Source organism: Miscanthus floridulus, chromosome 13, assembly GCF_019320115.1.
Source record: "Miscanthus floridulus cultivar M001 chromosome 13, ASM1932011v1, whole genome shotgun sequence".
In the NCBI taxonomy this organism is placed as follows: Eukaryota; Viridiplantae; Streptophyta; class Magnoliopsida; order Poales; family Poaceae; genus Miscanthus; species Miscanthus floridulus.
Window position 1 is genome coordinate 10,373,028 of NC_089592.1, and position 72,089 is coordinate 10,445,116.

Here is a 72,089-nt window from a genome sequence, read left to right on the forward strand (position 1 = left end):
GCTCCTCCTTAACGTCCATTACCGCTCGGCAGAGAACATGCTCGCCGAGCTAAACACGGTCCGCAAGTTGAACTAGTATGGATTTTCTAGAATTTTCTAACTATTCATCATAAGCTACCGTGCAAAAAGGAGGAAACGACGAGACACCGGGCACGCCCGTGCTCCACTGAGCTCAATGGCTCAGCGCAAAATCGCATTACAAGATTGCCGGCACGAGGACTCGGCACACGCATCCATCCAATTACAAAAGGTTGGAGCAATTAATCCATCATAAACGGATTATATATGGTGGTGGCGGTGGCTCACATCCAAGGTGTCAAACGCGAGGTCCAGCTCCTGCAGCCAAAAAAACATGTTAGAGACTTAGACTTTACTAAAAAAATGTTACAGAAGTATGCACCAAATTGATGAGCCAAATTGATACTAATGGAAATCAGCAGACTATTGTTTATAACAGCAAAATGTACAAAACAAATGCAAAAGCAAGCATCTCACTATATCTTCAAAAATGCTTCCATTGTCAATGCTACTCTCATCAGCATAGAGATTTTGTCGCAAAAAGTTTCTACCACTCAGGTTTCAATCCAAACTTCAAAGATCATGCACAGATTCTAGATTCATAAAGAAGCATCTTTTTTTATGACTTGTAGAAATTGCAAAAGCTCATGATATCAGCCATAACTCCTACCAGATCAAAGTTAGCTCCTGCCCAGATTCTAGATTCATACAAAAGCTCATTTGCAACAAGTATGTACAAATGTATAAAATCATAATTCTAATAAACATGATCATCTAGTAGAGCATCTATAAGAACTAATTAACAATATCTTGAGCATCTATAATAACACATATATCGCGAGAAAGACTTCAAGCCAGCAAAGCAGGTTCACAAACACACTGCTAACCGTCATCCTCCCTCTTGTGATGACAGAACAAGCCCCTTGGCCCTTGCCCCTTCTACACTTGAGCATGCTACCTCCTAGCAATAGCAACACACACAACTGTCATGCACAGCACTGATCATCTCGCCGCTGATCACTAATACCGATATGCATCTTCCCAACCTAGCCCGGCGATCTCCATCGTTGTCGGAACACCAACTACGACATCATCAAGGGAAGTGCAGAGGAAGAGGGAGACCGGGGCCAAACCTAGAGACGTGCCATAGCTGTGGCCTGCTGCGGATCTTGGAGAAGACTACATGGGGGTGAGGTGGGCCAGGGATGAGGACGACACGAGGCGTGCGCTGGCCGGCCGGTGACAGCATGCGCGCGTGAGGCGAGGCTAGGGTGGCCTGGGGGCGGCGGCGCTGCTGGATCGATCTGGTGGAGAATATGAGGCTTGGCGGAGACAGAGAGGTTTTATAAAGGGAGACCTTTAGTCCCGGTTGCTGCTACGAACCGGGACTAAAGGCCCTTTAGTCCTGGGTGATGATTAGAACCAGGACTAAAGGTCTGATCTTTAGTCTCGGGTGTAGCCATGGCCCGGGAGTAAAGGTCATTTTGGCGGGCTGCAAAAACGCAGCCCACCTTTAGTCCCGGGTGATGATTAGAACCGGGACTAAAGGTCTGATCTTTAGTCCCGGGTGTAGCCACGGCCCAGGAGTAAAGGTCATTTTGGCGGACTGCGAATACACATCCCACCTTTAGTCCCAGGTGTAGCCATGGCCCGGGAGTAAAGGGCATTTTAGGCCTGGGAGTAAAGGTGGTCTGCAGTTGGCTTTCTCCGGTTTTCATAAGTTTTTTCTTTTTTATATATTTCTTTTATATAAAAATGCATAGAGTTATTAATTGCCTAATAAATAAAATATTACCAAAAAAATTATTAAAAAAATCCTGGACTTGGTTTTGCATTATTATACACAACAAAAAATTGTAACCTAAACTCTTTTGTTTTACTGTATGAATATTTGACATAGTGTAAATAATAATTACAATTTGCACCATGTAAAAATATACTACTTAATTAAAATCATTAAAACTATTGCTTTTCGACAAGAAATTAGTTTTCACATCTTATTAACGTTGATCATTTGGTTTTTCATCACATTCTCCACAGGAAATCCACCGTCTAGCAGAAAATTCATTTAAACCTTAGAAAATATGAAAACACGACAAAAAAAATCTGAAGTCACAATTATTACATAATAGGTCTAATACATCACTAAATATATCAAGCGGGCATAGTAGTAAGCTTCTTCTTAACGTATATCGCTTGGTTATGATCGCGTCGTAACCATGGAGTGTCCTCATCATTTAGCTGGATGCTTGGGTCTTTGTTCACTATGAAGGGTGGAATTCGGTCATCCTTTTCATAATCTTCTGATATGTCTGACTTGTCTTCAATTCCGACGATGTTTCTTTTCCTTGAAAGAACTATGTGGCGCTTTGGCTTATAGATTGGGTCGTTGTTGTTTTTCCCTCTCTTCGGTTTTGTAGACATGTCCTTGACATAAAACACCTGATTCACATCCTTGGCAAGGACGAATGGTTCATCTTTGTACCCAATATTGTTGAGGTCCACGGTTGTCATTCCATACTGGTTGTCGACTGCTACCCCGCCTCTAGTCGCCTTTACCCATTAGCACTTGAACAAAGGTACCTTAAAAGTAGGTGCATAGTTTAGTTCCCATATCTCCTCTATGCGGCCATAATATGTTTGCTTATTTCTATTAGGGTCGGTGGCATCTATGCGGACACCACTGTTTTGGTTGGTGCTCCTTTTATCTTGGGCTACTGTGTAAAATGTATTCCCATTTATCTCGTACCCTTTGTATGTGAGCATATGCCACGATGGCTGCCTAGCCAACAAATACAGTTGCTCATCAATACTCTCATCACCCTGACATTCTTTTCGCAACCAGTCGCTGAAAGTTTCCATGTGCTGACACGTAATCCAAGCTTCAGACTTCTCTGGAAACTTGGATCAGAGCAACTCTTTATGTGTCTCGATATACGGATCCACCAAGGAGGAGTTTTGCAGAACTGTGTAGTGTGCTTTATTAAAATAATTGTCCTGCATACCAATATATGTTTTCTTCCCTAGTGTCCCCTTTCCACTTAGTCTCCCCTCGTGTCGCGATTCAGGAACACCAACCGGGTCAAGGTCAGGAATAAAGTCAACACAAAACTCAATGACCTCCTCTGTTCCATAGCCCTTGGCGATGCTTCCTTCTGGCTGAGCACGGTTGTGAACATATTTCTTTAGGACTCCCATGAACCTCTCAAAGGGGAACATGTTGTGCAGGAATACAAGACCAAGAATGCTAATCTCCTTGACCAGGTGAACTAGGAGGTGTGTCATGATATTAAAGAAGGAAAGAGGGAACACCAACTCAAAGCTGATAAGACATTGAACCACATCATTCTATAGTTTAGCTAGATCCATTGCATCGATTGCCTTCTGAGAAATTGCATTAAGGAATGCACATAGCTTCATGGTGGCTAGACGTACATTTGGAGGTAGAATTCCTCTTAATGCAACTAGAAGCAATTGCGTCATGAGCACGTGGTAGTCATGGGACTTTAAGTTTAGGAATTTCTTCTCTGGCATATTTATGATACCCTTTATATTCGAGGAGAATCCAGATGGTACCTTGATGCTTGCTAGGCATTCAAACATGCTTTCCTTCTCTTCTTTGCTAAGAGTGTAGCTGGCAGGACTTAAGTAATGGTGTCCATCATCTGTCTTCTCTGGATGTAGGTTGTCTCATTCTTTCAAACATTGCAGGTCCTGTCATGCTTCAAGTGTGTCCTTAGGCTTCCCATACACACCCATGAAGCCTAGCAGGTTCACACAAAGATTCTTCATTAGGTGCATCACGTCGATCGCGCTATGGACCTCTAGGGCTTGCCAATAGGGTAGCTCCCAAAATATCAACTTCTTCCACATGGGTGCATGACCGTCGGCGTCGTTCGAAACAGGTTCGTTGCCATGTGCCTTTCCAAATACTACTTTCACATCCTTGACTATATTGAGTACATCCTCACCAGTTCGGTTGCCCGGCTTGGACTGGTGGTCTGCCTTACCTTTAAAATGCTTGCCTTTCTTTCTTAGGGGGTGATTCGTAGGAAGAAATCAACGATGACCAAGGTACATGACCTTTCGACATTTTTTCAAGAATATACCTTTAATGTCATCGAAATAGTGCGTGCATGCATTATATCCCTTGTTTGATTGTCCTAAAAGATTACTTAGAGCAGGCCAATCATTGATTGTTACGAACAACAATGCTCGCAGGTCAAAGTGCTCCTATTTGTGCTCATCCCACACATGTACACCTGGTCTGTTCCACAAAAGTAGAAGTTCTTCAACTAGTGGCCTTAGGTACACATCGATGTCGTTGTTAAGTTGCCTTGGACCTTGGATGAGCACTGGCATCATAATAAACTTAGGCTTCATGCATAACTAGGGAGGTAGGTTATAGATACATAGAGTAACAGGCCAAGTGCTATGACTACTGCTCTGCTCCTCGAAAGGATTCATACCATCCGTACTTAAAGCAAACCTTAAGTTTCTTGCGTCATTTGTAAACTTCAGGAATTCTCTATCGATTGCTCTCCACTGGGACCCATCAGCAGGGTGTCTCAACATATTGTCTACCTTACAGTCTTCTTTGTGCCATCGCAATAACTTTGCATGGTTTTTGTTTCTGAATAGACGTTTCAAGTGTGGTATTATAGGAGCATACCACATAATTTTGGTAGGGATTTTCTTCGTGGGACGTTCGCCCTCAACATCACCAAGGTTATCTCGCCTGATCTTATACCGCGATGCATGACATATCGGGCATGCATCTAACTTCTCGTACTCCTCACCATGGTAGAGGATGCAGTCATTAGGACATGCATGTATCTTCTGGATTTCTAATCCCAAAGGGCAGACTACCTATTTTGCTTCGTACGTAGTGATGGGCAATTCATTATCCTTTGGAAGCATCTTCTTTTGGATTTTTAGTAACTCCCCAAATCCCTTGTCAGATACACCATTCTTTGCCTTCAATTGCAGCAATTCTAGTGTGGTACCCAACTTTTTCTGTCCCGCATCACAAGTTGGGTATAGCAATTTCTTGTGATCCTCTAGCATGCGCTCGAACTTGATCTTCTCCTTTTCACTTTCGCATTCTCTTTGTGCGTCACAAATGGCTTGACCAAGATCATCAGTGGGCTCATCTTCTGCCACTACCTCTTCTTCAGCTTCCCCCATTGCAGTATCATTGAAGGCACCATATTCAGCAATAATGTCATCATCGTCCCATTGTTCTTCTTCACCTTCTTCCATTACAACCCCAGTTTCTCCGTGCTTCGTCCAACAAATATAGTTTGGCATGAAACCCAACTTCAACAAGTGTGAATGAAGACTCCTTGAGCTAGCATATTCCTTCAAATTCTTACATATGACACATGGGCAACATATGAAACCATCGCGTTTGTTTGCCTCGGCCACATGTAAGAAAGAATGCACGCCCTCAATGAACTCTTGGGAGCGGCGATCAGCATTGTACATCCAATGCCGGCTCATCTGCATTACATGACATACATACCATATTAAAACCTAGAACATAATCAGTTAATTATACGACATGCATGCCACCACACAAGGTATTAATTTATGAAAGTCTCTCTACAATGTAGATAATCCCAACTACCACTAAAAAAACTAAAGCTAAAATGCACTTCAGCAGCATAAGGATTTCGCGGCCAATCCAAACTAAAACAGACAGATCATGCATTTGTTCAACATCTATTGGCTTCCTCCGTAGGATCACTGCCTCATCAGCCGCCTGTGCAAGAGAGTTTTGCACGTGTTCAACATACTTTTTCTCCTAGTACCAGCCTGAACATCCAGTGCCATCCCACTGAAATTAAAACAAAAAATTAGAACTTTAATCACAATCATCATGAAAATAAGTATAAATTAACCATAATCATTAAATGCGACAAAATAACTCACATTGCGATCCGGACACTTGTAGAAGATACGACCCTTATTGGGACACTCCTTCCTCACCTGGTACTCCATCATAATCTTCTCCTCACACTTGCCGCATGCAATGAGAGGAAGGTCCGGCCTCAGTCGCTTTGGAACCCGATGAGAGGCCGAGGACCCGGAAGCAGTTGCCATCTACTCTCTATACTCATTTTTAATATAATATAAATTTCTCATTTTATAAATAAATAAAATTAAAAAAACTCTAAAATTCTCTATATCTCCAAACCATGAAGTGTGCTATGCATGCTAGAATTGAAAACTCAATACTAGTTTTGAATAACCACTTTAACCTTCCTTCATCCAAATACGCAAACTTTAAAGTGATTTTGAGCTTAATTGGCTTACAAATAAAAAAATCTAACATAAAAAAACCACATATATCTAGTCCACAAAATGAAATAAGCTACTGATGAAACATGAGAGTATAAAGTTGGTAACCTTCAGAACCGAAGAATCGATGGAGGAATAGAAGAAATCTTGTGATACACCGGTGATGAGGAAGAAGAGAGGCCGGCGATGAAGCAAGAACACTGAGCTCGAAGTGGCTCGGGCTTAGGGAGGAACAAGGGCTATATAGGAGGGGACCTTTAGTCCCGGTTGGAGACAGAAACCGGGACTAAAGGTCCCTTCCTAGTCCCGGACAGAGCCTCTAGCCGGGAGTAGACTTTTACTCCCGGTTAGAGGGACCAACCGGGAGTAAAAGTTAACCTTTAGTCCCGGTTGGTATCTCCAACCGGGACTAAAGGTCTCCTGCAGCAAAAGCATGCCACAGTAGCCGTTGGGCAGGGCCTTTAGTCCCGGTTGGGGCTACAAACCAGGACTAAAGGTATCTCTAGTTCCGAGCGCAAAAAATACCGAGACTAAAGCCAAATTTTGAGGTGGGATCAAAGGTCGTTTCTCTACTAGTGAGGGGGTGAATAGTTATTTCTAAAGTTAATCGTGTCAGCTAACCATAACAAATGCGGAATTAAAACTATCGGTCTAGCCAAGACTACACCCATCTATCTAAGTTATCAAGCACCATGAAAAGATCCTAAACAAGCAACTAAGGTGCTGGGCTAGCTAGAGCTCACCTAACCAATTCTAGGAGCAAGGTCACACAAACCTATGCCACTAGTACTTCAAACACGGGGGAGCTCCTACACAACTAGTAAGCAAAAGCACAAAGCTCCTAAGCTCAATAGCAATGCTCAATAATAAGGCAACTAATGCCAAATTAGAGAGCGTAAATTACTTTGCGACACAAACTAAGCAGTGTGACTAACAAGGTTACTAAAACCAAATTAGCCATGCAAGGGAGCTACTTCTATGCGACACAAGCAAGAAGGTAACTAGCAAGCTACACAAGCAAACTAGTTACAAGAGAAACTACACTAGCGCAATGTATATGAAAGTAAATACAAGCTTGTGTAACGAGGATGCAAACCTTCTTGCTTGTCAATACGCTAGTCTCCGTTTGTGTCGATCACTAACTTGGTGGTTCGGCAGCTAATTGGCATCACCCACCAAGCTCGCACATCGGGCACTGCAAGAACCTACCCACAAGTGAGGGTAGCTCAATGACACGCTCTACTAGTGTTGCTCTTCGTTGCTTCCGCGGGGTGAGCACGGTACCCCTCACAAATCCTTCTCTGGAGCACCGCACAATCTTCTTGCATGCTTTGCGATGGAGAACTCGTCACCAAGCCATCTAGGAGGTGGCAACCTCCAAGAATAACAAGCACCATCGGCTTGCAACTCGATCACCTAGTGCCACTCGATGCAATCTCACAATGCAATCACACTAGAATCACTCACTCGCAATTGGATGCAATCACTATGTGCACAAGTGAGTAAGAGGGCTCCCAAGCACTCTCAAGCATGGATACAAAGTCCCCCAAGGTGCTCAACCTTAGCCATGGCCGAGACACCCCTCTATTTATAGCCCAAAAGCTAAATAGAGTTGTTGCCCCTTCACTAGGCAAAACCCAAGGCGACCGGACACGTAGGTCCAAGTGACCGAACACGCCGGTCCCTATGTCCGGTCGCTCCGTCACTGCCATGTGTCACTAGCCATTGCCACCAACGGCTAACTCGCATGCGCACTGACAACCTCTGACCAGACATGCCTCTGCATGAAGACCGGACGCTCCATGCCTGAGTTCGGTCATCACTTTGCGCGCCAAGCACCACGCAACAGAAAGACTAGATGTGCCACCACACGACAATCGGACGCACCTCTGCTAGAGTCAGGACGACTTCAGAGAGGTTCCAGAGCCGGCAAACCATAACCGGACGCATCAGATCGACTACGACTGGACGTGCGCCAGTGTCCGATCCCTTCTGCCTCCGCGCGCCAAGTCCAGCGCCGCCTACGTCAGTGTACATCACCAACGATCGGACGTAGGCCCTGCGTGTCTAATCCTGCGCGCCACCTGCATCCGATCATAGACCGACGCCCGTGCCTTCTCCACAACACTGATCGGATGCGTCCAGTCCTTTCAGAGCCAGCGTCCGGTCACTTCCAGTGACCTCTTTTTCACCTCCTTTTCTTCACCAACTTCTTCTTTGCAAATGTGCCAACACCACCAAGTGTACAACAACTTGTGCAAGTGTGTTAGCATTTCACAAACATTTTTCCAAAGGAGTTAGCCACTCAACTTGCCACGCCACTCGATCCTAGCAACGAAGCAAGGGTAGATCACTCGAGTGGCACTAGATGACTGATATGGAAACAAGTTTACCCCTCTTGATAGTACGGCCATATATCCTAAACCCAGTCATAAACTTCTCTACTCACCTATGACCGGTGAAATGAAATGCCCTACAAATGTACCTTTGCCTTGCGTATTCCATTCCATCTCCTCCAATGTTGATGCAACACATGCACCAACACGATCAACAATTATATGATCCACTTCATATCATCACGTGACCGTATGGGTTCATCGATCTTGACTTCAATTGCTCTTCACCGTTGCTTCGGTCCATCGGCACCAAGTCATCACTCAACTTGCCCTTCACATTTGCAATCGGTCCATCGAGCCAAGCCTTGTCTTGATCTTCTCCACCTTAGTCACATGACTCAATTTCATGTCTCATATGCAATGAGCTCCTTCATCACATGTGTTAGCCTTGCAACATATCCACGCCTTGCAACAAATTGGTTGTATTAGCTCCCCCTATATATGTGTTAGAGTGTTTAGTTTGAAGCTCGCACATATGCATAGATTGGAATTGTGGGAGAGTAATTACTACCAATGATGCTAAGGTGTAAAGAATTAACCTTTGATGCGTGATACCAATCAGAGTGCACATTTTAACATCATCCTTAGCACCATGAGTAGCTAGACAACAAATACACTAGAAACCCCACGAGATCAACATTATAAGCAAGGTTCTAGTACCACGTGTAGAAATATAAGTCTAGCTACCATCCAATGCATGCTAGTTATCATATCATCAATCAAATTCTACAACTAGCATACACCGCACAAGCATGTATATCAAATTTAAAAACTTATGCAATGCAAGCAAGCACTTGAATATGCACATATCAAATGCAATCAATCAAAGTTCATGAGCTTGCTCCCCATACTTGTGTGCTTCTTTTGTCCAAGAATTTTGATCCTTCTCCATTCTTTAATGTTGCTCCCTCTTTGTCCATGTCCAACTACTACTTATCCCCATGATGCATTTACCTATCTTTGTCACTCAATTACCAAAACCAAACTAGGGACCTTTAGCCCCCACCGTTCCTTCCCCGCCCTTCCCTAATCCCAATCCACTAGTGACAAATTACCTCCTCGTCCCTTCCCACCTCCACCTCGGACGCCACCCCAGCCGCTGACCTCACTATCGGCCACCCACCCCCGCCGCTCCTTCCACACCCATCCCTAATCCCATTAATCCACCGACAACTTAAGCTGGGGATGCACTTGAGGAGGACTCCCAGCGCGCTCTACCTATAAAGCTATCCATCCTTGACCTAGTAGCTATTTGCTTGTCGAATTAAGTGCTGAGCTTCGGTGGTAGTCAAGGAAATGGGAAATCTAGTCATGCTTGCCAGGCATATCCCCATCCTAATGGTTGGGCAAACCACCTAGTGGGTAGGGCATTTCATCCTTGGGCTCACCCTGTGTAGGGTCACTTGATGTGCTTGAGAGATCAGTCGAGCTACATGCATGTTCAAACGCGCCTTCCTTAGGTGCGCCCGCCACTTGGTTGGCCATCCTGTCTATGGGTACGGTTGGCGCTTGGCTTGACCCGTCTCAGCCCTGAGTTAGATTGGGGTGTGCCAGGCATGCTTGTTAAAGATGTAGTAGCACGACGGCTTCTGATGGTGACCATCAGTACCTCGCCTTCTTGGGTTGGTTGCCCGGCTATTAGATCAGCGGTAGCCTTTAAGGGCTCGCCTTTCACTTGGCCAGCCGGTGCGTTCACGGTGGCGTCCAGACAATGGCTTGGTCTGGCCTGCCCCTTGAGTTGGATTGAGGGGGCATCGAGGCTATCTAGGAACACACTAGGCAGGGGCCAGCCCTGGGTGGAGGCTAGCTTCATGAGAGCATCCACTTCTACATTGTCGCACCGGAGGATGTGATGCAGTTTGATTCCATCAAATCTTTCCTCCAGCTTACAAACTTCTTCGTAGTAGGCCTTCATCTTTTCAACCCGACAGGTCGACTCCTTCATCACCTGGTTGATTACCAGCTCGTAGTCTGCTTGGACGTAGAGGTGGCGTGCTTTGAGGTTGACCATCGCGCGAATCCTATGGAGGAGTGCTTCATACTTAGCAAAATTGTTAGTAGCGCAAAAGTGGAGCTAAAGTGCATACCTTAGCTTGTCACCACTCGAGGATATGAAATTACATAGTCTACTCCTCCAATTTTTCCACGAAGTCAACGAGGACCAAGGACTTGATGGCGGTGCAAGGGGCGTAGGAGATTGTCGGAAGAATTGGCTCCAGCAATACCTAGCAGCTATTCACGTAAGATGAATCAGACGGATAGCACACAATACACAGGAATTATACTGATTTAGGCATGTGGTGCCCTATGTCCAGTTTGAAGTAGCTTCTCTCTGTATTCATATGCTCGGTTATAGGGGCTGCTACATGTAGCTATGCCCTAGAATGTAGTAGATGGGATCCTGATCAGGATGTCCCTACCCTCCTTATATTGGGGAAGGGTTATATTAGGTCCGATCGGCTAAAAGATGGGTTTGCTAGTTTGTTACATGGAATGCGCAATAGAATGATTCTATCCTATCGCCTAGATACTGGGGCTTGTGTAGTCGACACACATCCTCTACTTCTTGTTCTTCTTCTTGACCAAGACAGGCTTGGCTAGTCACTCGGGTGTTTCACTTCTTTAATGAAGCGCACAGCCAAAACCCTAGCAATTTCATCTCCGATCGCCCTCCACCTCTCTTCATCGAAGCGGTAGAGGCACTGCTGGACCAGCTTGGCCTTTGACTTGATTTTGAGGCAATACTCGGTGGCCTCACGAGGTATGCTAGGCATGTCAAAGGGTTTCCATGTGAAAACATCGGCATTCTCACACAGACTCTGTGAGGGCCGCCTCCATTTCTAGTCGCAATCTGACTCCAATGCGAACGGCATTGCTAGGGTCTTCGGTGTCGACCTCGATTGCCTTGGTGTCATCTACTGGCCTAAAAGCGCTTGTTGGGCGGTCTCTCCTGCTATGTGCAGCCTCTTCCCTTAGCTGGTGCTAGATCTGAGCGAAATCAGCGGCGAGCACTGCACCTCTAGCCGAGACTTTTTGCTACCACTCGGACTTAGGGATCTCTTCTCCCCTAAATATGATGGGACAGATTTGGCTTTCGGTGGGATGATGATCGCATAGGACCCCGGCAATGGCGCCGGGGGGGGGGGGGGCACCTGGCCATGCCGCATGATTGGGTTAGGAAGGCGGCTCGGTGCGGGCTGATGTTCTGTTCTGTCGCCTGGAGTGGTGGCGTGCCCGAGACCCTTCCAGAGTGCCGGTCTGGTGGTGTTCCGCGCCTGCACGGGGGGTGCCCACCGGTGTATGATAAGAACTTGAAAGCAATGTCCAAATAATGTGTCCAATCTTTCAAGGTAAAAAATTTCAGCAACAAAATATTTATCAAGCAGCCTTTTCAGACAATAAATAATGTGCAGCAACTAAAATCCTCCGACTAACGTGAGCCGCAGCAAGGCAAATCAGCATCAAACTAATAGAGTATCGAAAGAAATCAATGTTCACCTCCTTCAGCTATGACACCAGGCTATTGGTTTAGATTAATTTAATGGTCAACACCAAACAGTACAACACCAGTAGCACAAGAGGATCACACAGTTCATTGTCATGTAACAAGAAATAGAGACAACGAACTCGTGCTATACAACAAGAAACAATTTGTCGAAACCGAATTTCCTTAGATAAAGATAATGCATTCACCAAATCTGAACTAATAACATTAGCAAAACTCCACCATCCATAATCAATTTGCATATCTTATCTTGAATTTTGCACTTCGGCTGAAATATATTGGACCGTTGTCCCTTCACACTAGAAGCGCTACAATCAGTATGTATTTCCTTTGCCATCATAGATAACCCATCTGATGCATCATCTGTATCATCAAGTTTAAGCTCAGACTGTGTATCACAAGAGGAAGCACTAGGATGCAGCCTAGATGCTAAAGAATCAGCACTCCCATGTATAACTGTCCATTCGGGCACTTCAGCCGTCAACAACAACTGAGAGTCTTATTTCTTCATTTTCTTAGAACTATCAACTAGCTTGGTGGTAAGAGAGTTTGGGCCACGAGTAGTAGCTACCTTTTCACTTGACAAGTGGAGAACAAATTGGCGTCGTAGCACAAGCTTCATATCCCTCCATGTCCAACTAGGGAAATTTTTGTCCCAAACAAGCCACCAAATCAAAACATCTCTAGCAAATGTCTCTTCTGCATAATACATTTGTAGAGCCGATTTGAGTCCACGACCCCCCAGAAGAAATCCTCCCTATAATCTTCTCAATCATGGTACTCCTTGGGACTTGTTGCTAGAGATATAGCTTTGGCAAAAATTTAACCTCCTTCAGTATTTTCAAATCAGCCATCATATCGAGGAAGCGAAAAGATAGCAAAAAGTATCGTGAGCAACCCAGTAGCCGATACCAAATCAAAAGAACTCAAAAGCGATGTCCGAATAATTTGCCCATTGTTTCACTCTACAAAAGCTCAACAATACAATATTTATCAAGCAGCCTTTTCAGACAATAAATAATGTCCAGCAACTAAAATCCTCCTACTAACGTGAGCAGCAGTAAGGCAAATCAGCATAAGCTAATAGAATATCCAAAGAAATCAATGTTGACCTCCTTTAGGTATGACAACAGGATATTGGTTGAGCTTAATTTAATGGCCAACACGAAATAGTACAGCAGCAGCAGCAGCACAGGACGATCGCACAGTTCAATGTCACGTAGGGGAGGTGTCTGCAGGGCCTGGCCGATTTTCTTTTTGTTTCCGTCATGAGAGGGCAATGATATATATATACATCTTGTTGATGCAAGCTAACACTCGGGTTTTAGTCTCTGCTAGCTTGGTAATCCACCGTACCCAGAGGCCACAACACAATACAATGGCATTCAGCAGCGAGGACACTAGGGAGTTGCTCCAAGCCCACGTCGAGCTATGGAACCAGACCTACGGCTTTATGAAGTCGGTGGCGCTCGCCGTTGCTTTGGACCTCCGCATCGCCGATGCCATCCACCGCCGCGGTGGCACCGCCACCCTCTCCCAGATACTCGGAGAGATTGATGTCCGCCCATGTAAGCTTCCCGGCCTCCGTCGCCTAATGCGCGTTCTCACCGTCTCAGGAACCTTCACCATCGTCCAGCCATCAGCGGAAACCATGTCATCGGAGTCGGACGGGCATGAGCCTGTCTATAAGCTGACAACAGCGTCCAGCCTCCTCGTCAGCAGCAACGGTGGCGGCGAGAGTTCGGCGACGGCGAGCTTGTCTCCTATGCTAAACCACGTTCTTAGCCCCTTCCGTGACTCGCCGCTCAGCATGGGGCTCACTGCGTGGTTCCAGCATGATGAAGATGAACAGGCGCCTGGCCCGTGCCCGTTCACCCTGATGTACGGCACAACCTTGTGGGAGGTGTGCAGCCGCGACGACGCAATCAACGCGTTGTTCAACAACGTACGCCATGGCCGCAGACAGCCACTTCCTGATGCAGATTGTCTTGAGGGAGTTCGGCGAGGTCTTCCATGGGATAGACTCGCTGGTCGACGTCGCCGGCGGGGTTGGGGGAGCCGCCATGGCCATTGCGGCGGCGTTTCCGTGTTTGAAGTGTACCGTACTGGACCTCCCTCACGTTGTCGCTAAGGCTCCTTCCAGTTCTATTGGCAACGTGCAGTTTGTTGGGGGTGACATGTTTGGGAGCATTCCACCAGCAAATGTTGTCTTCCTCAAGGTATGTCGTCATGTAGTTATATATGTTTCTTTTCTACTATCTTGTATGCCTATACTGCTAAAATTCAATTTGCGAGTTCAAATACTCATTCAACGAACTGCCCATTATTGAATTGGTTTTGAGTTTTGGCCGGCCCTGGTAACCGTTAATACAACATGTAAGTTTAAGTATATTGCTAGACGTACTTAAGGTGTCATAAATCTTTCAAAACCTAGAGACAGTTGAGACTTGAGAGTGAAAGTTGGCAACAAGGACGGTTGGATTTCAGATCAAATGATTCATAGGATAGATGAAATGGAGCTTCTAAATCGTGTTAGAACAGTAGGCACACACTTAGCTTCTAAATACGTCAAAGGGGCCTACTGTTTGAATTGAAAGAACAACAAATTGGAGGGACAAATGTTTAATTTGTTCATGTGAAACTATCGAGACATAATGCTCAACAATTGGCTTATTATTGTTTTTTTCAGTGGATTTTGCATGACTGGAGCGATGACGAGTGTATCAAGATATTAAAGAATTGCAAGCAAGCTATCCCTTCTAGAGATGCAGGAGGAAAGATAATAATCATTGATATTGTGGTTGGGTCTGAGTCATCAGACACCAAGCTTCTGGAGACGCAAGTAATCTATGATCTCCATCTCATGAAAATTGGTGGGGTTGAACGAGATGAGCAAGAGTGGAAGAAAATATTCCTCGAAGCTGGATTTAAGGACTACAAAATTATGCCGGTTTTAGGCCTCAGATCGATCATTGAGCTATATCCATGAATGCTCAGCAAACAAGTCTGCTAGAGAAATAAAAGCATATGGCATGTCGAGTGTTCTAGTGAATTCAATTTATGTTGTTGGGAATGGTGAAATTTCAGTTTGACCCTGTCTGAATGTTACTGTTTGAATTCAATAAATTTCCTTTTTTATGTTTGTTATTCAAACATGTGTCCTTCAAAACATGTAAACACCAAAACTTGTGGAACTTGTTAGTTATAAGCCCTAATTCTAAGTTTGGTGTTCATATGAGCTCATTTTATGTTATATTTGGCGGTTAAAATTGGGAGTTAAGGTCCGCCAACAAGCACGAAACTAACAATCCCATGCACCGCATGGTCAACCCTAGTCCAGTCAACATCAGCGGCAAGCAGGACCGTTTGGCGGTGCCTGGAAGGCGTGCTTTGTCATCGATAACACTCAAGTATGTTATCACGAATGCCGTTTCCGAGGCCCGCAAGAAGCAGGCCTACCAAGACATGTTCGATAGGTTATGAATGGCCCCTGTCAGAACCACGGCTTCCCCATGACCCACCTCGCCAAAGATTGCATCGCCTATAGGAAGCATATCACTCAGGAAGATGAGATGCAAGCGACGCAGGACGGGTACTGGGGAGATCGTGATGATGATGAGGGTGACAACGCAACCTCCGAGTATTCGGTGGCCCCCAAGCTTATCAAGATCGAAGACTCCAGAAGCTGACCCACAGGCAGGTCATGTGGCCACCCCAGCTGTACCACTGCACTTGTGGTGGTCCGAGCAGCCGATTACCTTCGATCGCAGCGATCATCCGTATCGGGTGGTCGAAGCCGGACGATTCCCCCTGGTGGTCAGCCCTGTCATCGAGACTGTGAGGATGACGAAGATCCTCATGGATGGAGGCAGCGGCAACATCCTTTACAAGGATGCGTTCGACAAGCTCAATGTGGACATAAGGAAGCTGCATGCGTCGCACTCCCCCTTCCACGGCATTGTCCCCGGGCGGCGCGCCATGCCCCTAGGCACAATAGATCTCTCTGTAACATTCGGGGACGCGGTACACTACCAGAAGGAGATACTCTTCTTTGAAGTTGTTGATTTCCAGGGACCCTAAAGCGCCATATTTAGGAGGCCGTGTTACGCCAAGTTCATGGTGGTTCCGAATTACGCCTACCTCAAGCTAAAAATGCCAGGCCACGCAGCGTCATAACATTATTTGGAAATTTCCAGAACACCTACCAGTGCGAGAGGGATCCTGTCGAATACGCGGAGGCCAATGCCCTAGATCTGGGGCCAAGAGGCAGGATTCGCTCGGGGGCTTCGGGTTACCCCTGCTCGCTGCCCGAGAAGAAGCTCATGCTGATGGCCCCAAGGCAACCGTCTCCCGCCGCCCTCGATCCCTCAGCATCAACTCAATCCGCCACTGGCCCCTACTCCCGAAGACCACACCAAGCAAGCACAGGACGAAGGCCTCATCAACAATGGGAAGAACCCCATCGGGTCTTGAGGAGGCGACCAATGATTTCCAGCTATGTTAGGTTCATTTTTATTTTTCAGTCTGTATGGTTATCGTTTCAATTCTGCAAAACATTTCATTGTCACATGAATAAATTGCGAACTCGCGAGTACCTTGCAGAGAACCTCTCTAGGATACTCGGGGGCTAGCTTTTGCAGTCGTTCTTTTGAGATTGTCCCCATCCTATGTAACAGAAAGTACCCTTTATGATAATGCCATTGGCATGCTACAAATTTACCATCCATCTCTCGTAAATAAAAGCAGCAGGGCATGTGCTATCTAATTATATATCGATCGTCAGCGTTGTCAGCGATGAGAAAGTATCCCTTCTGAATCTTGACCAGATGCTTTTGTTCCAAGTCGGCTTACACATACAGGCTCGTTCAGTCTTATAGTGCTAGTTGTCGTCCATGGATTCTTCCTCCTCGGGATGTATGTACTGCTTCATGTATTCTTCCGCGATAGTCTCCTTCAGCAAAGTTAACCTCTGGATGATCACTGGGTCACACATCTTTCTCGCATCCATAAAATCCGTCTCCTTGTTGAGATGGTATGAATCGAGCAGCATTTTGATCCATTTGTGGAGTTCGTTGGGAGTTCTGCATGGAAAGACCGGATTATGCCAATGCATTGAAAGTATCTTTACTATCTTATCACAACCTTATCACACACACACACAAAAAAAAACGCTCAAAAGTAAAATGGCACCCATTTATTGGGCAGCCAACCACCTGCTTTCTAACAAGACGAATGCACAGTCTATTCTGGCCTTCAAAGTTCAGCCTCCCTTTGAACTACGAACATTTGTTCCACATTGCAAATCCAATGCATCAACATAAAAAGACAATGTTCCCATAACCATTTAACATGCATAGTTTACATGGACACACGAGAAACTGAAAATAATAGTTAAGCACCAAGGCAGTCCCAAACATTAACTAGTTGAGCTACACAAAATCGGAAAAGGGCAGCAGCAATTGTGAGCTATCATTTTCTTAGGTAAAATGTTATAATTTCCTCATTAAAACCCTTTCCAAAGATATTACTCTGATGCCAAACTTTTGCGGTAACACATAAGGAACTCAATAAGCTATAATGTTATTAAAGCATTTAGATAACAGAATTACCCGTACAGATTCATGCAGCCAATTTAATATTATACATTCTCATTAAGAATTGACTATCTCATGACATAATGATTGGACAATCCAGCTTAACACTTGATAACATTAGCTCACAGTTAAGTGGAGCATGTGACCAGAAAAAAAAACTTAATTTTGAGGATAAACTAATCAAATTCCCCATGGATCAATCCAATCAACTCAAATAGTAGCAAAGAGTCTACATAACCTCATGCTGTTTGTCTACTTAACCCCCTTAACTATGAGCCAGGTATCAAGCATCCCGAAATATTTGAACCCTCAAAATAACAAGTAGGTGGTTTTGATCATGTGGCACATTACACTCATTGGTGTGGTAGTGACTTAGTGAATGAGATGTTGATCGTCCTCATCAGAAAAAAAAAAACTTGACCTACGGGGGGTAAGACGGCCCCCGGGCAATGCCTGGTAGAGAAGATCTCTCACGCAGATCAAGAAAACCCCCGAACCTCTGCCCCTGCACCCTTACACGGGACCGTTCACCATGTGAGCTGGTTCGGAACCACCGTGCTTTGAGTGAGTCGGACGAGGGGTTTTTTTTACCCAGGCCACGTAAATCCGCTCCCACTGGGAGTCGAACCCGAGTCACTGGGGTGCCATCCGGCCGCTCTAGCCATTCGGCCAAGAGTCTATTGGCTGATCGTCCTCATCAGACAGAGAGATGTTGTCATTGTCTTGGCTGCACAGAAAGAAGGATGTGGTTTGGCGACGCTTTCACATGATTTGATCTCCTTGGAGTTAGCGTATTTCTCAGCCTACGTTGACATGGTGGTCGTTAGTGGTGGAGAGAGGTGAAGGGAGTAAAGAGATGGAGAGAGTAAGACACTGAAGTGTGGGTCTAGAGTGATGTGGCATATGGTGTAGTTAAGTTTGTCTATGCCGGCATGCCATATCAGTAAAACCGCCCTCCAAAGTCCAAAAGGAAGTTATTTTGACAATTTTTGAGAAGTTAGTTGTCAAACATCAATTCCTGAGGGGATTATGTAGACTTATTCCTAAGGAAAATAAGGGAACAAGAACAGCTACATGTCTCCGACAAAACTGATATGCCACATCATGAAGACTTGCAATAATAAAATCAATAGAGACAACAAATAAATATCTTTGTTGAAAAAATCTTACGTGTAAAGAGCATCTTCGTCCTTGGCTTCACGCTCATCTCCGGGAGAGAAAGCAGTTGCAAGAGCACCAAATCTCTCTTCAGGCTCTTCAATATTCAGCAAATACTTCAGAAGCTTCATCTCCGGAGGTGAGATGCTCTTGAGGCTTTCTTTTGTAGTTGTATAAATATGATACATTATGTCCTTGACCTATGCCATGTATATGAATCAGCAAATACTATCTACAATGTTTAGGCGCTAGTTTTATAATAGTGTCATTTGCCTATTCAAAATATTAGCCAATGTTACTTACTTCACCATACAACTAGTAAGTACCAAAAAGGTATGTGGTTTTATACAACATGTTGGTGGTTCAGTTTCAAATATGAATTGGAAATAGAATCCACTTAGGTCTCGTTTGGCAGAGATCTAGCTCCAAGAATTCTTAGAGCTGAGTACTCCAAGCTTCAGAAATCTGTGGAGTTGGAGTTGGGTTTTCCTAGATCCAGACTCCAGGAATGTGGAGTTGGAGCTATGGGTACAGGGTACACCTGAATTGTTTGATTAAGCTGCTTTCTTTCCACTCTAGAAAAAAAAATAGTCTCAAAGTTCTTGATTTTAGAATACAAACTGAGCTGTGCCAAACAACTCATTCAGTATCATGTAAGCTAGTTTGCTACATTTGTACACATGTAAAAGGCAAAGGTAGGCTTGAGTTAATCATAATATCCTAGATGTGCATTATATGAATAGTAGTGATCTAGCACACATATTACAATGATGCATGGAAAAACATAGTAGATGTACCAGAAAAATAATCCTGGCACTGAAGACAACAATTTTATTTAGTTAAAAAGTTGTGGAGGATTATTAGAGTCATCTAGATTAACTTTACCATGATATTTGCTACACCTAGTCTTATCTACATTTTTACGAAGGCTCACTGAACCCTAATAAGCATTATGACGAATTATAAGTTTTCAACTTCCATAACAGACAATAGAAATCATTAAACATTTGCCTATTCAAGATTTACATAAAAATAAAAAAAATATCAAAGAGAATATAAAGGAAAAATGAAACTTTGTGCAAATTTACCAAACAATGAAGCCGGGTGGTATTACATCGACTGTCAGGATACCAAAATGCTATGTTAGATTTCTTATACATATATACCAAATTTTCATTACTTAATGCCTGATTTCTGCTGAAGCACAAATTGACAAGATGGTTATATTTCTAGCCTCGATGGTCTATGTTGTTTGATAGTACCACAGTGGGCCAATCAACACGATATCGATATCTCATAATGGGTTGAGTGTAACACTGTACCAACGACCCAGGTGGACCAGAATGTAGCAAGAAATCATGCTTAAACACAGGGAAACTCATACAACTTTGTTTATATTGCACTAAGACTAACCTTATCATTCATAGTTGTAGATTCTTTTGCAGCAGCCCAAGCTCTGTTAATGAGAAGAATTAGAGATGAATCAAGTTCTTTAGCCTTGGCTAAGCTTTTGATCTTGTCACAAGCACCATTTAGTGAAGAGGAATTCAGTATATCATCAAACTTCAACTGAGCAGATTCGATATCCAACTGTTCCAGTGTGCAATCATATGCATGAATTGCAGATAGGCATTTGGCCCCAAGCCTGACTATTCCTGCATAATATTGAGAACTAATCAGCTCATAATATAAAGTACAATATTCAGAACAATAACTAAAAGTAAAGTAGATACATTTGCCTGCCAATTCACACGACAAGAATTTGGTACTAACCAGTAACCACATGCTCATTACAATATGTTGACCTTGTCAACCAACCCAGATGAAGCAACAAACAAGACTAAATAAAGACAATCTAGTGATACTTCTATGTTCTGCATGTAACATTTTTGTTCTTCTGCAATTTTGGCTAACCAGAAATCATGATCCATGTGCTCAGGAAACAAAGAATCAAGTTCTCAAATTTGATCTGTTTCAATAACCTTAATATGATGTGATTATATGTTAGCGGTTAATCACCTTGGTATGAATCGAGTAATAAAGTGCGATACGTGAGTAAAAATTGATAAAGGTAGGTAGTTACCATCTCGCTCATCAAGGCCATTATAAGCATTCACAATGAAGTTAAGATGGCGGAAGAACTCCCCAGTGAAATCCTTCCTTCGTCTTGCAACAATAGCATTAATATCAGCAGGGTTCTCTCTGAGCTCAGTGAAGAGTTCCATGTGCTTCTCTATTTCATCATCTATCTGAATTAAAAACATGAACCATATTCACATAATTATGAGAACATCTGGATATTTTTTGTTTTGGTTATAGTGCACCTAATCTAACAATAATATCTTGTAATCTTAATACATGGAGTTCTTAAGGTTGATGTGACAAAAATTATACCAGCAACTGTGAAAACTCACTTAAATTGGTGATTGTACGTAAGGAGAACAGATAAGGACTTACCTTCTTAACTTTTCTAGCAAGTACAACCAACTTTTGTTTCAATGAAGGATCAGTATCCATATCTATGCGCACTTGACAGCGCTTGTAGAAGTGCTCCCTATACCTTCTCCACTCCTCTCTAAACACCAATAACTTTCTCCAGTCCTTTGTTTCTGGTTTCGTATACATGAAGAACTCAATGAATTTGTCGCAGATTTCAGTCATTGTGTACCCCATTGCAACTTCGGACTCAGTTTGGTCTTTCGCATTAGCAATGGTAGGACTAGCTACACAACCTGTAATTAAATGTAGTTCATGATGTAGGACATATTTTTCAAAGATATATAATGTAAGCATGAGCGTCTGGAGCATACACACATAGAGAAAGGGGTATAATCCAACTCAATAAAGGTCCCCTTAACAAGCATAGATTAGTCATAAGAAGAAAAAAACAATTGAATTGCAGTAAGATCATTCCCTAAAAGGAATTTTCAATAAGAAAATACTCTATTATTTTGCAGTTCTGATTTCAATCACATAACCCAAATCCACAATTTCCTAATATATGGAAAGAAGTTCATTGACATATCCACCCAGGTAATCTTATCTTACTGTTACCAGATGTGGGCTCTAGATCAAAATTTGCACTTTCCATTGTCTAAAAAATGTTCAAACTTTGCAAGGCTCGGGTTCCATCTTTTATGATCAATCGAAGCAGGCAGTTAATTTTTTTAGAATTTTCACTAAAGGAATATCGCAATTGGCCTAGGAAACAAAAATACTTGTGCCTCATAACTGAATCCCTTCAGTGCTCAGCAACATCCAATGCGGCATTAGGGCGATTCATCGAACACCTCTAAGGCAACACAAACGTGGTATAACCTATCCCTAGTTCCTCGCCCCAAGTTGCTTCTAAGTTCTCTGGCCCTGTTCGAATTGACTAAAAAAAAGTTGCTAGCAGCTAAAAAAAATCTAGCAAATACAAACACCTCAGCTTATGGTCCTTTTTTTTTAAATAAAGAGCTTATAGTCCATTTTGAACTATTAAACCACCCATAAGCTTATAAAAAGCTATTAGAGCTGAATTCACGAATTGACAAAAGAGAGAGGGGGGAGGGGGAGGAGGAATGTATTTGTGCCTTACGTGGTGGTGGTGGAGCTGCGGCGAGGCGGCTGCGCTGGGTCGACTGGGGAATGGGTACGGAGGCGGAGGAGGGAAAGAGGGACTGCGACGGGGCGGCGGCCGTTGACGCAGGCGAGGGTCGGGGAGCGTGGCAGAGGACGCCCGGGTTCGTCGCCATCGGTGGCAGCGTGGTGAGAGGAACCAACTGGAGGAGCGGTGGTGGACTGCGGGTTTAGGAGGTTTATCGTTTGCCTCGCCAAGCTCGAGCAGCAACAGTTGGACCCGCGGCCCGGCCGAGGCGTCGTGCCTTGCCGCCCGCGAGGTGGACGCCGGGACCGCTGCCTTGCCGGGTTCGAGTCGTCTGTCGCTGCGTGGGACACCGGAGGCGCAGCTCGCCTCGCCGTCGGCCCGTGGTGGTGAACGGTTTTTTTTTTTTTTTTTTGAAACTAGAACGGATAAATCGTGGGAACGGACAAAGGGGCTGTTCGGGATTTTTGTCCATTTTCTTCGCATTCTATTCCATTTTGCTGAAAATTGGCTTATACTGATTTATTTTGAAAGGAAAACATTGTTTATTCGCTGAAAAGTACTGCTGAAGTAGCGCAGACGAATAAGTTGAAACTCGTATAAGAATGAATTATATTCCGTTTCCCTGAAATTTGGCTTACGCTGATCTGTCATGAGAGAAAAATAATGTTCATTCGCTGAAAAGTACTGCTGAAATAGTGCAGACGAACAAGTTAAAACTCGTATAAGAATGAAATATGATTCCAGGTAAGTGGGTCTCATACAAGATATAAAGAAGATGTTGGTCGAGTAATACTGAAAAAAAATTATATATAGATATAAAGCTCGTGGCCCCACTTAAATTTTGTTTGAGTTTTGATTTTGGCTTCATTTGCAAAACGATAATGATAAGTCACGGTCGTCCGTCCGTGACTCTCGTTCGGACACAACTCAGTAGGAACAGGCCCATATTTTCATTTCTCTCATAAACATAAAAATGAATCCCTACTCGCTCATCCTTATCTCGGCGCCCGACGCAACAGCGTGCCCACTCATTCCTCCATGCCTCTTCCCCAACCGCGAGCTCGTCGGCTGCCCGTGCCCTACCGCCCTGCACCCCATCGCCGGCCACACCGCACGCCCGTCCTAGACAGTCGTCCGTCCATCCGTTTCCCATCGCCGTCATGCACGCCGCTGACCCCACCATGACCGTTGGGGCGCATGTGCCGTGGCACCTCAAGTCTTCTCCGACCGAGCCAGGGCACCCACGAGCTTGGGCGGTGATGGTGGTGCTCGCGCGCCATGGCTCACCACCGGTCCAACCCCGATGGCCAGAATCGACCGGTCCGGCCTTCCCCTCCCCTATGTTGCATATGTATGTTTCAAGTGTTTCAGGCGTTTTAGATGTATTTTGCAATTGTGTTATCTTGATGTTGTAAAAGTAGATTGAGGGGTGTTGCACATGTTACAAGTGTTTCAGAGACATGTTGCAAGCGTTTGTTCAAAATGTTTCATCTATTTTCACACGTATGTTACAATCGTTTTAAATCTGGATGTTGCATATGTTGCAATAGTATATTCCAAATGTTTTAGTTTCTTTCAATCTTATGTTGCAGCAGGTGGTTTCATGTTGCAAGTGTTTTTTAGATGTTTCATGTGCTTTCTCACACATGTTGCAAGAGTATGTTCAAAATATTTGATCTGATTTTAGTCTTATGTTGCATTCATGTTGCAAGTGTTTTATGTTGTTCAGCTGGGGGCAAGCTGGGGGCCAGCGGACGGGCACGCGGTGCGCTGAGGGCAGGGGCGAAGCCAATAAGTTGATTTTTTTGAATGTTAAGGGGGCCAACCACGTTGAATTTTCAAATTTTATTTAAATTTAAAAAAAAATAGTGGAAAATTCACATTCGTAGGGGGCCTAGGCCCCTGCCCGCCTCTCTTGTCTCCGCCCCTAGCCGGAGGGTTGACAGAAAGGGGCACTAGGGGCTGACGAATCGAGGTGTTGCAGGTCGGGGCATGCTTGGGATGTGCTCGTCCTCAGTCGTTCATCACGGCTTCTATGGGCGTGTTTGGTTACCTTCTGAGATGAGCCAGGCTGTACGTGGGCACCCAGGCTGCAGGTAGCCAGGCCAAGCGCATGCACAAGCCGGTGTTTGGCTATTCGTACTCACGGAGCCTGGCTGTTCGGAGTTTTTGTTTGGTTCACTGCATGCGAGCATCAGCTGTCTCACTGACATGTTCGGTCTGCATGCTTGCTTGGCTCGCGCGAGCCTGGCTGCGAAGGAACGGCGATTTTGGGCGTATGAGTTGAGCCTGGCTCACAAAGGAATCTTGCACCGCATGAGACAGGCCCAAACCTCCAACCAGCCAACCAAACGCTCGACTGCTGCATCCGTAGAGCCTGGCCGCGGCGTATGCAGGCAACCAAACACGCCCTATGTGTCGCTTGCGCTCAGAGTTGGAGACAGAAGAGGGGGTCAGCGGAAGGACCAGTAGGCACAGAGACGGGACAGAGTGCACTCGTGGGCAGGCGAAGGCGGACAGGAGCAGGACGAAGGCGGATGGGACTGACTGCACGAGCGGTACGTCCGGGCATCCAGGCACTATAGCCACCGCCCTTTGCAAAATCCAGAAAATGAAAACCCTATCTTTTTTCTTTTATGCTCTTCTCGCCCAACCGGACAGACGGCCCAGCCACAGCCCACACTCTCGCTCTCTCTCGTCCGCGCGCAGCAGCTGCTTCGCGGCAGCCCTGTTCTGGTCCGCTCTCTATGAGGTTTCTTCTTCTTTTTGTTTTTTTTTGTCACGCGTGATGACAACGCACGGGCACACAAAGCTTCACCACAGGTGGCACTGACTCTTTTTTGCTTCTCCCTCCATCCTTGTCACCTTGTGGATGCTCGCTAGCTCCACCACCATCAACCCCGAATCTGAACACCACTTCACCACGGAATGACGAGCGCCGACCCGACCGTCGTCTTGGTTCCAATCTGGGGCGTCGGCCACTTCGTCCCAATGATCGAGGCCGGCAAGCGGCTGCTCGCGCTCAGCAGCCGCCCGCTCACGCTCACCGTGCTCATCATGCCGGCGCCGACGGAGAAGCGCGCGTCCGAGATCGCCGAGCACATCCGCGAGGTGGAGACGGACTTCGCCGGCCTCGGCCTCGGCCTCGCCATCCGCTTCCACCACCTCCTGGCAACCGAGCCCCCGGCCGTGGCGGCCTACTCGGGCCCTGAGGAGTTCATCTCCCTCAACGTGCAGCCGTACGTGCCCTCACTTCTGCTCTCCAATCTGCAGACACGAGGCGCACAGCTGTGTGTAGGCGCATTAGGGTGCAGGGGTAAGTAAGTTTACAGGCGCATCAGTTGCATGCGAGATGTGCAGGTGCAGAGTTGCATGCAGGGGCAGGCTTTTGTTTTAAAAAGGCAGGGCAAGCGCAGCAGGCGGGGCGGGTACGGGCGTCCGGACGTGTCCTCGCGCCGGACGTCAAGGCGCTAGTTGTTCCATTATAGTTTTAGAAAAAAAAAATTGCTATAGGACACCGTTAAGATACATAATATGCTGATGGACACCGTCTAAAACGGAATTTGCCCAACACCATTACAAAATCGTATCCATTTGCCATAACATATGGTGTCTATTATTTTATTCATTTATACCCTTGTCTTCAACCTCCGGCTCTTCGCTGATATTTGCTCAAAATCATTGAAGTGATGGAAGAGATTGCTAAGGAAAACAATTCTTCACCAGTGTTTAGTTGTTAGATTAGTTAGAAGGGAAACATTTTTGAGCAATTAACTAAATCTAATTAAACATAAGGCATAGGAGCACCTTTGTTGCACTCATGCCGGTGCATAGTATTTTTTTAGTTTTTTTAGCAGAATAGACCTTTATTATTCTTCATAATAAGTACAGATGGCATCAGGCGGAAATACAAACCAAACATGTGTCCCTAAATTAGCATAAATACAACTCCTAGCAAAATTATGAGCATCCACATTTGATCGTCTCCCCTCATGGACGAACTCGACAAATATAAAATCATTCGATCTAGCTCTAATTTTCTGGACAATGTACCCATAAGAGCCCATATTACCTTCACGTATGCTTGCGACAACTCCAGCATTGTCGCATGCCACTTTGAAGTCCTAAAGTAGAAAATCGCTAGTAAGAGCCAGGCCTTCTTTACATGATATCGCCTCCACGGTCTCTAGCTCCATGCTTCCTTCCATCACTATTGCCGAGGCCCCAAGAAGCGTCCAGCAAAGTCACGTGCAACAGCTGCAGCAACAACAGTTCCTGAGTTCTTAGCCAAGGCTGCATCAACGTTAATCTTCATTAGCCCCGCCGGGGGAGGAATCCAGCGAGTATTGCTTCTCTGAACAGCGGGTCGATCCTTCACTTTTGGTTGCACCAATTGGAGATTAGCCACAAAACTAGTGATAAAATTATGAGTCGAGAGCGGGCTTTGATAAATATCTTCATGAATAGCTTTCCTTCTAGCATACCAAATAGCCCAAAGGGTCACGGTGACCCGGATTAGGTCCTCATGCTTCAGGGTTTGCATCACTACTTCCAACCAACCCCCTGCATCCTGATCCTCAATAAGATCGTGTCGTTGATCAACTTAGGATCATCATCCCCTCGCGATATCTACGGTACTGCCGAGGTCACCTGCGTTCCACACAATTTCCAGTGACGTTGGAAAAAGTGAGCTGGGAAACCATCTGGTATCGGGGGTAAGTTTTGCAGAATCCAGAAAATGAAAACTCTTTCCTTTTCTTTTCTGCTCTTTTTGCCCAACCGAACAGGCGGCCCAGCCGCAGCCCACACTCTTCCGCCCGCAGCAGCCGCTTCGCGGCCTGTTGGCAGCCCAGTGTCAGCCCGCTCTACATGAAGCTTTTTTTGTCACCCGTGACAACGCACTGGCACATTAAGCTTCGACAAACGTGGCAGCAACGCGCAGTGCGGTCTCGGAGCGTGAATGCATTGACTGACGCGCCAGGGCCCCACTTTGTTTCGTCGCGACAGTGTAAGCAGGTGACCAGAATCGCGGGATTCCAGGCCCATTCTCTCTTTCCCGTCTCTACTCCTCACTCTTTCCTCGTCAGTCCCCGTCCGCTCCTCGCTCGTCGTCTTTCCTTCCGTTCCACCCCGAATCCGAACCGAACACCACCACGGCATGACGAGCGCCGACCCGACCGTCGTCTTGGTTCCCGTCTGGGGCGTCGGCCACTTTGTGCCCATGATCGAGGCCGGCAAGCGGCTGCTCGCGCGCAGCAGCCGCCCGCTCTCGCTCACCGTGCTCATCATGCCGGCGCCGACGGAGAAGCGCGCGTCCGAGATCGCCGACCACATCCGCGAGGTGGAGAAGGAGTCCGCCGGCCTCGGCCTCGCCATCCGCTTCCACCACGTCCCGGCAGCCGAGCCCCCGCCCGTGGCCACCTACTCGGGCCCTGAGGAGTTCATCTCCCTCAACATGCAGCCGTACGTACCCCACGTGAGGGCGGCCGTGTCCGGCCTGGCCTGCCCCGTGGCCGCGCTCGTGGTGGACATCTTCTGCACGCCGCTGCTCGATGCGGCGCACGGCCTCGGGGTGCCCGCCTACGTGTACCTCATCTGCAGCGCGGCCATGTGCGCGCTCCTGCTGCGCTCCCCGGCGCTCGACGAGGAGGCCGCCGCCGCCGGCGACGTCGAGTTCGAGGAGATGGACGGCGGTGCGGTGCACGTGCCGGGGCTCCCACCGGTGCCCGCGTCCTGCCTCCCGTCGGGACTGGTCGACAGGAAGGTCCCGACGTACAGGTGGTTCCTGTACAACGGCAGGCGCTACCCGGAAGCCGCCGGCATCATCGTCAACACCGTCGCCGAGCTCGAGCCACACGTGCTCGCGGCCATCGCTGACGGCCGGTGCACGCGCGGGAACCGCGCTCCGACGGTGTACGCCGTCGGGCCGGTCCTCGCCGCCACCATTACTACTCCGCCGCCCGCGGACGCGGGGCAGCAACAGGAAGAACACGAGTGCGTGCGGTGGCTCGACACACAGCCGCCAGCGTCCGTGCTGTTCCTCTGCTTCGGGAGCGCGCGGTTCTTCACCGCGCGGCAGGCACACGAGATCGCGCACGCCCTGGACCGCAGCGGCCACCGCTTCCTGTGGGTGCTGCGCGGGCCGCCAGAGCACGGGACGAAGCTGTCCTCGGACGGGGACCTGGCCGAGCTGCTCCCGCCGGGGTTCTCGGAGAGGACCAAGGGCAGGGGGCTCGTGTGGCCGAAGTGGGCGCCGCAGAAGGAGATCCTGGCGCACGCCGCCGTGGGGGGGTTCGTCACGCACTGCGGCTGGAACTCGGTGCTCGAGAGCCTGTGGTTCGGCGTGCCCATGCTGACGTGGCCGTGGGCCGCCGAGCAGCACTACAACGCCTTCACGCTGGTGGCCGGCATGGGGGTCGCTGTCGCGATGGAGGTGCGTAGGAAGGAGGACAACTTCGTGGAGGCTGCCGAGATGGAGCGCGCAGTCCGAGCCCTCATGGGAGGCGCCGAGGGGAGCACGGCGAGGGAGAAGGCGAGGGAGATGAAGGCGGCTTGCCGGAGGGCCGTCGAGGAGGGCGGCTCGTCGTATGCGTCCTTGCAGAGACTCTGTGATGCACTCCATCAAGGTGCAGTGCTCCCAACAAAGTTTCCCCAGAATACATGAAAATAGATGGAAGAATGTGATTGATCTGGTGTTCCAGACTTCCAGGTTCAGTTGTGTTTGTGTGTTCAACCCAACTCTCAATCGAGGCTGTCGACCTTCACTTTGTTGATTTTGTTGTAAGAACATTTAAAAAATAATTATTATCTACTTTTGCTGATGTAGTTTGTTCAAATTTTTAGACACAAGAATTCTTTTTTCAGTCTCTGCTATGTACACACTACACAACCATGTATAGTCTCCGGCGGTCTTAAAGCTAGTAAGCTCTGAACAAGCAACTCAAAAATAAACAAGTGAATGAGGTCATGTTTGAATTAAGTAAAATACTAAGTTGATGCTAGTGGCTAAAATAGTTGTATCTTATCCAAACTGTCAACAGCCTATAGCCAATAAGACTATTTAAACTCATTAGTTACTAATAGTTAGCTAACTAAAAGCACGTAGTTAATATTAACTAGTTAAGATCATCTCCAGCAGGGCGCTCAAATAAGCCCACAAACTAAAATTTGAGGGCTCACGTAAAAAACACAGGTCCAACAGTGCCCCTACCCAAGCCCTTAAATTTGGGTGCCCCTCAAATCACCCCTCTCAACCCTCAATCTTGTGGGCATCCACCCTAGCCCCCATCCGGCAGTTGGCCGTTTTCCTTCCGCGTGCGCTTCTCTTCCCCGACGAGACTCACCTGCGCCCAGAAAAGAAGCCCCACCGGCGGACCTCCTCCACGCTCGCTCTCACCGCCCACGACCGCCTTCTCCTCACCGCCACCAGATCTGACCTCCTCCTCACCGGGGCCGTCAACCGGGGAAGAAGCTGCCGCCAGATCTGACCACCTCCTCCTCGCTGAGGCATGTGGCCACAGGAGAAGCATAGTGGCCTCCTCTCCTCCTCATACGGCCCCGGAGAAAAGTGACGTGTCCTCCTCTCCACCTCGCACGGCCATCGGAGATGCGCCGCAGCCTCCTCTCCTTGCGTGGCAGAAGCGCCACGGCCTCCCCCCTCGCGTGACAGAAGCGTCGCAGCCTCCTCTCCTCGTGTGTCTGTCGCGGACTCCTCTCATCACACGACTGTCGAAGAGCCGTCGCACGTCTCCTCCTCAATCTCCTCCCGATTCGATTTGTTTTTTTTTTGTGGCCGAGTAAGTCTACGACAAGAGGGTCCTACATGTCTAAAATAAATTTGAAGGCTCTGATTTGAGGACTCTAGTTGAAGCATATGCAAAAAAAAAAAAAAAGTCCTCAGAAATAAGGAGAGCCCCTAAATCAAAAGGAGGGTCTTCATTTATTAAGGGCTCCTGTTGGATGCTCTAATAGTAGCTACACATAACTATTAGCTGAACGTTGTATGAATGCAGTGGTTGGGTGGTTTGAATAGATGTATGAAGGTTTAAATTAATTATTTTTCTGTTTGCGTCCTTTTGGCGCCAAGGCACTGTGCGTGCTACCGTGTCCTTTGCTGCTGTCGCATCTCCTATATAGCTGGCTAGCTGCCGATTGCATGCTACTGTCGGTACACTGTTGTTGGTTTCAATAGTATAAATATTGATTAGCACCCGGTTAGTTTTGGCTTATTTGTTTATAAGCTGTACTTTTTCAGCCAACGAATAATCAGCCTATTCGGGAGACCGTATCGTATCGTGGATTATTTACTGCTGACTGGTTTGGTGTGAGAGAAAAACACTGTTTCCAACTGGAAATTTACGATCGTTTACGAGCAAGCGAACAGGCCGAATATTTTTCTCTCGCACCAAATCAGTTAACAGTACTTTCAGCAATGGTTTGTCAGCCAAACAAGCCCAAACGAACAGGACGCAGAACAACCAGTAAAAGGTAGCCTTAAGCAATAGTAAATACTACTACATACATACATCTCATACATTGTGTAACTTCACCTTAGACTAAAACACAACTCAAGTTTACGGTCAACCACAAAGCGTATAAATATTGATTGCTTTCTTCTTTCTCCGGCCATTTCTTCAATAGGTCACTACCACAGACATTGCATGAATATTATGGGTTTGTTTGCTAGAGTTTTACCTCTAGGTAAAACAGCTTCAGTTGCGGGTTGTGACTTTTTTTTTTTGGTGAAATAGCTCTGTTTAGCTCTAATTTCTCTAGTTGGAAAAATGTTTGATATCACTAGTAATAATTTTTAGACGTGGTTAAAATCAATTTTTTAGAAACGGTTCTAACAACCGACACTATGCCACCAACGGTAAAAATGGTTCATTTATAGGAGCGGATTTACGACCGACTCTAAAAAAAAGCATTTTTACAAATGGTTCTGCTAAGTCAACCGTTACTGAAGATCCATTTCTAAAGACGGTGCGTTGTGCAAACCGCTCCTAAAAACAATCTCTAGCATCGGATGGCCTTAGGCAACCGTCGTTGAAAATGTTTTTTCAGCATTAAAAAAAAAGCTCGCCGGCCAGCACACCGGCGGCGAGCCAGAACACGAAGCTCGCTGGGGCCTGGGGCTACCTAACAGAAGCGTAGCACATCAACTCAACTCTGCACCACTGGACAGTCACGCTAGGCAGCTAGCTGCGTGCCTCGCCAGATGTGTGTTGTGGCAGTATGCAATGTCGTCGCCGTGGTCGCGCCGCCGCCGCCGTCGCTGCAGTTGCGTCGTCGTCCTCATCGTCGCCACTGATGATCGATTTATACGAGAGAAAAATATTATTTTAATTAAAAATTTACAAGCATTTACGACGAGCAACGAAACGAAAAAGCTACTCGAGTGGGAGAGATACGGAGCAGTAGAAGTAGAATATAAGAAGATAATAAGATGCTCTGGCTGGGAAGGACTGAGGAGCACGTGGGTGGGTCCCACGCACATGGCAATGGACCTGTGGATGACATTCAAAGCACGCGCTCACAGAGTTTTCAACTACGAGCGCGCGAAATTAGCCCCCTTTAGTTTCAAAAATTTTTGACTTTTGGTTAGTGTAGTACTTTTATTTTTATTTGGCAAAAATTATCTAATTATAGATTATTTAGGTTTAAAAGATTCGTCTCACGATTTCTTGGTTAACTGTGTAATTGGTTTTTTTTTCGTCTATATTTAGTACTCTATGCATGTGCCGCAAGATTTGATGTGACGGAGAATCTTGAAAATTTTTTGTTTTTGGTTTGCATCTAAACGGGGCCTTAACTTTTTAGCGCTATGTAGAAGCGGGTCTAAATATGACCGCTACTAAGGTTCTGGCCGGGCTCCTGTCGGCTCGGGCTCATGTACTGTAGTTGGGTGTCGGCCGTTGGGTGGCCGACATGTGTCTATAGGAGCCGGAGCCGCGGAGCTAGAAAAATAAGTTTCTCCAGCTCCGGTTGTGTCAGTGAGACAGGAAAGGAGAAGAGAAAAAACGGCTCTGGTGAACAGTAACTGGGTGTCGACCGCTGGGTGGCCGACAGGCCGGAACCGGAGCCACCGGAGCCCTGTCAAAGAGGCTCTAAAAATCAAGTCTATTTTTAGGAACGGGTGGATTAAAAAAATCGACTCTAAAAATTAATTTTTTAAAGACGGATGTCTTAAGAGAATCGTCTCTGAAAATCACTCATTTTTAAATGCGGTTTACATAAGTAACCATCTTTAAAAATAGCATTTTCAAAGACGGTTCTTTTAACGGAACCGTTTCTAAAAATCGATACATTTTTAGAGGCAGATTTCTTAATGGACCAACCCCTGAAAATATATCTTCAGCAGCGATCACGGAGCTACGGTGCTCTCAGGCGATGTTATTAGAGGCAGTTTGCTAGTTTAACTGCCTTTGATAGAAAAGGGAGACGTCCCTAAAAATCTTTTCTATACTAGTGTATGTAGAATAGCTTCTCATGGCTACTAGAAATGATAAAATATCCATAATGTCCTGCTTTTTTCTTTTTTCTTTTTTGGGTTGTTTATTGCTACCATTATGATTTTTAAAGTTTGGAGAAATACCATTACTATTTATCTATTCTGAACTTCAGCATCACAATTCTTCCCATGTTTGAAATATGCCACGGTATACGTCTGGAGAGGCCTTGAGCCCACCGGTAGGCATCATCATTGTATTTTTCATATGGACAAAACTACCCCTTCCACTTTACTCTCTCTATGTCACTGGCATGTGGACCACACTAGTCATCCTTTTTCCCCCCTTCCTTCCCTGTCTTCTCTATGGCAGCTGCTTCTTCCCCAACTCCCATGGCGACCAAGTGGGCGTCGGCCGGTGTCGTGCCCCTCAGCCATGGCGGGGCAAAGCTCCCGCGCGGCCATGGCAGGTCGGAGATATCAACCTAGTAAAATTTATATAAATATTGCAAATATTTTATAGCTACAAATCTAGTTAAATTTAAAAAAAAGTTTGATTAGGACGCATATCTCGCAGTGATACTTATTTTGGGGCTATTGGAATATAAGTTGCGAGGGCTATGTGCCAACAACAATAGTAAGGGCTTTGCTTGCTTTGCGCCCTCGCCTGGTGTCTGGCTCAGGAAGCAAACACGTGCTAAGTCTCTATTTTTATTTATTTATTGTAATTATAAAGAGGTCCACCCGAATTCGCTCCTAATAATCGAGATGCAACAATAATCATCGGCATCACTACTGGATTCAGGAGATTTGCCGAGTGCCAGGGGCACTCGGCGAAGTCCCAAAAACACTCGGTAAACTCGATAAACTTGTTAATGGCAAACGCTAGTTTGCCGAGTGTTTTCTGTCAGGCACTCGACAAAGAAGTTGCCAAGTGCCCAAAAAACACCCGGCAAACTTTTTTTTTCAAAAAAAAATAAAAAAAAGGAACGCCGACACCACGCCCGCACCACCAGCACCGCCGCCGCCGCCGCCACCACCACCAACCACGTCGCCGCCACCACACCGGGGAAGAAGGGAGGGCCCCACCACGTCGCACTACCACCACATCGCACCACCACCATCCACGTCGCTGCCGCCACGCCGGGGAAGAAGGGAGGGCCCCACCACGCCGCACCACCACGCCTAGGCCGCCGCAACAGCCACGCCCGCCACCACCACCACGCCCGTCGTTGTCGGATCTAGAGAGGGAGGGCTGGGAGGGGGGCGACGCCGCCGGATCTGGGAGAGGGAGGGTCGGGAGAGGGAGGAGGGGAGGGCAGGGCCACGCCAGAGAGGGAGGAGGAGGGGGCACGCCAGAGAGGGAAGAAAGGAGGGGCGCGCCGGATCCGGGAGAGGGAGGATGAGGGTGGCGCCAAAGAGGGAGGAGGGCGGGGCCATGCCGGATCTAGGAGAGGGAGGAGGAGGGGGTGCGCCAGATCCGAGAGAGGGAGGAGGGGGCACACCGGAGAGGGAGGAGGGGGGCCACGCCAGAGAGGGAGGAGGGGGCGCCGGAGAGGGAGGAGGAGAGGGCAGGGCCGTGCCGGCGTCGGAGAGGGAGGAGGGGAGGGAGGGGAAGGGGGCGCGGGGGGAGGGGGTGTGCAGGAGAGGGGAGCAGGGGGCAGGGGAAGGAGGCGGTGTGCGGGGCAGGGGAAGGAGGGGGTGTGCGGGGTGCGGGAGAGGGGAGCGAGGGCTTGAGGAAATTTATTTGCGTCGGGTGGGGGCTTTGCCGAGTGCCAGATCCATGGGGCACTTGACAAATAATTTGTATGCCAAGTGTTTTAATAAAAACACTAGGTAAATCACATGTATGCCGAGTGTTTTAATTTTATCGAGTGTTTTTCGAAAAGCACTCGGCAAATAGATGTTTGTTGAGTGCCGAGATAATGCACTCGGTAAAAATAAAAACACTCGATGAAAGCATCTTGGCCCCTTGTTGGGTTTTGGTGATTAATGACAATACGTGATTACTGTGACTAACGTATGTTTTGCAGAAACAATTGAGTTAGGTCACAGTAATGGAGATCGATTGGGCAATCATGGTTGTCATGCCCCTACAATGGAAATCGTTTCGATTTTCAAAGGATGGACGACAAGGTTAAGGATGAGCTAGTTCTAAGTGTCGATTGGAGTTGAAGAGACACTTAGAGTAGTTTAGGACTTTGTTTTTCTTTTGGCCATACTATTAAGGGGGGTATGGATGGGTAGCTTGACCTAGGTGATTCTAGTGAGTTAGGTGTGGTGCACACTTGTTCTAACTAGTGCTAGGTAGCTCCTACATATGCCTAAGATCAAATGTAGCAAACTTCATTTACATATGATCGAGGTTTCGAAGTGAATGGAGGGTCAAATACTGACCGGATGCTAGTTTCGGTGTGATCGGACGCTGGCGCAGAGTCCGGTTAGTTCATTTGACTAAGGTGAAATCGTTCGGTGTGACCGGACGCTGAGAGCCAGCGTTCGGTCGTTTCCAGTAAGGTTCCAGAAAGGGTAAATCATGACCGAATGCTGGCAGCTTCCGGTCACACTGTAAACCCTGGAGTTTGGGGTGTACTGACCGTAGCGTCCGGTCACCCCCACAGAGGCACATAACGGTTCGTTTTTCAGCCCATGTTATAAATAGAAGCTCCACTCATGTGTGGAGTCACTTTTGCTCATTCCAATAGTTGAGAAACACGTTTGTGAGTGCCAAGAAGAGCAAGGTCCTAGTGAGGTGATTGAGATTTGAGAATCCAAGAGAGTAGCCTCATTAGTGAAGCAAGAGTAGCAAAGTGTGCATCCACCGTTCTCATTTAGCTTGTCATGGTCAAGTGAGAGTTCGTACTTGTTACTCTTGGTGATCACCATCACCTAGATGGCTTGGTGGTGATTGGGAGCTTGGTGATCATCCGGCGGAGCTTGTGGATGACCCAACTCAAGTTGTGAGCGGTTGTGGATGATTCACCGTAACGGAGTGTCAAAGAATCAACCCATAGAGAGCACTTGATCCTTACGTGGATCAAGGGGGAGCTACACCCTTGTGCGGGTGCTCCAACAAGGACTAGTGGGGAGTGGCGACTCTCCGATACCTCAGCAAAATATCGCCGCGTTTCCTCTCCTCTTTTTACTTTGAGCATTTACTTTGAGCAATTCAATTCTTGTCATTTATATTCCTAGAATTGCCATGCTAGAGTAGGATTGGAACTAGGTTGCTAAACTTTTGTGCGTTAGATCAATAGAAACACTTCTCTAGGCACAAGAGGTTAATTGGGCTAACCATATGACTTGTTTATTGCGAAGAAATTTAGAATTAGCCCAATTCACCCCCCCTCTCTTGGGCATCTTGATCCTTTCAATTGATATCAGAGCCTCGTGCTCATGCATTTAGGCTTAACCGCCTAGAGCAAGATGTCTCATGGAGATGGACCTCCTCTTATCTTTGAGGGAGATGATTTTCCTTATTGGAAAATTCGCATGGAGGCGTATCTAGAGGCTTTAGATGTTGGTATACTTAGAGCCACCTCACAAGGCTTCCCAAAACCTCGGGATGCTACTAACCTACAAGGCGATGAGGTTAATTACGAGAAGTGGAATGCAAAGGCTCGAAACACCATCTTTAGAGGCCTTTGCAAAGATGTGTTTAATCGAGTGAGGAACCACAAAGACGCCCATGCACTATGGTCGGACATTTGTGCGCTCCATGATAGAACCAAGAGTGAGCGTGAGGAACGCTATCATCTTGTCATGAAAAAGCTCAACTCTTTTGAAATGTTTCCTAAGGAAAGTGCTAATGAACTGTATTCACGTTTGAATGTTCTTATAGAGGAAGTTAATGGGCTTGGACTCACTCAAATGCAACCATCTGATGTTGTAAGAAAGATCTTGAGTGTCCTCCCCATTGATAAATATGGGCATATTGTGACCGTGCTACATCAAGGTGATCTTTCCACCGCTACACCGACACAAATCTTGGGGAAGATCAATGCTCATGAAATGTACATGCACATCACATCACAATATGGCTCATCCTCTACCAAGAAGAAAGATAAGGACTTAGCATTCAAAGCTAGCCAAGAGAAGGGCAAGGCAAGACTTGAGTATGAGAGCTCAAGTGAAGATGAAGTTGATAATGAAAGCCTTGCCCTCATGGTGAAGAAGACCGCCAAGATGCTAAACAAGCTCAACAAGAGTGGTATCAAGTTTGATGGCAAGAAGAAGAAGTTCTTTACAAGCTCAAGAAGAAAGTAAATCTCTGAGATGGATTACTACAATTGTGGCAAACTTGGTCATCTAGCTCACCAATGCACAAAGCCCAAGAAAGACAAGTTCAAGAACAAGAACAAGGACAAGAAAGATGATTCAAGCAATGAAGATGAAGATGAGAAGAAAAAGAACAAGCCATACAAGAAGAGAGATGGCAAGAAGAAGGACTTCCACAAGAAGAAGAAGAGTGGAAAGGCTTATATCGTCGGTGATTGGCTCACGGACATTGATTCATCTAGTGGATCATCCGATGATGAAAGTGACAATGAGAAGGTGGCCACCATTGCTATTGACTCATCATCTTCACCGCCACCACCGCCATCATCCTCTACACACCTATGCCTTATGGCCAAAGGTGAACGAAAGGTATCACATGATGATGATAGTAGTGGTGATGATCATGCTCATAATGATGATAGTGATAGTGATAGAGATGATGAATATGAGTCACCTACTTATGATGATCTTGCTAAACTAGTAAAGAAATACACTAAGATCATCATAAAGACTAGAGCTAAAAATGAAAAGCTTGAAATTAAGAATGATTCTCTTTTAGCTAAATGTAAGATAGCCGAAAAGGTTAGTGTTGAGCTTAGAGAAGCAAATGATGCTATGTCATCCAAACTCGAGCTCAAATCTTTTAAGAAAGTGCTCAAAGATAAACATGATAAACTTGAATGGGTGCACAAAGATCTCATCACTAGCCATAACAAGCTAAAAGATGAATACACTACTCTTAAGGTTAATCATGATACCCTTGTTATTGCTCAAGAATTTTTACCCAATGAGCCACATGATGCCACTAATGATGTTGTTAAGATTGATATAGTTACATCATGTGATGATCTAATTGATGAGAGCATTGAGCAAGGATCTAGTGGCAAAGGCAAGCAAGTGGTTGAGTGCAATGACTATGATGAGTATGTCAAGCTCAAGCATGACAATGAAAAGCTAAAGAAAGAGTATGAAGAGTTCAAAACCTACAACACCATTGTGCTAGAAACTCTTGATCATGATGGCAACTTGGTCCTTGAGAATGAGAAGCTGAAAGAAGAAAATAAGAAGCTCAAGGAAGAGAGGAACAAGGTTGCATTCAAGGAAGATAAAAGTAGTGACGCACTCAAGGAAGAGAACAAGAAGCTCAAGTTGGAAAAAGAACATCTCAAGATTGGATTGAGCAAGTTCACTAGAGGCAAATATCTTCAAAGTGAGCTCCTAATGAACACCATCATAAAGATGGATAGAAGTGGCATTGGGTACATGGCAAACAAAGAGAAGAAGGCTCAAGCTCAACAACAACAATCAAAACCAAAGCCAAAGAGATGCTTTGAGTGTGGACAAGAAGGCCACTTTGCTCATGAGTGCCAAACTCCACCACCACAACCCTTGTCCAAGCATGCTAGACCCTTTGCCTTCAATGCTCACTACATGCTTAGAAAGGATTCTAGTGGAAAGATGATAGTGATGTTCTTAGGTCCTCCCAACAAGAATAGGCCTAAGAAATTTTGGGTGGCAAAGTCACTTGTTGAGAAGGTGAAGGGCCCTCAATAAGTTTGGGTTCCTAAAGCTTGATCTCTTGTGTGTAGGTAAACTACATGACCAGTGGAAGTTATTAGGTTATTGATAGTGGTTGCACACAACATATGATCAGTGATTCTCGTATGTTCACCTCACTAAATAAAGAAGTAGATGGGCAAGAAAGAATCACATTTTGAGATAACTCAAAGGGCAAGGTCAAAGGATTGGGCAAAGTGGCAATATCAAATGATCATTCCATCTCCAATGTGCTATATGTTGCTTCATTGAGTTTCAACTTGCTATCCGTTGGACAATTATGTGATCTTGGCTTCCAATGCCTGTTTACCGAGAAGGAAGTTGTTGTATCCAAGAAGGATGATGATCAAGTGATATTCAAAGGGTTTAGATACAACAACCTATATCTAGTGGACTTCACCTCCGAAGATGTAAACTTGAAGACATGTCTATTCACCAAAACAACACTTGGGTGGCTATGGCATAGAAGACTTGCTCATGTTGGGATGAGCTCACTCAAGAAGCTTATGAAGAATGATTTGGTGAGAGGATTGAAGGATGTGAAGTTTGAGAAGGACAAGCTTTATAGTGCATGTCAAGCCGGCAAGCAAGTTGCAAATACACATCCAACAAAAGCTTTCATGTCGGTAGGGTTACAGTGGACGAGCCGAGCGCTGAGGTACGAGGGGCAAGCTAGAACTGGGCGCCATCATCATCTGACCCTGAGCTCTGTACTAACTGACCCTCTATGGCTAGAAGCATCACTAAAGAGGTCTGGGTCTGAGCTAGGGCAGGTGCTGCCTATGATGCTGCTGGTATGTCTATCGTAGGATCTAAAGATGCGATAGAAGAAGGGAGCCTCTGAGTAGTCACAGCAATGGGAGCTACTATAGAAGGACTTGGGGCATACATATGTGGTGGTGTAGGCATCCCTATCAACTCGCTAAAAGATGCTCCAAGACTCCTGGAGACTAATGTGTTAGGCACAAATAGCAAGGGTGAATAATCTAGTGTGAAGCCCATCTAAAGTGGTGTGAACTGTGGGGCTACCACTGGCGAGGATAACCACTGGGACGCATGTACCATGGGAGAAGCAAACGGAGCTAGAGGTTGTCCCTAACTCTAAAGCCCACTGGGCTGTACTGCTGGACTCATCATAGTGGTAGTAGGCTAACCAATCTGGGGCGAAAGCTGTGGCTGTGGGGCCCCAATGGCTGTCACTATATGCTGCATGAATCCCAAAAGTTGCTGCTGCATGAGTAACTGCTGCTGATGCATCTGCTGCTGGAGGACCTACTGCTGGCGCTGGAACTCGTCCTAACGAGCCTGAAACTATGCAAAGTTGGCAGTGGTCTGCTGAGCCTATCTAGCCTGATCCTACTGCATCCGCTCAAGGATAGCAATCAAAGCGGGGTCTGTCTGCGGGGTAGGTGGAGCAGAGCTAGAACTGCCGGCCTCTGCATCATGTCTGCATGGAGGCATCTGAGGAATAGGCAGGTAGTTGTCATCAGAACTATCACTAGACTCACTCCTCTCCTCCTTAGCCTCAAGCTGCTCCTCCTCAGTAGCTGCTATGCCTCTAATGATCTTGTCCTACTAAGCTGTAGACTTTAGTACATCTGGACGATGGCGAGGCTGAGTGGGTGCCTGTGGTGTGCTTGCCTGATCCTCTGTGCCATGTTATAAGCTAGAAACTCTATGGTGGCACCTCTATACTCTGCAACCATCTCTGGTGTCCTAACTTGCACAGCCTTGAGAATAAGGAATGTGATCCAATGTGCATATGGAAGCTACCTGTGACCCTTCAAGCCCTCAGCTATAGTATCCTCCATCTCTGATAGAAGGAGGTCCCAAATATCAAACATTGTCTGCTGCATCAGGGCGTTGAGGAGCCAAAGCTGGAGGTGAGTCAAACCCACTCTATATCCCATCCTAGGAAGTAGTGTCCTCCTTATGATAGCCTCTAGCACTCTAGCTATAGGAGTAAGGTCACTGGGGTTCCTCCTTGACCCCTCACTAAAGGGCTCCTTGAAGTAATGGAGCACAAGATCCATAGGGGGCACCATACCACCATGAGGACGCCTAGGAGGCTCTTGCTATCCATAACATACCTCATGTAACCTGACAGGCTGCTCCTATAACCTCAGTATCTCCCTGGCTCTCTGACTCATCATCTTGTAGTCTCTGCCTCTGAATGCAAAGTGTATAAAGTTATGATGCAGGTCAATGTAAAGTGAAGCATAGAACTGCCGAACCCAAGATGGTACATACAATCATGTCTGGCCAATCAGATCTGCTAGCCCCGATAGATATGCAAGGTAGGGGTGAATGTGCTCTCCAGCTGCTGTGACTATAGCCTCTATGCTGTAGACTCTCTGAGATCTGAAGACTGCTCAACTGTTCAGATAGACATTATAGAAATCCTCCTACAGTGGCATGTAGAAACCCTCTGCTGCTCTCTCATCCCTCCTGGGTGGAAACCACACATCAAACTCCATGAAGCGAAGCTATTGAACTTGCTTAGCCATGGTGGCCCTCAAGTCAAGGTGGGTCACTAGAGGTGGACCCTGTGGTCTAGGCGGTGGACGTGATCCCCTCCGCTGTGTCGGCGGCCTCGGTGAGACTGGAACACGTGAACGACCAGAGCGGCGTAGCTATGGCTAGGGTGTCTGCTCAGTCTCCTCGGACTCCTCGGCCTGCTGGCCCTCCTGAGTCTATTCTATCGGCTCTGCTGGTGGGGGCTGCTGCTGTGACTCCTGCTGTGACTCCCCCTAAGGCTGAGGATCCATAATGGGAAGACATCATCCTACCATCATGACAGTCCCAGATGGACTACCATGAAGATGCTCAATATGCTCAAGTCTACCCTGTGCCTCTATTGACAGATGATCTACAATAACAACTCCACTGCAGGCACCTCCTCTCTTGGCACGCTCTACGGCCTCAGCACTGTAGCTGCTCTGGCTGTCTCTGCATTAGGGTACTTGTGCTTCTTTGATGCAACCTTCTTCGTCGCCTTGCCTTTAGGACCTGTAGGCAGGTGAGGCGGAGGCCTCCGATCATCATCTCCTGGACCACCACCAACATTCTTGGTGCGAGCCATCTGATCTGACTAGAACCACTGCCACTGACAAGATCAACTATCCACTGACACTTTTGAGGCTTGGCCTCGATCCGTACTCACGAGCTTGGCCCTGAGTTGACAACTGCACCTGACACCACAACGGCATCGACTCGCTGCACGATGGAATAGATAGATATACAAATAAATACGATATATCTAATAGATACGAAACCCTGAGAGCAAGCAATTTAGATGCGAAATAGAAGCGACTGACTTGCTACCTGACGAAACAACGATCTGAGAAGATGAGAAGCGACACGCGGGGAACCTCTAGATTGGCTAGGGTTAGCTGGTCGGCGAGGATCGGCAATGCAATGCGGTGAATCGATGGCCGAGGGTTGCAATGATGGCCCTAGAGCTTTGGTAGTGGCACAGATGGCACTAGGGCATTGGCGCGGCTCAATGACATGCTGGGTGGTGTTGTTGTGGTGGCTTCTACGACGTGGGCAGGCAGAGCACGGTGGCTTCACTGGATAGGGCGCAGTGGTGCGGTGAACACGGGTGCGGCGTGGAGGTGGGTGCGCCATAGACATGGGGAGGCTCATGGTGGCGTGTGGGTGGAGCTTGATGGTGCTGGCATGGGGAAGTGCTGTGCGGGCGTGGCGGCGGTGGAGGCACGGTGGTGTGGGTAGAGGCGAGCACAGGCAGCACTTCGGCGGCTAGGGCTTGCGGCGGCTTGGGACTAGAGAGGCTCGACGATGTCGGCAGTTAGGGCAAACACACGCACGAGATTTGGATTAAATAAGGGTCCCCCAACGAGTCAGAAAAGGAGATGGGGAAAGAGATCTGATGCCGCACAAAATCTACTGACCGAATGTGTCTGGTGGACACCGACCGGACACAGCCAGAGTCCAATTAACTTTGCCTTCGTCTTCTTCACACGACCGGACGCTGAGACGTCTTCTGACCGGACGCTGAAAGACAGAGTCCGATCACTCCTTTGCAGCGAGTTCACCTCCTGTGAACTGACCGGACGCTGGACTGCAGCGTCCGATCACTCTTTTCCAGCAAATCTTCAATGTTCCTTCGTGCTGCCTATTCCTAATCAAGTCCCAACTTAAATAAGATCCAAATAAACAACAATTAGGATTGATGTGAGTGACCTCTCTCAAACCCTCAAGTTTTTCAAAATATTTTGCCTTAGGCTATAGTTCTTTTTATGAAAATAGGCAATAAAAGGGCAACTGGAACAAAATGACAAAACAACATTCATGCATATGCAATACTTGTAAGTAAATCTAGTTGCTTATCAAGTTTGATCCAAGGTTAAGCTTCTTCACACGTTTTTCGGCGGTTATCTTAACCATGTTAGACAAGCCCTATATGCATTACCAAAAATTAAACGTGTTGTATATTACAATGAATGCAAGGGACAACACAAGCTCATCTTTTAGTGAAGTTACTAAAATCAAGTACATTGAGCTCATTCCGCAATCTACAAAATGTAGCCTCATCTAGCGGTTTAGTGAAGATATCCGCTAATTGATCTTCGGTTCTTACACCTTCTAGTGATATATCTTTTTTAGCAACATGATCTCTTAGAAAGTGATGGTGGATATCTATGTGCTTGGTGCGAGAGTGTTAAACCAGATTATTTGTAAGTTTTACCACACTTTCATTGTCGCACAAAAGAGGTACCTTTTCTAGAACTACACCATACTCTAGCAAAGTTTGTTTTATGTATAGTATTTGTGCACAACAAGCACCCACGACAATATATTCCGCTTTAGCGGTGGACAAAGCCACACTATTTTGTTTCTTGGAGGACTAAGACACAAGTAATCTACCAAGCAAATGGCACCCTTCGGATGTGCTTTTTCTATCAACTTTGCAACCGGCATAATTCGAATCGAAATAGCTAACTAATTCAAGTATAGCTCCTTTGGGATACCATAGACCAATGCTTGGTGTGTGCTTAAGATACCTAAGGATTCTTTTTATGGCAATTAAATGTGTTTCCTTAGGATTAACTTGAAATATAGCACATATACACACACTAAACATGATGTCGGGCCTAGATGCGGTTAAATACAACAAGCTACCAATCATGGAATGGTAGAGAGTTTGATCAACCAGGTTACCTCCCTCATCTAGGTCGAGATGTCCATTGGTAGGCATTGGTGTCTTGATTGGCTTACATTCATCCATCTTGAATCTCTTGAGAAGATCTTTTGCGTATTTCCCTTCTCTCATTTGCTTGACTTGAAAACCAAGAAAGAATGTAAGCTCACCAATCATTGACATCTCGAACTCCTTTGACATCAATTCACCAAATTCTTTGCATGAGTCTTCATTTGATGATCCAAAGATGATATCATCAACATATAATTGACAAATGAAGATATGCCCATTAAGCTTCTTGGTGAATAGTGTGGTGTCGACCTTCCCAATGATGAAGCCCTTCTCAATGAGGAAGTCCCAAAGGCGCTCATACCAAGCTCTTGGGGCTTGCTTAAGCCCATATAGTGCCTTGGACAACCTATAAACATGATTAGGATATCTAGGGTCTTCAAACCTAGGAGGTTGATCAATATAGACTAGTTCATTAATAAAGCCATTTAAAAATGCACTTTTCACATTCATTTGATATAGTTTCATTTCATGATGTGATGCATATGCAAGTAGGATACGGATGGCTTCTAATCTTGCAACCGGTGCGAAGGTCTCCCCAAAATCCAAACCTTCAATTTGGGAGAACCCCTTTGCAACTAGTCTTGTCTTGTTCCTCACAACAACATCTTGATCATCTTGCTTGTTGCGGAACACCCACTTTGTTCCAATGACTCTTGCACCTGTTGGTCACTCTTCAAGAGTCCAAACTTCATTGCGAGTGAAGTTGTTCAACTCTTCATGCATGGCATTGATCCAATCCGGATCTTTAAGAGCTTCTTCTACCTTGGTAGGCTCATAGCAAGAGACAAAAGAGTGATGAGTAATAAATGAAGACAGTTTTTGAGATCGAGTCATTACACCTTTTGATGTACTCCCTATGCTGAGATCTTGTGGATGATCTTGTACGAGAGGTGTATTTCTTCTATTGACCACTTGAGGAGGAGGTTGTGGAGCATCAACATCTTATGCTTGCACCACCATTTGCTCATGGGAGACATGAGTATCTTCATTTTCTACTCTCCCATCTTTTTCACCATCTTGTGGCACACTTGATGAAGAAGGTTGATCAATGACTCGTACATCATCTTCATTATCTTTTGGCTTGATGTCTCCCACCAGAATATTCTTCATAGCCTCCCTTAATGGTTCATCATCTACATCATCAAGATTCTCATGTGCTCCTTGGGAGCCGTTAGATTCATCAAATTTCATATCATCTGTTTCTTCAACCAAGCCAGTGGCATGATTAAATACTCTATATGCTTTGAACTTTGATGAGTAACCAACAAGAAAACCAATATCACAACATCTTTGGAACTTCCCTAGGTGTTGCCTCTTTTTGTAGATGTAGCATTTGCAACCAAATACCCTAAAGGAGACGTCCGGCTTCTTCCCATTGAGCAACTCATAAGGTGTCTTGCCAAGGAACTTTTGAAGGAATAGGCAGTTGGATGCATAGCATGTGGTGTTGATTGCTTCCGCCCATAGAGCTTTGGGGGTGTTGTACTCATCAAGCATTGTTCTTGCAACAGTGATCAATGTCTGGTTCTTCCTCTCAACTACACCATTTTGTTGAGGAGTATAAGTTACATAGACTTCATGTTTGATTCCAACTTCATCACAATAGGCTTCAATGTTTGTGTTGTCAAATTCTTTCCCATTGTCACTTCTAATCTTTTTGAGCTTCACTTCAAATTCATTTTGAGCTCTCTTGCCAAACTTCTTGAAGCAAGATGCAACTTTGGATTTGTCATGAAGAAAGAATACCCATGTATACCTTGAATAGTCATCAACAATCACAAGACAATAAAGATTTTCTTCCAAACTCTTGTATGTTGTTGGTCCAAATAAATCTATGTGAAGGAGTTCTAGCACTCTTGTGGTTGATATGAAAGCTTTTGTTGGATGAGTATTTGCATCTTGCTTGCCGGCTTGACATGCACTACAAAGCTTGTCTTTTTCAAACTTCACATCCTTCAACCCTCTCACCAAATCATTCTTCATAAGCTTCTTGAGTGAGCTCATCCCAACATGAGCAAGTCTTCTATGCCATAGCCACCCAAGTGTTGTTTTAGTGAATAAGCAAGTCTTCAAATTTGCATCTTCGGAGGTGATGTCCACTAGATATAAGTTGTTATATCTAAATCCATTGAATATCACTTGATTATCATCTACCTTAGATACAACAACCTCCTTCTTGGTGAACAAGCATTGGAAGCCAAGATCACACAATTGTCCAACGGATAGCAAGTTGAAGCTCAAAGAAGCAACATATAGCACATTAGAGATGGAATGATCATTTGATATTGCCACTTTGCCCAATCCTTTAACCTTGCCCTTTGAGTTATCTCCAAATGTTATTTTCTCTTGTCCATCTACCTCTTCATCTAGTGAGGTGAACATATGAGGATCACCGGTCATATATTGAGTGCAACCACTATCAATATCCCAATAACTTCCACCGGTCTTGTAGTTCACCTACACACAAGAGATTCAAGCTTTAGGAACCCAAACTTGTTGAGGGCCCTTCACCTTCTCAACAAGTGACTTAGCCACCCAAATCTTCTTAGGCCTATTCTTATTAGGGGGTCCTAAGAACATGACTTTCATCTTTCCACTAGAATCCTTTCTAAGCATATAGTGAGCATTGAAGGCAAAGGGTCTAGCATGCTTGGGCATGGGTTGTAGCGGTGGAGTTTGGCACTCATGAGCAAAGTGGCCTTCTTGTCCACACTCAAAACATCTCTTTGGCTATGGCTTTGGCTTTAATTGTTGTTGTTGAACTTGAGCCTTCTTCTTTTCTACACTTGCCACATATCCAATGCCACTTCTATCTATCTTCATGACAGTGTTCATGAGTAGCTCACTATGGAGATGCTTGCCTCTTGCAAACTTGCTCAATCCCATCTTGAGATGCTCTTTTTCCATCTTGAGCTTCTTGTTCTCTTCCTTAAGAACATCATTGTTCTTCTCTTCCTTGAGCTTCTTTTTCTCTTCTTTGAGCTTCTCATTCTCAAGGATCAACTCTTTATCATGATCAAGAGTTTCTAGCACAATGGTGTTGTGGCTTTTCATTTCTTCAAGATCTTTCATGAGCTTTTCATTTGCATTCTTGAGCTTGACATATTCATCATAGTCATTGCACTCAACCACTTTCTTGCCTTTGCCACTAGATCCTTGCTCAATGCTCTCATCAATTAAATCATCACATGATGTAGCTATATCAATCTTAGCAACATGGTTAGTAGCATCATGTGGCTTATTTGGTAAAAATTCTTGAACAATAACAAGAGTATCATAATTGATCTTTAGAGTTGTATATTCATCTTTTAGCTTGTTGTGGCTAGTGATGAGCTCATTGTGCACCCACTCAAGTTTATCATGTTTATCTTTAAGCTCTTTCTTAGATGATTTGAGCTCCTTGAGTTTGGATGATATAGCATCATTTGTTTCTTTAAGCTCAACATTAGCCTTTTCCAATGTATCACATTTTGCTAAGAGTGAATCATTTTTTAGCATCAAGCTTTTCATTTTTAGCTCTACTCTTTCTAATGATCTTAGTGTAGTTTCTTAGTATTTTGACAAGATCATCATATGAAGGTGAATCATCATCATTGCTATCGCTATCATCATCACTAGCTTGCTCATCATCACTACTATTATCATTATTAGTTACCTTGCGTTCACCCTTAGCCATAAGGCATAGGTGTGTAGAGTATGATGGCGATGGTGGTGGTGAAGATGAAAGATCAATAGCAATGGCGGCCACCTTTTCATCTTTACTATCATCATCGGAAGATCCACTAGATGAATCAATGTCCATGAGCCAATCACCGACGATGTAGGCCTTTCCACTCTTCTTCTTCTTATGGAAGTCCCTCTTTTTGCCATCTCTCTTCTTGTATGGCTTGTTCTTCTTCTTCTCATCTTCATCTTCGTTACTTGAGTCATCTTTCTTGCCCTTGTTCTTGTTCTTGAACTTGTCTTTCTTGGGCTTGGTGCATTGATGTGCTAGATGACCAAGTTCACCACAATTGAAGCAATCCATTTTGGAGATTGGCTTTCTTCTAGAGCTTGTGAAGAACTTCTTCTTGCCGTCGAACTTGATGCCACTCTTATTTAGCTTCTTTAGCATCTTGGCGGCTTTCCTCACCATGAGAGCAATATTTTCATCTTCATCTACTTCATCACTTGAGCTCTCATACTCAAGTCTTGCTTTGCCCGTATCTTGGCTAGCCTTGAATGCTAAGTCCTTCTCTTTCTTCTTGGTAGAGGATGAGCCATCTTGTGGCGTGATGTGCATGTACATCTCATAAGCATTAATCTTTCCCAAGATTTGTGTCGGTGTAGCGGCGGAAAGATCACCTTGATGTAGCACGGTCACAATATGCCCATATTTGTCAATGGGGAGGACACTCAAGATCTTTCTCACAACGTCAAATGGTGACATTTGAGTAAGTCAAAGCCCATTGACTTCCTCTATAAGAACATTTAAATGTGAATACATCTGATTAGCACATTCTTTGGGAAGCATCTCAAATGAATTTAGCTTTTTAATTACAAGATGATAGCATTCCTCACGCTCACTCTTGGTTCCCTCATGGAGCGCACAAATATCCGACCATAGTGCATGGGCGTCTTTGTGGTTCCTTACGCGGTTGAACACATCTTTGCAAAGGCCTCTAAAGATGGTGTTTCGAGCCTTTGCATTCCACTTTTCATAATTAACCTCATCGCCTTGTAAGTAAGTAGTATCCCGAGGTTTTGGGAAGCCTTGTGAGGCGGCTCTAAGTATACCAACGTCTAGAGCTTCTAAGTACGCCTCTATGTGGATTTTCCAATATGGAAAGTCATCTCCGTCAAAGATAAGAGGAGGTCCATCCCCGTGAGACATCTTACTCTAAGCGATTAAGCTTAAAAATATGAGCACGAGGCTCTGATACCAATTGAAAGGATTAAGATGCCCAAGAGAGGGGGTAAATTAGGCTAATTCTAAATTTTCTTGTAATAATTAAAGCCTACGGTTAGCCCAATTAATCCCTTGTGCCTAGAAAAGTGTTTCTATTAATCTAACGCACAAAGGACTTGCAACCTATGTTCCAAACTTACTCTAGCAAGGCAATTCTATGAATGTAACAGCAAGTATTGAATTGCTCAAAGTAAATGCTCAAAGTAAATAGAGAGAGAGGAACGCGGCGATGTTTTGTCAAGGTATCGGAGAGTCGCCACTCCCCACTAGTCCTCGTTGGAGCACCCGCGCAAGGGTGTAGCTCCCTCTTGATCTACGCAAGGATCAAGTTCTCTCTATGGGTTGATTCTTCGACACTCTGTCATGGTGAATCACCCACAACCGCTCACAACTTGAGTTGGGTCACCCACAAGCTCCGCCGGGTGATCACCAAGCTCCCAATCACTACCAAGCCATCTAGGTGATGGCGATCACCAAGAGTAATAAGCACAAACTCTTACTTGACCACGCAAAGCCTAATGAGAATGATGAATGCACACTTTGCTACTCTTGATTCACTAATGAGGCTACTCTCTTGGATTCTCAAATCTCAATTACCTCACTAGGACCTTACTCTTCTTGGCACTTACAAACATGTTTCTCAGCTGTTGGAATGAGCAAAAGTGACTCCACACACGAGTGGAGCTTCTATTTATAACAAGGGATGAAAAACGAACCGTTATGTGCCTTTGCGGGTGATCGGACGCTCCGGTCATATTGACCGGATGCTCCGGTCAGTTCAACCCACACACCAGTGATTAAGTGTTGACTAGACGCTGGCAGGGTCCGATCACCACTGACCAGACGCATTGGCCGCGTTAAACCCTCACTGGAACCTTACTATACTCGATCGGACGCTGAACCCCTAGGGTCCGGTCAGTACTGACCGGACACGTCCGGTCACAGATTTCCTCTTTTGGAACCTTACTGGAGTCGACCAGACGTTGGACCTCAGCATCCGGTCACTTGACCACTCCAGCATCCAGTCACGCTAGACGCAATCCCCTTGGTCAAATGAACTGATCGGGCCCTACGGCCAGTGTCCGGTCGCACCTAAGCCAGCGTCCGGTCAGCATTTGACCCTCCATTCACTTCCAACTCTTGATCATATGTGAATGAAGTTTGCTCCAAAGGATCTTGGGCATATGTAGGAGCTACCTAGTGCTAGTTTTAACAAGTGTGCACCACACCTAACTCACTAGACTCACCTAGGTCAAGCTACCCGTCCATACCCCCCTTAATAGTACGACCAAAGGAAAAACAAAGTCCTAAACTACTCTAAGTGTCTCTCCAACTCCAATCGACACTTAGAATTAGTCATCCTTAACCTTGTCATCCATCCTTTGAAAATCGAAATGATTTCCATCGTAGGGGTATGACCACCTTAATTGCCCAATTGATCTCCATTACCATGACCTAACTTAGTTGTCTCTGCAAAACACACGTTAGTCATAGTAATCTTGTATTGTCATTAATCACCAAAACATAACAAGGGGCCTAGATGCTTTCAACCTACTTATGATGATCTTGCTAAACTACTAAAGAAATACGCTAAGATCATCATAAAGACTAGAGCTAAAAATAAAAAGCTTGAAATTAAGAATGATTCTCTTTTAGCTAAATGTGAGATAGCCGAAAAGGCTAGTGTTGAGCTTAGAGAAGTAAATGATGCTATGTCATCTAAACTCAAAGAGCTCAAATCTTCTAAGAAAGAGCTCAAAGATAAACATGATAAACTTGAATGGGTGCACAAAGATCTCATCACTAGCCATAACAAGCTAAAAGATGAATACACTACTCTTAAGGTTAATCATGATACCCTTGTTATTGCTCAAGAATTTTTACCCAATGAGCCACATGATGCCACTAATGATGTTGTTAAGATTGATATAGTTACATCATGTGATGATCTAATTGATGAGAGCATTGAGCAAGGATCTAGTGGCAAAGGCAAGCAAGTGGTTGAGTGCAATGACTATGATGAGTATGTCAAGCTCAAGCATGACAATGAAAAGCTAAAGAAAGAGTTTGAAGAGTTCCAAACCCACAACACCATTGTGCTAGAAACTCTTGATCATGATGGCAACTTGGTCCTTGAGAATGAGAAGCTAAAAGAAGAAAACAAGAAGCTCAAGGAAGAGAGGAATAAGGTTGCACTCAAGGAAGATAAAAGTAGTGATGCACTCATGGAAGAGAACAAGAAGCTTAAGTTGGAAAAAGAGCATCTCAAGATTGGATTGAGTAAGTTCACTAGAGGCAAATATCTTCAAAGTGAGCTCCTAATGAACACCATCATGAAGATGGATAGAAGTGGCATTGGGTACATGGCAAACAAAGAGAAGAAGGCTCAAGCTCAATAACAACAATCAAAACCAAAGCCAAAGAGATACTTTGAGTGTGGACAAGAAGGCCACTTTGCTCATGAGTGCCAAACTCCACCACCACAACCCTTGTCCAAGCATGCTAGACCCTTTGCCTTCAATGCTCACTACATGCTTAGAAAGGATTCTAGTGGAAAGATGAAAGTGATGTTCTTATGTCCTCCCAACAAAAATAGGCCTAAGAAAATTTGGGTGGCAAAGTCACTTGTTGAGAAGGTGAAGGGCCCTCAACAAGTTTGGGTTCCTAAAGCTTGATCTCTTGTGTGAAGGTGAACTACAAGACCGGTGGAAGTCATTGGGTTATTGATAGTGGTTGCACACAACATATGATTGGTGATTCTTGTATGTTCACCTCACTAAATAAAGAAGTAGATGGGCAAGAAAGAATCATATTTGGAGATAACTCAAAGGGCAAGGTCAAAGGATTGGGTAAAATGGCAATATCAAATGATCATTCCATCTCCAATGTGCTATATGTTGCTTCATTGAGTTTCAACTTGCTATCCATTGGACAATTGTGTGATCTTGGCTTCCAATGCTTGTTTACCGGGAAGGAAGTTGTTGTATCTAAGAAGGATGATGATCAAGTGATATTCAAAGGGTTTAGATACAACAACCTATATCTAGTGGACTTCACCTTCGAAGATGCAAACTTGAAGACATGCCTATTCACCAAAACAATACTTGGGTGGCTATGGCATAGAAGACTTGCTCATGTTGGGATGAGCTCACTTAAGAAGCTTATGAAGAATGATTTGGAGAGAGGATTGAAGGATGTGAAGTTTGAGAAGGACAAACTTTGTTGTGCATGTCAAGCCGACAAGCAAGTTGCAAATACCTATCCAACAAATGCTTTCATGTCAACTGCAAGAGTGCTAGAACTCCTTCACATGGACTTATTTGGACCAACAACATACAAGAGTTTGGGAGGAAATCTATATTGTCTTGTAATTGTTGATGATTATTCAAGGTATACATGGGTATTCTTCCTTCATGACAAATCCGAAGTTGCATCTTGCTTCAAGAAGTTTGCTAAGAGAGCATAAAATAAATTTGAAGTGAAGCTCAAGAAGATAAGAAGTGACAATGGGAAAGAGTTTGACAACACAAACATAGAAAGCTTATTGTGATGAAGTTGGAATCAAACATGAAGTCTCCGCAACATATACCCCTCAACAAAATGGTGTAGTTGAGAGGAAGAACCGGACATTGATAACTCTTGCTAGAACAATGCTTGATGAGTACAACACCTCCGAAGCTCTATGGGCGGAAGTAATCAACATTGCATGCTATGCATCCAACCGCCTATTCCTTCAAAAGTTCCTTGGCAAGACTCCTTATGAGTTGCTCAATGGGAACAAGCCGGGCGTCTCCTTCTTTAGGGTGTTTGGTTGCAAATGCTATATCTACAAGAAGCGGCAACACCTAGGGAAGTTTCATAGATGTTGTGATATTAGTTTTCTTGTTGGTTACTCATCAAAGTCCAAAGCATATATAGTATTTAATCATGCCACTAACTTGGTTGAAGAAACATATGATGTAGAATTTGATGAATCTAATGGCTCCCAAGGGGCACATAAGAATCTTGATAATGTAGGTGATGAACCATTGAGGGAGGCTATAAAGAACATTCCAGTGGGAGACATCAAGCCTAAAGATGATGAAGATGATGTACAAGTGATTGATCCACCTTCTTCATCAAGTGTGCCACAAGATGATGACAAAGATGGGAGAGTAGAAAATGAAGATACTCATGTCTCCCATGAATAAATGGTGGTACAAGCATAAGATGTTGATGCTCCACAACCTCCCCTGAAGTGGTCAATAGAAGAAATACACCCCTACTTTAAGATCATTCACAAGATCTCATCATAGGGAGTCCATCAAAGGGTGTAATGACTCGATCTTAAAAAACTTGCTTCATTTATTGCTCATCACTCTTTTGTCTCTTGCTTTGAGCCCACTAAGGTAGAAGAAGCTCTTCAACATCCGGATTGGATAAATGCCATGCATGAAGAGTTGAACAACTTCACTCGCAATGAAGTTTGGACTCTTGAAGAGCGGCCAAAAGGTACAAGAGTCATTGGAACAAAGTGCGTGTTCCGAAACAAGCAAGATGATCAAGGTGTTGTTGTGAGGAACAAGGCAAGACTAGTTGCAAAGGGATTCTCTCAAGTTGAAGGTTTGGATTTTGAAGAGACCTTTGCCCTGGTTGCAAGATTAGAAGCCATACGTATCCTCCTTGCATATGCATCACATCATGAAATAAAACTTTATCAAATGGATGTGAAAAGTGCATTCTTAAATGGCTTTATTAATGAACTAGTCTATGTTGATCAACCTCTCGAGTTTGAAGACCCTAGATATCCGAATCATGTTTATAGGTTATCCAAGGCACTATATGGGCTTAAGCAAGCCCTAAGAGCTTAGTATGAGCGCCTTCAGGACTTTCTCATTGAGAAGGGCTTCATCATTGGGAAGGTAGACACCACACTATTCACCAAGAAGCTTGATGGGCATATCTTCATTTGTCAAGTGTATGTTGATGATATTATCTTTGGATCATCAAATGAAGACTCATGCAAAGAATTTGGTGAATTGATGTCGAAGGAATTCGAGATGTCAATGATTGGTGAGCTTACATTCTTTCTTAGTTTTCAAGTCAAGCAAATGAGAGAAGGGATTTTCATCTCTCAAGAAAAATACACTAATGATCTTCTTAAGAGATTCAAGATGGATGAATGTAAGTCAATCAAGATACCAATGCCAACCAATGGATATCTTGACCTAGATGAGGGAGGTAACCCGGTTGATCAAACTCTCTACCGCTCTATGATTGGTAGCTTGTTGTATTTGATCGCATCTAGGCTCGACATCATGTTTAGTGTGTGTATGTGCGCTAGGTTTCAAGCTAATCCTAAGGAAACTCATTTAATTGCCGTAAAAAAATCCTTAGGTATCTTAAGCACACACCAAGCATTGGCCTTTGGTATCCTAAAGGAGCTAGATTTGAATTAATTGGCTATTCCGATTCGGATTATGCCAGATGCAAAGTTGATAGAAAAAGCACATCCAGAGGGTGCCATTTGCTTGGTAGATCACTTGTGTCTTGGTCCTCCAAGAAACAAAATAGTGTGGATTTGTCTACCGCTGAAGCGGAATACATTGCCATGGGTGCTTGTTGTGCACAAATACTTTACATGAAATAAACTTTGCTAGACTATGGTGTAGTTCTAGATAAAGTACCTCTTTTGTGCGACAATGAAAGTGCGGTAAAACTTGCAAACAATCCGGTTCAACACTCTTGCACCAAGCACATAGATATCCGCCATCACTTTCTTAAAGATCATATTGCTAAAAATGATATATCACTAGAAGGTGTAAGGACCGAGGACCAATTGGCGGATATCTTCACTAAACCGCTAGATGAGGCAACATTTTGTAGATTGCAGAATGAACTCAATGTGCTTGATTTTAGCAACTTCACTAAAAATTGAGCTTGTGTTGTCCCTTGCATTGCATTGTAATATACAACATGTTTAATGCTTTATAATACATATAGGGCTTGTCTAACATGGTTAAGATAACCGCCGAAAAGCGAGTGAAGAAGCTTAACTTTGGATCAAACTTGACAAGCAACTAGATTTACTTTTAAGTATTGCATTGCATAAGCATGAATGTTGTTTTGTTGTTTATCTTAAATCGCCCTCTTATTGACTATTTTCTTAAAAAGAATTATAGCCTAAGGCAAAATATTTTGAAAAACTTGAGGGTTTGAGAGAGGTCACTCATATCAATCCCAATTTGTGTTTATTTGGATCTTATTGGAGTTGGGACTTGATTGGGAACAGGCAGCGCGAAGGACTTTGAAGATTTGCTGAAGAAGGAGTGACCAGACACTGCACCGGACTCTAGTGTTCAATGTCCGGTTAGTTCACAGGAGGTGAACCTGCTGCCGAAGGAGTGACCGGATGCTAAAACTATGTTTTCCCAGCGTCTGGTCAGGAGGTGTTTCAGCGTCCGGTCGATCATGAAGACATCAAGGCTAGGTGACCAAACTCTGGCTACGTCCGGTCGGTGTCCACCGGACACGTCCGGTTGCGATTCTAGAGGATTTGGACCTCTCTGGAATCGATCGGACACTGGGTGGTAGCGTCAGGTCGCTACCACCGGAGCGTCCGGTCAGTAGTTCTCGTGCAGCCTTAGGTCTCTTTTTCTTTTCCTTTTCGGATCCAACGGGAGGGGGCCATATTAGCCATGTGAGCGGTTTCCTTGATCTTATCCCGCGTCATCTCTTCCCCGAGCCGCCACGCATGCCATCGCCGCCGTAGCCATGCCAACTCGCCGGATCCGTGCGTCGCTCGCCTGCGCACCGCTGCAGCCCTCGCGCACGTCGCCGCTCGCTCACGTGCCGCCGCCGCTCACCAGCACTCTGTTGTCGCCCGCAGCGCCAGCGTCGCCATGCCCTAGGCCAGCAGTCGAGCCCCCATTGAAGCCTTGCCGGTGACCACAATCGCCAGTGTCATCGTTCCTCCACTAAAAATCCTCGCCATTGACTTATCACTTCGCATCGCTGTTCTTCGTTGAATCGGGACCCTAACCCTAGATTTGGTAGCCTCCTGCGGATCACTTCTCTTTTCTCCTCAGATCATCGGTTCGTTAGGTAGCAATGCCCCGCGTTTCAATTTCGTATCCAAATTTCTTGCTTCCTAGGGTTTCGCATCTATTAGATATATAGTATTTATTTGTATATCCATCTATTCCATCGTGCAGCGTGTCGGTGCCGTTGAGATCGTGTGGCAGTTGATAGTTTAACTCAGAGCCATGCTCATGAGGTAGGATCGAGGCCAAGCCTCGAAAGTGTCAGCGACAGTTGATCTGAGACAGAGGCAGTTGTTTCTTTGTCAGTGGCAGTCTTTCTTCAGATTCATCAAATGGCTTGCACGAAGAATGTCGGTGGTGGTACATGCGATGAGGATCCAAGGCATCCACCTTGCTTGCCTACAAATCCTAAAGGCAAGGCAACAAAGAAGGTTGCATCAAAGAAGCGCAAGTACCCTGATGCAGAGACAGCCAGAGCAGCTACAGTCGCTGAGGCCGCAGAGCGTGCTGAGAGAGGAGGAGCTCGTAGTGGAGTTGTTATAGTAGATCATCTGTCACCAGAGGCGTAGGGTAGACTTGAGCATATTATGCATCTTCATGGTAGTCCACCTAGGACTATCATGATGGCAGGATGACATCTTCCCATTATGGATCCTCAGCCTCAGGGGGAGTCATAGCAGGAGCCACAGCAGCAGCCCCCACTAGCAGAGCTGATAGAGCAGACTCTAGAGGGCCAGTAGGTTGTAGAGACAGAGCTGGCACCTCAGCCATAGCCTCGCCGCTCTGGTCGTACTCGTGCCCCAGTCACGCCAAGGGCTGACACACAGCAGAGGGGTTCTTGTCCACCGCCCAGACCACAGGGTCCACCTCCAGTGACCCATCTTGACTTGAGGGCCGCCACGTCCAAGCAGGTGTAGCAGTTGAGGTTTGTTGACTTTGAGGTGTGGTTTCCACCCAGGAGGGATGAGAGAGCATCAGAGGGATTCTATACCCCCCTGTAGGAGGACTTCTACAATGCCTATCTGAATAGTGGAGCAGTCTTCAGACCATAGAGAGTATGCAGCATTGAGTCTATTGTTGTAGCAGCTGGAGAGCACATTCGCCCCTACCTTGCATATCTGCCGAGGCTGACAGATCTGATTGGATGGACCGGATTATATGTTCCATCTTAGGTTCGCTAGTTCTATGCTTCTCTATTTATTGACCCGCACCATCACTTTATTCACTTTGCATTCGGTGGGAGAGACTATCGATTGACGAGCACCAGGGCCAAGGAGATTCTTAGCTTCAGGAGTAGCCAATCAGGCTCCATGAGGTGTGCTATGGATAGACTGCACCCCCCAAACATCCTCATGGTGGCTTGGTACCCCCTATAGACTTGGTGCGTCACTGCTTTACAGAGCCTTTTAGCGAGGGTTCGAAGAGGAACCCTAGTGATCTCACGCCTACTACTCGCGTGCTTGAGGCAGTTATGAGAAGGACTTTACTCCCGAGGATGGGATATAGAGAGGGATTGACTCAGATTCAGCTTTGGCTTCTCAACTCTCTGATGTAGTAGATAGTCTCCGACATCTGGGATCTCCTTCTGTCAGAGATAGAGGACACTATAGCTGAGGGATTTAGAGGTCACAGGCAGCTACCCTATGCTCACTAGGTCACTTTTCTTATCCATAGAGCTGTGTTAGTGAAGTCGCCTAAGATGATTGCTGAGTATAGTGGTGCCACCACAGAGTTTCCTACCTATAACTTGACACAGATGATCAGGCACAGTACACCTACAGCACCTAGTCAGCCACGTCGATGCCCTGAGGTGCCAGAGTCTGCAGCCCAGCAGGATGATATCATCAGAGGCATTGTAGCTACAGAGGAGGAGGAGCTTGCTCAGTAGGAGGGGATGGTCATGAGCGACCCCAGTGATAGTTCTGATGATGACTATTAGCCCATCCCTCAGATGCCTCCTCAACGACACGACCATGAGGCTGGTAGCTCCAGCTCAGCACCACCTGCCTCGTAGACCGACCTCGCTCTCCTTGCTATACTTGAGCAGATAAGGCAGGACCAGGCATGATAGGCTCAGGAGACAGCTGCTACATTCGCTCAATTCTAGACTCGGCAGGATGAGTTCTAGTGCCAGCAGCAGCAGATCCAGCAGCAGCAGCTAGCTATACATCAGCAGACTCAGGCTCTACAGTAGCAATAGTAGGCCATGCATCAGCAGCAGATCCTCATGCAGCAGCAGCTCCTTGGATTTATGCAGCATGTTGTGACTACCATTGGGGCTCCACCACCATAGACTACGCCCCAGCTTGGTTAGCCAGTCACCACTTCCACGACTCTAGTGTTATAGCCTAGTGGGCTTTAGAGTCAAGGACAACCACCAGCATAGTATGCTTCTCCTATAGAGTTGGTGTCCCAGTGTTTTGCTTCGCTAGTGGTAGCCCCGCAGTTCACTCCATTTCAGATGGGCTTCACACTAGCACAGACATCGTCGCTGCTAGAGCCAAATACTTCAGTCTCTAGGAGTCTTGGAGCCTCCTTCAGTGAGTTGATAGGGCAGCCTACACCGCCACATCTGTATGCCCTAGGTCCTTCTACAGTAGCTCCCGTCGTCGTGACTACATAGAGGCTTCCTTCCTCAGTTGCATCTTTAGATCCGACTATAGGCATACCAGCAGAGTCACAGGCAGCACCTGTCCTAGCTCAAACCCAGACCACTTCAGCGACACTACTAGCTATAGAGGGTCAGATAGCCCAGAGTTCCAGATCAGACGATGACAACACTCAGTTCCACCTTACACCTCGTACCTCTGCGCCCGGCTCGTCTGCTGTAGTCCCACCGACCGACCTATAGGTTTTGGTGTTTGATGCCAAAGGGGGAGAGGGTTCGAGTATGTTAGGCTTAGGGGGAGCTTAGTTATCTTATTAGCTTATTTATTACATTTGGAGTTTTTATGTGTGATACACTATTATGCATTCATCGTGTGTTTATTTTCATGCATTAAACCATATATATGTGATAGTGATATCTACGTGATCGTGATATATGATATGTGTGCTCTCTACTTTGAATTATTTATATGTCATATCACTTGTGTTATGCTCATTTGTCTTTGCTTCCGCGTTTTACTCCGATGCAAATGAGCTTTATTACTTGTACTCATGCTTATTTCATACTTTTTTAGTACATCATGTTGGCTTGGTTCATATAAGCTTGACTAACACCTTTGTTCTTATTGCCTAAAGCTTATATGATCCAAGCATGTTAAAAACCTCACTCTTTCACATACTCGAGGTAGTATTGTCATCAATCACCAAAAATGGGGAGATTCAAAGCATCTAGGCCCCTTGTTGGGTTTCGACGATTAATAACAATACATGATTACTATGACTAACGTGTGTTTTGCAGAAACAATTGAGTTGGGTCATGGTAATGGAGATCGATTGGGCAATCATGGTTGTCATGCCCCTATAATGGAAATCGTTTCGGTTTTCAAAGGATGGAGGATAAGGTTAAGGATGAGCTAGTTCTAAGTGTCGATTGTAGTTGAAGAGACACTTAGAGTAGTTTAGGACTTTGTTTTTTCCTTTGGCCGTACTATTAAGGGGGGTATGGACGGGTAGCTTGACCTAGGTGAGTCTAGTGAGTTAGGTGTGGTGCACACTTGTTCTAACTAGTGCTAGGTAGCTCCTACATATGCCTAAGATCAAATGGAGTAAACTTCATTCACATATGATCGAGGTTTGGAAGTGAATGGAGGGTCAAATACTGACCGGACGCTGGCTTCGGTGTGACCAGACACTGGCGTAGAGTCCGGTCAGTTCATTTGACTAAGGTGAAATCATTCGGTGTGACCGGACGCTGGAAGGTCAAGTGACCGGACGCTGAGAGCCAGCGTCCGGTCGTTTCTAGTAAGGTTCCAGAAAGGGTAAATCATGACCGGACGCATCCGGTCAGTGCTGACCGGACGCTGCCAGCGTTCGGTCACACTGTAAACCCTAGAGTTCGGGGTGTACTGACTGAAGCGTCCGGTCACCCCACAGAGGCACATAACGGTTCGTTTTTTAGCCCATGTTATAAATAGAAGCTCTACTCGTGTGTGGAGTCACTTTTGCTCATTCCAACAGCTGAGAAACACGTTTGTGAGTGCCAAGAAGAGCAAGATCCTAGTGAGGTGATTGAGATTTGAGAATCTAAGAGAGTAGCCTCATTAGTGAAGCAAGAGTAGCAAAGTGTGCATCCACCGTTCTCATTAGGCTTGTCATGGTCAAGTGAGAGTTCATGTTTGTTACTCTTGGTGATCGCCATCACCTAGACGGCTTGGTGGTGATTGGGAGCTTGGTGATCATCTGACGGAGCTTGTGGATGACCCAACTCAAGTTGTGAGCGGTTGTGGGTGATTCACCACGATGGAGTGTCAAAGAATCAACCCGTAGAGAGCACTTGATCCTTGCGCGGATCAAGGGGGAGCTACACCCTTGCGTGGGTGCTCCAATGAGGACTAGTGGGGAGTGGCGACTCTCCAATACCTCGACAAAACATCACCGTGTTTCCTCTCCTCTTTTTACTTTGAGCATTTACTTTGAGCAATTCAATTTTTGTCATTTACATTCCTAGAATTGCCATGCTAGAGTAGGATTGGAACTAGGTTGCTAAACTTTTGTGCGTTAGATCAATAGAAACACTTCTCTAGGCACAAGGGGTTAATTGGGCTAACCATAGGACTTGTTTATTGCGAAGAAATTTAGAATTAGCCCAATTCAGCCCCCCGCATCTTGATCCTTTCACTCGGCAAACTTAAGGATTTCGGTAGTGCATATCCTAGAAGTTCCAAATCACATCACGTAGGGTCTACTGTGATTAATTGTTGCTGGTGCCGTGGGATACAATAGCACGTGCATTACTATTGCATCCTCATCTAACCATCTTTCGTCCTGTTCGTTTGGGCTGCTTTGGCTTATAAGTCATGGCTGAAAGTACTGTTGACTGGTTTGGTGTGACAGAAAAATATTGTTCGTTGACTGATAAGCCATGGCTTATAAGCCATGGCTTATAAGCCAAATACGACCAAACGAACAGGCTGAAACAGTAAATTAGCAAGGAGTACTTTCGTCGTGACTTTTTAGCAAAATAAACATGGCCTAAATTTGTACTGTCACAGTCTCACCGCCCGCAACAAGGACATTCTACTGCACTTTTAATTAAGGGTAGGTGGGGACTACGACGTGGAGCGAGCAACTTTGTGGTAACTGATCGACACATCTATTTGTGTGTTGGCCTATTGGGTAATCACGCACTAGTAAAAAAAGGGCTTCTATTCTCGGCTGCCAACCCCCTTTATTCCCAGTTACGTAGCCAAGAATAGGAGTTTGGAAATAAAGGGCTAGTAGCCGGGAATAGAAGTGGACCTTTAGTTCCGGTTGGTGATACCAACCAGGACTAATAAGGTAGCCACGCCAGCGCCTGGGCTGGCCCCTTTATTCCCGGTTGGTATTACCAACCGGGACTAAAGGTTCTTTTTTTTCTTTTTCTGCTTATTTCAATTGATGATTCTTTTTTGTTTTAATTTGGTTTTCGAATATGCATTATTCGCTGCAAAGTAATATACGTATACGTGCGCGTACTGTAAAGTTTTCGCTCGATCAATGCACGCAAGCAACACAAGTAAAAGTAAACTAAAACATAATATTACATTTCATCGTCACATGTAAAGTTTGCATTAATTGTACATTTCATCATCACATGTTCTTTGGATCAATATGAAATTTGGCTTTCATCATCACATATTTGGGTCATAGTAAAACTCGCCGCCGGGAGTTAAGACCTGATCATTCAGAAATCCACCTATTGTCTCTTGGATTGCTTTGAGATGGTGTGTGTCTAGGGTTTTTTCCTTCAACCAACGAGTCTTCAATTTGAAATATGAGATAAAGAAAAAGTATATTAGTATATATATATATGTATCAAGAATAATGATAAATAAATTGTATCTATCACGAATATATATATATATATGTATGAAGAATATATATATGTGTACACTTACCCTTTTTTCCTCTAGACTAGTTCTTTTTGTGTACACTCTCATGAACTCGCAAACATAGTATCCACAGAGATTGGTCCCCTAGGGCTGTAGCAGAACCCACTTTACGAGAAAAAGATTCGTCATCATTCGAGCATAGGGAAATTGAACTAAGGTAGGTATATAGTACTTACTTTGTATAGCACTACTTTCAGTGGCACTTTGCGTTTCATATGGTGTTCCTGACAGACCTTTTCCCAACAACTACCAAATAACATAAAAAATATTTGGACCATTAATTTGCATGCAGAGAGACTGGAATAGTTTTGCTAGTGAGACTGCAATTACCTCTGAATAATATCTATCATCTCTTAGAACTCTTTTTGCTCTTTTCTCATTGAGTCCCAGATGCCTAGAAGACCTTTCTCCAGATCAAGTTCCATCAATATCCAGTGTTCACTGCCATGTCCATTAACACTCATTAATTAGCTCACAGGTACAGTGAACATATATATATGGATACACGATCGTCAACATTATGAACACTTACCTGAAGTTGTAGGGGAAGAGTATACATTTCTTGTCACGTTGCTTCTTTAAGAACATCTTGATATTGGCCTCCGTTTCTGCTTTCCATGTTGGTTGGGGTTTAGGGTTTTTGAATACGATATGTGGATCAATGAAACCAATATCAGTACACCCTCTCTTTTTGCACTCTCCCATCTCAAACCCGCATCATATATATAGAGTGAGGATAATAAACACAGACATGTACGTACGTAGCGACTTATTATTAATTAGTAGAAAGAATCACTTATAAACAATAGCAGCTGATGAGAGTCTTGTCGAGAGAGTTCTGGTGGACTAGTTGGTGTAATTCAGCTAACTCAATGTACATAACGTCATCGCCACGGAACCAGTGGTCGTCTTTGATTCTGACAAAAATATAGAACTCTTTCCGGTGACACGCGTCGAGGTACAAGGTGTTTATCTTGAACAATTGTGTACCCAGTTCATTGATGGTCTTAGGATTCCATAGACTCCTGCCATGCTCATATTTCTGCCATTCATCCGCTACCGGTGCACTTTCAAAGAGGAAATCGCCAAGGTCGATACCTCTCATAGCATAAAAGTTAGCAAGTTCTGCCATATCCACTTCTTTATCAGCAGGTATTTCCATCATATCAAGCATATCTATGTTTGAACCATATTCATTAGCAATAACTAGAGGAGGGACTGATTGCAATTCTTGTTCTCTGAGTTGTGCAATAGTTTTTCCTGCTTTAGCAGCTTTCTTGATTATCTTGCTAAGAGTGCGGTCAAAGTCTAATGGTGGCGAGGGCTTATGAGCTTGCCGCCTCTTTTTCTGCTCAGCTTCCACCATCCGCCTTAGTTTAGCTGGAGGTAGGTGGAAGTGCTTCTGCTCCTACTGCTTCCTCTTCCCTGTGCCTGAGAAGAATGCTTTGACATTTTTTAACCACATCATCTAACTCCTCTTTACTCATTTCATCAGGCAATTTCTGTGGAATTGGCCTTGGTTTCACGGGGCCTTCTTGGTCGTCTTCGCCGGCGGGGCAGATGGCTTATTTGTTTATAGCCGTCTTCTCTGGTTCATGGGAGGAGGTGGGGGAACAGGCATTGGAGACCTTCGAGGTAGCGTTGGGGAACGCCTTGGAGGCGGTGGCGGCAGCGGTGGAGACCATCTTGGAGATGGTGGGGATGCGGCCATGTCTTCTACCCCATCGTAACCGCCGCCCAGAGCACTATGCTAGTCTGGTGATTGTACTATTGGACTTAGGTTGGGGGAGGCCCTGCTGTGTGCGTACAGAAGATAATGAGTCAATTGTTATTTAAGAGGCAATATAAAATTAATAAAAAAAATTGTTTCATTCACTTTCATCTGTACCTATTATGCGGCAACGGCTTCCCGGGAATGTTGATATAGCGCTTGCGCCATGCAATGAATGACTTCTCTGCTTCTCCCACAGTCTTCTCCCCATCACCTCCATGAATGTCAAGAGGCACATCGCTAAAACCTTCAATAGCTTTATCCACCGAGACGGTAGCATATCCAGCTGGTACTGCTGCTCCATGGATTCTTGGGTATGGTCGATAGGGTTTACAACACCAATAGCCACCTTCACTGTGCCATTATCTTTTGGAATGTGCAGCTCACATGATGTAAAAGGTTCAGTGATGTCATCCACGGGGAAGCGTAGCTCTGCATCTTTTATGGCATCAGGCAGCTCCGTAGAAGCACAACTGCTTCTCAACTGATCGGAGCTAATGTTGATTCCCGGAGCTATTGTAATCCCGTGGGCACTCAATTGTATTTGCACTTGCCTTGCGACTTCCTCTTGCATTTTCGCTTGCATTTCTTTTTCTCGCCTTTGTGATTCAAGCACCGCTTCCCATGACTCAATAACATATTGCTGCAAGATGCGGATCCTCTCTGCCTCCTCATCCTTCCGTCTCTGGCGGCTTCTGTACGAACCGATCCATTTAGGGAAACCTTGCACCCATGGTATGGCCCCTTTGCCTCTAGTTCGTCCACAATGCTCAGCAGTCTCAATGGAATATGTCAGTTCATCTTTCTCTCTGTTGGGCTAGAATAGTCCACTATCTCTAGCCTTTAGAATTTGAATCAACCTTTCTGTTGCTCTTTCGAGTTTTGTGCCATGGACGAGCTTCCTGGTGACTGGGTCCAATCCTCCCCCATGACCTAAAAATCAACGCTTTATGCATTCAGGCCACGGTGCTGATTCAGGTACGACCCCCTTAGCAATAAGGTCTGCTTCCATTTTTTGCCACTTGGGAACGGAAGTCGCGTAGCCACCAGATCCCATGTTATGGTGGTATTGCTTTTGTCTGGAATTCTCTTGGTTCCTTCTCGCCTGTTCCGCTCCCTCTTCTGATGTCTTGTACTGTACAAATTCCTCCCAGTAGGGCCTTGCCTTTGCGATTGGGCCCTTATCATTCCAATTTAGAGTCTTGTTCTTCTTGACGTATGATTTGTACAGCTGCTTCTTCCAAGATTGGAATTGGGTGGCCATCTTCTTCATTGTCCAGTGCCTAACTCGCTCCGTCAACCTTTCGTGGGTGATGTCTTCATGATAATCATCTGTTTGGAGCGTGAAATGTGAAAGAACATCTTGCCAAATCAGCTCTTTGTCCTTATCAGAGACATAACTAATATGAGGAGCATTGTTATTTTTTTTTCCATTCATGGGCATTGATCGGGAGCTTGTCCCTTACAAGGTACCCACAGTGGTACATGAATTTATGTGCATATTGTCCTAGTGGTTCGCCTGTAGCCACGTTGAATTCTGAGATGATGTAGCGGCCTTCCAACGGCCTTTTGGCCCCTCGAACATTCTTTGTGTTCCCCGTCGTCGTCGTCGATCCAGACGGCTATGTATGCATAGAAACACAAAAAGTATTATAAAACAAAGGTCGATCCAGTCGGCTACATGTATGCATAATAAATAAATGAGAGCTAGATATTGAGAAATATATACCTCGCTGGAATTATCTTCATGAACAACTTCCTCAACAATATGATCGAGATTCAAGTATTGACTCCCGTCGTCTTCCTACTGGTCATTATCAACATCGGCACAATGTTCAGTGCCGGCGTTGATAATATCCATCATTTTCGCCTCCAGGTCATCGTCTCTTGGGTCGGCCATACAGAGCCTAAACAATTATAAAACAATAATTATGCAATTAGGGTTTCATAGACATTTCATAGATATATAATTTTTTTTCATACTCCACAATAGATTTTTTCCTAAGTAAAAATTATACATGTCATATATATAATTTTAATGGATTACATATATATAGGGTGGTTTAGGGTTTAGCCATATAATTTCATACACATTTCATAGATATAAATATAAATTTATACACTTCATATATATATATATAACCCATTATTATAATTTCATACATATAAAATGAAATTTAATTAGTATTATACTTGTAAATTTATACATTTCATACATATAATTTCATACATATAAAATGAAATTTAGTATTATATATAACATTATATATAACATAAATTTATACATTTCATACATATAATTTCATAAACTTCCATATATATTTCATATATATAAAAAATAAAATTTATAAATAATTATATACTTATTGATGGCCGGGGGCGGTGGTGCCTGCGCGGGGCGGCCGGCCAGTGTCGGTGGCCGGGGAGGCGAGCGCGGGCGTCGCGTGGAGTGTGCCCGCGGGGGGCCACCGTCGGTGGGGAGGCCGGTGGCGCGTGGAGGCCGGCGTGGGCCGCGGCGAGAGGCGGTGCGCACGGGGCGTCGTGCAAATGCTGGCGAGAGGCGGCGCGTGGGCGTCATGGAGTGCCCGCGGAGGGGCGTCGTCGGTGGGGAGGCGCGCGCCGGCGTCGTGGAGTGCCTGCGGGGGGGGGGGGCGCCGTCGGTGGGGAGGTCGGTGGCGCGTGCAGGCCGGTGTGGGGGCCATGGCGAGAGGCGGCGCGCGTGGGGCATCGTCTCGGGGCTCCTCCGGTGACGGGCGCGGTGTCGGGGGCTCCTCCGGTGAGGAGGGCGGCATCGGGGTGGCCGAGATCCACGATCTGGTGACGGTGAGCCGAATCGGCGGCGGTTGGTGACGGCGTGGCTCGCTGATGACGATGAAGTCGAAGACGAGAAGTGAGAGGAGGAAGAGAAGGGAGCTGACATATATAGGAGAGGGACCTTTAGTCCCGGCTCCTAACACCAGCCGGGACTAAAGGTCCACTTTTAGTCCCGGCTCCAATAATCAGCCGGGACTAAAGGTCCTTTAGTCCTGGCTCCAACCACCAGTCAGGACTAAAGGTAATTTTTGGCGGGCCGCCAAATGCAGCCCACCTTTCGTCCCGGGCCGTGATCGAAGTCGGGACTAAAGGGGGCTGGAAAATTCACTTCGCGCCAGTTTTTTGGTTGGTTAGTGTATTATATATATTTCTTTTTATTTAAATGTTAAATTCTTATTATTTGCTTAGTAAATTAAATACTAGGCATAATATTTTTTAAAAAAAGTAATAAAATTTATTTTGATTTACTGCACACAAGAAAAATATGTGACCTAAACTATTGTCTTTTTAATTATAAATATTGAACATAATGCAACTAATAATCACTATTTTCATTAATGCAAAAATATAGACTTTAATTAAAATCATTAAATCTATTGGTTTTCGACAGAAAATTTGTTTTCACATCATTTTAACATAAATCTTTAAGTTCTTCATCAATAATTGTATAATTAATCGGTGAATTCGCGCGGAAATTCAATTAAAGTGCAAAAAGCACCAAACCAGCTCAGAAAAATCTCAAACTTGGTGGTGGCCTCACACAGGGCATTTGTAGTCTTGAGAAAAAGTTTGAGAGCAATCCAACACTGGAAAGCACATGGACCTCAGAATCCCAGAGAACCTAGGTGTATAGATAGGATTTGACGAAAGGTTCTATATACCTCTGTGAAGCACGTCGACTCCGCCTATGTCGAAATGGCTTGAAATTTTTTGGCAGTCATTTACCCCCAAAATATGGGCCCACACAAGATCTTAGGTTTTTCTGATAATTATTTTTATTATTACATTTTTCTTTGTGCCGCGTGAGACGAAATACGGTGAATTATATATTGAAAACACTAGAATTTTGCGCCGACCTCCATAGAGATTTGTCACCTAGGGCACAAGAGACCATTTGTCAAAGTTTGACACCATTCCGGATCTTTTCGAGGGTGGACTCAGTTCAACGTATAATTAATCGGTGAATTCACGCGGAAATTCAATTAAAGTGCAAAAAGCACCAAACCAGCTCAGAAAAAATCTCAAACTTGGCGGTGGCCCCACACAGGGCATTTGCAGTCTTGAGAAAAAGTTTGAGACCAATCCGGCACTGGAAAGCACATGGACCTCAGAATCCTAGAGAACCTAAGTATATAGATAAGGTTCGACGAAAGGTTCTATATACCTCTGTGAAGCACGTCGACTCCGCCTATGTCGAAATGGTTTGAAATTTTTTTGGCAGTCATTTACCCCCAAAATATGGGCCCACACAAGATCTTAGGTTTTTCTGATAATTATTTTTATTATTACATTTTTCTTTGTGCCGCGTGAGACGAAATACGGTGAATTATATATTGAAAACACTAGAATTTTTTGCGTCGAAATACGGTAAAATAAAACTTAAAAACTTATGTGTGAAAATTATAATTTTCCCCTAAAATCTAAAACTATTTTTTCAACAAAAGACTCTAAAAATCAAAGTATACTTAAGAAAAGAATATAAATGAAACTAATAAATTAAAACTATTTATTTTTTTAATAACTACTGGCGGAAGCTTTATTCCCGGTTAGAGGTTATAACCAGGAACAAAGAGCAATATTTATTCCCGTTTAAAGCCTCCAGCCGGGATTAAACATTTAGTCCCTGTTAGTGGCTCTAGCCGGGACTAAATGTCGATCTTTAGTCCCGGTTATAGCCTCGAACCGGGACTAAAGGTTTGCCTGCCGAGCCAGCAGCGTTGGGCAGCGACCTTTACTCCCGGCTCGAGGGTATAGCCGGGATTAAATCTTCTTCACTCCCGAGTTTAAAAAATGTCAGGAGTAACTCTAAAAATGGTGCCGAGACAAAAGGTCTATTTTCTACTAGTGACGGGAAGTCTACAAGGCACTAAATACAAGCGTGCGTTTTTTTTGTTTAAAACAATTGTACCAGCCTACCAGACTACGTTAACCAGAGATCGATAGATAGAACGTGTCCTTGTTGCGGCCGGTGACATCTGGTTAACGTACAGTTGGTCGGTTGTACAATACAACCGCGAGCCACAGAGGAAAAGCGGTCGGTCGGTCAGTCTTTAACGCAGATAGATCAGAAGAGCCCATCTCTTCATGTTATGTATTATGCTATGACAATGCAAGTGTCGTGTGTGATGTGCATGGCGAGAGCGAATCACGTACATTTCTTTAGTATTGCATGCATATTATTGCTTGCACGTGTTCTCGAAGTGAAGACGAGTTTCAGGATCACATGACGTAAGGCAAATCAAATTATATATGCTAGCAGTAGCAGCTAACCATTGACTAGTAAAATAGATAATAATTGTGGTTGTGTAAGCTTAGACGTGGCAGATTTTGTATTTTTTGGACAATAAAATAAACATGCCCTGACTTCACAAGCGTTTGGTTGGAGTCTACTGCGTCTGCATTGGGTGGTCCTGTTGCCCCACTTCATCAGGCTTTTTACACTGCCCCTAAAATCCACGGTGGAACAGATCTACCGAAATATATATATATATATATATATATATATATATATATATATATATATATATATATATATATATATATATATATATATATATACTCTGTATTTTAAATTATAAGATGTTTTTGACATAATGTATATTTAGGTGTATAGCAAAAAAAAAAAACTATATACGTAGTAAAGTCAAAACGTCTTATACTAATTTAAAATGTAGTGAGTACTTTCTTCGTTCCAAAGAGAACGTACATCTCTATCAAAATACATATAGAATATCCGTGAAGCTCCTTTTTGCCTGCTCCATCGAAATGCGGTGCCGAGGGGGTGGGACTGCTTCTAATCTAATACAAATTTAATGATGGAGGTAGGATGTGTTTAGGACTGGTCCTTAGACCTGAGCAAGTTTGGCCAAGCCCGGCCTGAGCCCGCTGGTCTTGGCTCGGCCCACAAGCCATTGTGGATTGGGCCTAGGCACAAGTTCCTCGGAAAAAAAAAATTGGTCGGAACCTAGCTCGATGTATTTTATTTTCATTAAAATTGCACGAGCGGACTAACCAAGCCTAGGTCCAAGACTGGGCCGACTCATCCAGTGGGACGGTTGTGGCTAGGCATGATTTTTTCGGCTTCAAACAACTGGCCTTTTTTTCCAGTCCGACTCACAAAGGTACATAATTTAAGATTGCAATCAAATTTGTTGCACAAAAACTACTACTTAGAGAAATAAAATCAAGCAATTTTACGTTTGCATGGTGGTTTGTGAAATGGATTTTACCATGGAGGGCTCGCCGGAATAAAATAAGCGGGACAGCTCAATCTATGCGCTGAAAATTTACACACCTGAAATATAGTAACTCCTAATGCTAAGCTCATAAAATTTACAAATTATAACTGAACTACTAAAGTCGTAACAAAGACCTACTCGCTCTGTCCTAAATTATAAGTCGCTTTTACTTTTTTTTGGTATATCAATTTTGATATAATGTAAGCATAGCGCCTACTGCCTGCTATATAGATATAGTTCCACGCTCTGCTCCCACTGGAAACCAAACCACACGCATACAACGGAACGGCGAGCTCGTTGCGAAGAAACCACGAGTGTTCGGCCACTCAATGGCGGTCCCCGGAGAGCTCGACGGCGGCGCGGCGCACGTCATGTTCATCCCAAGCGCCGGGATGGCCCACCTCGTCCCCTTCTTCCGCTTCATCACGGCTCTCTCGAGCCACGGTGTCCACTGCTCCGTCATGACCGTCCTCCCGACAGTGTCCGACGCCGAGGCCGACCACTTCGCAGCGCTGTTCGCAGCGTTCCCACGCATCCAGCGCGTCGACTTCAACCTCCTGCCGCTGGACGCCTCCGCGTTCCCGGGCACCGATCCGTTTCTGCTCCGGTGGGAGGCCCTGCGCCGCTCGGCCCACCTCCTCGACCGGCTCATCGCCGGCGCCACCCCGCGCGTCTCAGCCGTCGTCACCGACGTGACCCTCGCCTCCCACGTGATTCCAGTCACGAAGCAGCTGCAGCTGCCATGCCACGTCCTGTTCATCTCGAGCGCCACCATGCTCTCCCTCGTCGCCTACTTCCCCATCCACCTCGACAAGAAGCAGGACGACGGAGGTGCAGCAGGCGTCGGCGTCGGTGACGTTGACATCCCCGGCGTGCGTCGCATCCGGCAGTCCTCCCTCCCGCAGCCGCTGCACGATCTGAACCACCTCTTCACCAAGCAGTTCATTGACAACGGCCGTGCGCTGAGCCAAGCCGACGGCATCCTGGTGAACACGTTCGACGCACTGGAGCCCATGGCGCTTGCTGCCCTGAGAGATGGCAAGGTGGTCCCTGGGTTCCCGCCGGTGTACGCCATCGGCCTGCTCAAATCGTCATCGTCAACCAGCAGCAGCAGCACAGACGGCGCCGGCGGTGAGAAGCAGGCGGCGGCGGCCTCCTCCTCCCCTGTCATTGCTTGGCTGGGAGAGCAGCCGGAAAGGTCGGTGGTGTACATCGCGTTCGGGAGCCGCATCGCCGTGAGCCACGAGCAGATCCGCGAGATGGGCGCGGGGCTGGAGGCGAGCGGGTGCCGGTTCCTGTGGGTCCTCAAGACGACGGTGGTCGACCGCGAGGACACGGCCGAGCCGCGCGACGTCCTCGGCGACGAGTTCCTGGAGCGCGTGAAGGGCCGCGGTCTGGTGACCAAGGGGTGGGTGGAGCAGGATGCCGTGCTTCGCCACGCCGCCGTGGCGCTGTTCCTGAGCCACAGCGGGTGGAACTCCGTGACGGAGGCGGCGGCCTGCGGCGTGCCGCTGCTGGCGTGGCCGCGGGGCGGCGACCAGCGCCTGAACGCCATGGCGCTGGAGAGCGGCGGCGTCGGGGTGTGGATGGAGCGCTGGAGCTGGGACGGGGAGGACGGGGTAGTGAGCGGGAGGGAGATTGGGGAGAAGGTGAAGGCGGCGATGGCTGACGCCGCGGTCAGGGCAGGGGCGGCGAGGGCCAGCCAGGAGGCCGCCAAGGCCGTCGCCGAGGGAGGCACCAGCTACCGGAGCATGCAGGAGTTCATCGGCAAGCTCAAGGCTAGCTAACCTAGTTCTCGATCGGTCCCTGCTGATCGTCGTGCGATTTTTAATATGGAATAATGCCCTGCAGTATGCCAGTACAGCCGGAGCGTATAATCGTGATTATGTGTGCCGTGTGTGTGCTTAGCTAGCTCATGGTTTCATTGTTCAACTCGATCTCCCGTCTCAAAATAAAC

At 45.6% G+C, this 72,089-nt stretch overlaps 4 protein-coding genes across 4 annotated transcripts in view; 3 read left to right on the forward strand and 1 right to left on the reverse strand.

Moving 5' to 3' along the window:
• The first annotated feature begins 13,525 nt into the window (after positions 1 to 13,525).
• LOC136501482 (5-pentadecatrienyl resorcinol O-methyltransferase-like) lies at positions 13,526 to 15,211 on the forward strand. The gene is given in 3 exon segments (XM_066497003.1): positions 13,526 to 14,167; positions 14,169 to 14,441; positions 14,912 to 15,211. Coding segments are annotated over 3 exon segments (1,215 nt in total).
• Positions 15,212 to 16,461: 1,250 nt separating this feature from the next.
• On the reverse strand, positions 16,462 to 22,957 carry LOC136501753 (uncharacterized protein At4g37920-like). Its single transcript, XM_066497289.1, has 6 exons — positions 22,555 to 22,957; positions 21,432 to 21,706; positions 21,058 to 21,223; positions 20,388 to 20,629; positions 18,987 to 19,174; positions 16,462 to 17,303 (listed from the first exon to the last, which is right to left on the reverse strand). Exons 1-6 carry the CDS (start codon positions 22,709 to 22,711, stop codon positions 17,102 to 17,104), a joined length of 1,230 nt encoding a protein of 409 aa, XP_066353386.1. The 5' UTR covers positions 22,712 to 22,957; the 3' UTR covers positions 16,462 to 17,101.
• A 4,645-nt stretch (positions 22,958 to 27,602) lies between these two features.
• On the forward strand, positions 27,603 to 29,384 carry LOC136501073 (anthocyanidin 5,3-O-glucosyltransferase-like). The gene has a single exon (XM_066496567.1). The coding sequence runs from the start codon at positions 27,722 to 27,724 to the stop codon at positions 29,225 to 29,227; it is 1,506 nt and encodes a 501-aa protein (XP_066352664.1). The 5' UTR covers positions 27,603 to 27,721; the 3' UTR covers positions 29,228 to 29,384.
• A 40,983-nt stretch (positions 29,385 to 70,367) lies between these two features.
• Positions 70,368 to 72,089, forward strand: part of LOC136500976 (UDP-glycosyltransferase CGT-like) — a 1,779-nt gene continuing 57 nt past the window's right edge. Inside the window, exon 1 of the mRNA XM_066496464.1 lies at positions 70,368 to 72,089. This exon is cut by the window's right edge and continues 57 nt beyond it. Coding sequence (XP_066352561.1) covers positions 70,462 to 71,919 — 1,458 coding nt within the window. The 5' untranslated portion in view covers positions 70,368 to 70,461 and the 3' untranslated portion in view covers positions 71,920 to 72,089.

Bases quoted from the DNA above. Each gene is read 5' to 3' on its own strand.
- LOC136501753 (XM_066497289.1), bottom strand. From the start codon at position 22,711: ATGGCGACGAACCCGGGCGTCCTCTGCCACGCTCCCCGACCCTCGCCT. The intron at 21,224-21,431 runs GTAAGTCCTTAT...TTTTTAATTCAG, and splicing joins TTGCTAGAAAAGTTAAGAAG to ATAGATGATGAAATAGAGAA. The intron at 17,304-18,986 runs GTAAGATTTTTT...CTTTCCATGCAG, and splicing joins GACGAAGATGCTCTTTACAC to AACTCCCAACGAACTCCACA.
- LOC136501073 (XM_066496567.1), top strand. From the start codon at position 27,722: ATGACGAGCGCCGACCCGACCGTCGTCTTGGTTCCCGTCTGGGGCGTC.